Genomic DNA, 60,948 nt, shown 5'->3' on the forward strand with positions numbered 1-60,948 from the left:
CATTGACTTGTTCAAAATGTTTATTAAACACATGTCCATGGGGACAATTGGAAGTAGTATGTAGAACACTTGAGCATGTCATGCAAGGCTCACAAGGATGAGAAACATGATGAAGAGAAGATGAGTTGATAGCCGGTCTTCGACTCAACAAGAATTGATCAAGTTTTTTAGAAAGAGTCTTAACTTCGGCTACAATTTCTTTTGATTCTTTAATTTGACACACTTTTACATTTTTCTCCTTTTTATTAGAATCATGGTCAAACCGAGAAGTGTGATATTTGTGCAAAGAGTTTTCACTCATTTTCTCAAAAAGGTGGCAAATATCATCTTCATGTTTTCCAAAATATGAGCCTCCATATGATGTATCAACTATGTCCTTATGCATGTCGGATAGACTTTCATAGAAATATTGGACGATTTGCCATTTTGGAATACCATGATGTAGACATTTCTTAGCAAGTCGTTCAATCTCTCCCAAGCCTCATGCAACAACTCCCCTTCCCTTTGAGAAAATTCTCTAATCGAAGCTCGCATTACATTGGTCAAGCTTACAGGGTAAAAATTTTTTAAAAACTCATTTTGCATTTGCATCCAAGATGTTATTGAATTTGCCCCCAAAGTATTAAACCAATGCTTTGCTTTGTTTTTTAGTGTGAAAGGGAAGAGAAGTAGTCTAAGAACTTCTTCAGGGACATTCATGTACTTCATGGTGGAGCATATTTCTAGAAATTCATTGAGATGTTTGTACGGTTCCTCACCATCTAAGCCATAAAATAGTGGACACATTTAAATGGTCTCGGGCTCAATTTCATATTGATTGGCCTCAAAATTAGGAAGCATGATGCAAGTTGGTGCATGGTATTCATGAAGATTATAATGATCACGAAGGATCATCGGAGGAATTGGAGCTTGAACTCCGGGAGGAAATTGATTGAAAGGAGGATGCTCCATGAAGTTTGGGTCTAAATAACCAAGATGACCCTCTAGATTTTCCATTGGTTGTGATGGGGTTGGTTAAGGCCGCATGAAATTTAAGGATCAACAACAATGAAAACAACTAAGCAAACATTTCGCCCCCGCAACAAATCAATCAACAAATCTCCACATACAATGATCCCATACTCCCATGCTATCAACAATATGCAAGGAAAAATAAATTGCCTCCACGTGGGCTCACGATTTATCTAAGAATTGAAATACAAGCCTCCACGTGGACCGACGATTTAACTAGAGATTGAGTTAAGAAAGAGCTCACAAAGGGTCCTTTAGCACTTCAATTTATTTTTTAGTTTTTAGCCTTGCAAATTTTTAGAATTCTTAGCCTTTTCCTTTGCTTTGCTTAGCTCCTAGCTTGGAATGCTCCTTTGCTTACCTTCTTTTCAATGCACCTAGTCAAACAAGAACCAACACAATAAATAACCAAAATGAAAACAAAGTAAAGACACGATCAAAAGAGTACTAATTCCTAATTGATTCCACAAATACGACGTTGCCTTCAATCAATCCCCAGCAACGGCACCAAAAACTTGGTGTGGCTCGGGGCATCAACCCAAACCCACAGTTTGTGCACCAAAAGATAATGGTGTAAAGCTATGATGAATGTGGCCAAGTTTTTCATTTAGAAATTGCCACTACTACCTTTCACTAAAAATATAGTTAGGGTAAGTACGGATCGTCCCAAGGGATTGGTGGGTTGTACAAGGTTGTGGAATCGAGATTAGGGTTAGTAGGTCTAGTGATCAAAAGATTAGTTGGTGGTTGAATTACACTAAGATGTAATGTAAACTAAAGTAGTCAATTAAATGTAATGGAGAGAAAATAAGAGAGAGAGATCTTGGGGTTTAGAGATCACCTCTAAGTATAGCTTTTGTACACCCTTAATGAATGATTAATAAGGGGGAAAACATGTATTGCAACATAGTGTGTGTGTGTGGTTGTTTTAATAAGCATGGATTATCCTCCCATTTAACATCTAAACTACAACTACACTACAATTAAGTTAATGACATGAAATTAAACTAGTTAAACTAAGGAAGAGCCAAAATCCATCAAGAAATGAGTATGAACCATCAAATAAACCACAAGAGCATCCCATTAAGCACTATGTCATGACAATCTCTAGATCTATAGCGTTAATACACATAGACATGCATCAATAACACAAGAAATAGAGATAAATACATAAACATTTATTCTAGCATACATAGACATATGGATAGAATGAAATAATCAATTGGAAGCATTAAACCACACAAATCATTGAATAAACAAGATCTATATATATAAAAGTGTCAAAACATGTATCACAATACAAATCCCCTCAAAAATACATAAATCAAGATGTAGAAAGCATGCTTAGGGCTAACTCTAGCCCCAAGAGAATGTCTAGCCACTCATGGATGGTGCCCTCCAACCCTCAAGGACTAACTCCATGGTAGAGATTGCTCCTCTTCTTTGTTGATGGAAGAACTCCAAGCTTGTGTCTCTAGCCTCCTCCTTTCTTTTCTTCTTCACTAAGAATATCAAAATTGTGCCTCTATCTACTCTCAAGCTTATCAAGTATCTCCTCTCAAAAGTGACTCATATTCATTATATAGGTAGGTTAAATATCACCCCAAATGAGCCGGGCTCGTACACCAATATTCCTCCCAATGATTGGATATGAGACAACTTTTAATGAGCTGGAATTTGGATTTTCTCGGGATTTGGGGAGTTTGATCGATCGAACTTATGGTGAGATCGATCGAACATGGCTGAGATCTATCGAATTTAAGCTGAATCGATCCTCTATGGCGACGTTTTTTTGGATAAAAACAAATCTGAGATATTTTGAAGATATTTTTGAGAAAGAAACAAATGTGGTAGGTAGGGTGGTATAAATGGATAAGATGGAATCTTTTCAATCGATCGGAAGAAAGTTGGATCGATCGAACTTTGTGGGATCTTTGGATAAGGACAAAAGAGCTTGGATCCATCTTGGAATGCTGAGATCGATGAACTTTCAATCAATCGAATTTTTGCTGAAATCGATCGAACTTGCTAAATTTCCACCACTTGCTTCCTTTTGCATCCACTTTGCTCCTTTCTTTTATTCATCTCAAGATTACTTCAATTATGCTCTTATTTAGCTGAGTTAGCTTATTTTGGAGATAAGTAACTGAAAATGGAAATAATACAAAATCAATCTAAAGTAGGAAAATAAGATAGATAAAGCTTCTAGAATACCTAAGTTTAAGGGGTTTAAATGCGCACTTTTCAGCACTCATCAAGAATAATTAAGTCTAAGATAAGGTATTAATTCTTTAAAAACCATTAATTCATTAAAACACCAATTGATCCGTAATTAGTTGCTCATAACTATGTAATCAAGATACATAAATATATAAATCACAAAGTTGAAATAATCAAACCATAATACCTGAATTCGGGCTACATCAATGCCCTAAGAGAGGAATTAACTACCCATGACGACACTAGAAATCATCTGTGTTGGTGTAGTCTTCATCGTTAAGGTTTGCACTTCTCTCTTGGGGACTTCCCTTCAAAACCCTAAAAGCCATCACAAACTGAGAGATCTAAAACTAAGAAGAAAAACTTGAAGAGGACCCTTTGCTTTGTGGCCTTTAGCCTCTTTTTATAGAAAAGGAATAACTTCTGATAAGGATTAAAGATGCTTTAGGGTTTTTGGGCCCATCTGGGATGAAAAAGGACTTTAATAAGACAAATCCTGCATCAATTAAGTTTGACTAAACAACAAGGGCTCGAGCCTTAAGGCTTGAGCTCGAGCCTCATGAGGTAGGACTCGAGCTTGACTTCAACACTTAGCCATTTTTCTTTAAATAATTTTTGAAGTGTCATTTTCTTTAACACTTAGAATATTTAGGGGATGAATCTTTAACAGTGCTCAATCACCATGCATTGGGGCTCGATCCTCGGGAGTTGGGCTCGAGCCTTGAAAACAAAGGCTCGAGCTCTGGCAACTCTGGTGGTTGTCAAAGTGACTCTTAAGATTCCAATGTAATTTAGGTTCGAGCACTCTTTCTATGGCTTGAGCACCTTGAATTTAGGCTCGAGCCTTAAGAGCTAAGCTCAAGCCTTGGTTGGAATTCTTACTTTTATTGGTTTGGGGCTCGAGCTTTAGGAACATAGGCTCGAGCCTTAGGAACATAGGCTCGAGCTTGACACTTAAACTTTTCCAAACTTACCCTTTTTGACTCTTGGCTTGCTTCAAATGATCGGCAACGACTCTATAGTCTTTAATGTCAGTTTTATATTCAATGAGTGCATACCTCTTGACAAATCCAGTTTGCCAATCAAGGTGATGTCAGTCTTTTCATCATAAAATCTCGGTTTTAACCATTTCTTTGGGAAAGTACCTAAAAACATGAAATAAACATAAATCAATCTAAAACTGGATAGAAGTATCACTTTAGGTCTTAACAAATGCGTATTTAGGGGCTCGAATATGTAATATTCAGTGCTCATCACACCTCCAAACTTACATATTGCTAGTCCCTTAGCAATACAGAACTATAAAGCCGCTTTCGTAGAAATCACGGTTGTATTTAGCCTATGCAACAAGCCTTTAAACCTCAAGGTTACCCCTAGTGGACAAGTTGTAGTCTCGTGAGGGTTTCTAGTGATGGTACCCACAGACATCTCAAATTAGTGCCTTAATTGCATGGTAAGCTCATTCAAGCCTGTTTTCACATTATAATGTCCTAGCAATGCATCAATTAATCAATTATGATAAGTATAAGGAACTAAATTAAATAGGAAGAATTTCAAACTCTTGACATCATATCAACAGCCATGGTCCCCATATGTTAATTTAATCACATATCTCGCAATCCCAATCCCTAAAATCCTTTTTAAAGTGAACTTACAGTTTTGAACATGTGGTTTACTATCCATATTGTTGCCCAAGAATGGACTCTGAAGGGCGGTGAATAGAGTCCTTGTCTAATAATGGCAGATTTAAAAACTAAGTATACAAATAATATGCTATTTTAGTTTTACCAGTATGAGCTAAACAAAATCAACATATAAATGTAGAAACTAGCAGTGGCTGATTTTAAGTTTATAGAACTCCAATTTTCAACAAGTATCTTATAGCAATTGTGTAACAATAGATATATAAATTCAATAATATAATGGCACAATTATAAGAGAAATAAGGGAAGAGAAATTATAAACATAGACACAACGATTTTAGCGAGTTCGGAAACTCCTACTCCTCAGCTCAAGACCCCTCTTGAGACTTCCCAATCCACTATGGCTCCTCCTTACGGATAGAGAGCAAACCTTGACTTGAAGCAACTCTTTGCTTCTTCTTGCTTAGAGACAACCTCTCTTAGTCTTTCTTTAGGCTAAACTAGCCTTTACAATTTCTTTGTTAAAAGAACCTCCTTCTCTTAGACTTACTTAGGCTACACTAGCCATTACAATTTCTTTGCTAAGAGAAACTCCTCCTCTTAGGCTTAGAGCAGATTTGTAGATAGAATTTATAGTACAAGAAATCCTCTCAAGAACTGATACAAATCAAACCTCACAATAGAGAATATATGAAATAAAGTGAAGATCAAAATCTAAGTATGAAATGTATGAGAGATGATGAGGAAACAAACAAAACACAAGTTCTGTAAAATATCAGAACAAAAGTTTTGTTTAATATTAACTCAAGCTAGGAACAAAAGCTCCTCTGAAGATGAATTATACCAGAACAAAAGTTCTGTAAATTAAGGCTCAAGCAACCCCTTTGCAGACAACATATCTAAGCATATATAGACTTTCTTGTTGCAAATAGCCGTTATGAAATCTTCTCCATGATTGGGACACATCAATACTTTTTGAAAAGAATATCGGTGCATTTGGCAGATTTCAAAGTTGGAAATATGTGTAATGCATATGTCCCTTTTAAAGACAAAATAGTTGTTAACTTCAAAACAATTTAATTTAATATAGCTAAAGAACAGCCAATATATCAGTATGCGTACAGGTGAGAAACTGCAGAAGCATTGTGTAATACCCCTAGTTTCCAAAAGGATATAAAAGGGATTTAATTAATTATTTTATTGTATTTTAGGTGCTTACGTGGCTATGTGCTTGTGTGGCTTCATGTTTATGTTTTTTGTTTTAATTGCTTATATGATTTATTTGATTTTTTTTTTTGGTGTTAAATGATGTTTGGATTAATTGTAATTATTTGTTAGGATTAAATGATTTAATTGGTTTATGATTTTATTTTATTTTATATTTTTTAAAAGGATGGATTGGGATAGTAGTAATGCACCACTGACTTGGGTTACATGGACTACTTGGATAGGATGAGTAACGGGTACAGATATATTACCCATAGATGTTGGTATATATATATATATATTTATATATATAAGTATATATATATATATATTTATGGATTTTGTACGTATTAGTATATTAAATAATTATATTAATAAGTATAGTTAGTTTATTTATACATATATATAGTATAAGTGAAATTTATATATATATATATATATATATATATATATATATATATATTTACGTACCGACTTCAAATGTATGTATATATATATATATATTTACGTACCGACTTCAAATGTATGTATTATGTTTTGTTTTTATTTTTCTTTTATTATTTTTCTTCTTTTATTATTAAACGTAGGTTATGAATAGGATTAGGGTTTGCTATAAGCCTCTATATACATATTAGGTTTGTCTGTCAAGGTTGAAAGAAACCCTATTCACGCCACTTTTTAGAGACAGAGAGTTTAAGAGAAAAACTAAGAGAGGAAGCTAGGTTTTGGCCAAGGGTTGAATGGCCGGACCAAGGAGGAAGGATAAGGGTCTGCTTGTGGAATAGAACCAGAGCAGTAGGAGGCTTGATGACAATCAGAGGTCGCCGAAAAGTCTAGGAAGAAGACGATTAAGGGTTTCAAACCGAAACCTAAAGAGACAAGTTTTTTTCTTGCTCTTTCTCTTTGACCTGTGTTCTGTGCATGCCTAGAAAGTCTCCAAGACTTAATCAGACGTTTAAGTTAATCTTGTATGCATGTTAATTCAATAATTAAACTGGATTGCGTGTTGTTAAATTGAAATTTATTTATTGTAGCAATTGTTTCATTATGTATGTTAATTGTTGTGTTGATGCATACTATTGTTTTAATGAGTTTCTAGGTTGGTTTTGGACATGGATTAGATCCTAGTAACTGTAACAGAGAAGTTCAGAAGGGTTGGAACTTGCTGGAGATGAGGCAGAAGGTTAAAAACAGGTTCAGGGCTCTCAGAGGGGGAGAGAGTTGGCTTTATGGAAGAGGGAGCTAGCTCCCTTAAGTGAAGAGCCTGCTCTAGGGGTTAGGGAGCCGGCTCCCTCATATCTAGAGCCAGCTTCAAGGTGTATAGAGCTGGCTCCATGTGTGGTTGAGCCTACTCCCAACTTTTGAGAACAGGCTCTCTTGTTTTGGTGCATACAGGTGATATTTTAGGCACTGTTTGGGTGTTTTTGGAGGTTCAGAATGGATTTGGGTTAGTTGTAGGGATTCTAAATAATTTTTTCAAGACATTTTAATGTCCTATTATGCATAATTTATATCTGTATGCTAATAGTTAGAACAATATGAAATTTTAAACAAGTTTACATATTGTTATCGGATGAGGAGAATTTAATTGCTTAAATATTATTTTAGTAATCTAATTACTATGATTGTGATCTGATTTTAATTTTGTATTGGATGCATAATACGCTTTTGGATAAAACAATGTGAAATTTTAAACAAATTTTGGATGCTGTTAACGGATATAAATGATTTAATTGCTTCATTTTATTTTAGCAATTTAACGGACTTGACATGATTTTTAAATCTTGTTTTGGATGCATAATATGATCAAATTTTTATTATGCTTATTCTAGATTTTAATTGATGAACTGCTTATTCTGTTTTATCAATTATTGGATTTGTTTTGTGGATTACAAGCACCGGTATGGGACGGTGGCATATTAGGTACGAATTAGATCAAAACGCTAATTCTTACCTATTCTAGAATAGGGAATGGATTAACTATAAAAGTTAAGTCCTACCAATATTTATGTTAGGTCACTAAACAGCTGAATGACATATTTTAGTTTTGAATAGATTTTAAATATATGATTATAGTACCGTGATATGAGTTTGAGTCTCAGAATCATGGTTAGGGTGCGTATATCACCTAGGATGGATAACTGGACATAATTGATATTCCCTGGTAGGTCTTGGTATACATGCCCACGTGATGTGCGATTTGCATATTACCTTCTATTCAAGCTAAGACAGAACTATTGGGCTAGCGAGTGTCTTATTGTGTGTATATATATACATATATAGATTACTTAGCTATTGTTGAGTTATCTAGGATATATCTGCGTATCAGGTTTATGCTTGGACTGTAGTAGAGTAGAACTTGTTTATGGGCCTGACCCACCATCATTTTTTAGGTATTCGTCAAGAGTAGGGATTGTTCGTGCTGAGCAAGGATCGTCTACTTTATTCTTCCAGACTATATTATTTAGGAGTTCTATATGTTTCAATAATCTGATGTAGACAGTTTTTGCTGTCTTTTGGTTAGTTTGGTTTTCCAAGTGTCCATATAGTATGGATTCCCGAGTTGTATAAGTTGGAGGATTATTTGTATCAGAAGAATTTATTAATAAAAATTTATTCTGAGATTTTATTAATGGATTATCATTTTAGTTTCTTTCAGTCATTTATTTATTCCTGTTATCTATTTTGTACTTTGTGTTCGATTATTATAATTTGTTTCTGATATCCCTGGGTGTTTCGGGCGTAGGCCTGGCCAACCCGCATCCAGAGATTTGGGGGTATTAGAGTTGGTATCAGAGCACTCCAGGTTCAATTTTCCTTAGGAGTGTCTTTCGTTATATGACTTTCGCGTTGCGTCTCTTAAAACTTAGAGCCCATATTAGGATTCGTAGTACTCTATCTACGATTCGTTAGGAGGAGTTGATGTCAATTATTTTCTATAGTTACAGAATGGTTGACAGTAGGAAAAGGATAGGGTCTAGGGTGAAAGCGATAGAGACCCAAATGAGTAAAGGCGTACGTTATCGAGTTCTTTGCCAAAAGAAGAACTTGGGATGGAATGTTTAGTTCCGGGGTTGGCCTTACTTAGAAAGTATAAGCCAAGGAAGGATTAAGGTGTATGTGTTAGGTCACCGCATATCGGGACCAACATAACTTCAGTTGATCTCAAAAAAGAGACAAGCGAAGAGTAGGGGTCCGAAAAGGATCCTAAGGGAGGAGATTTCAGCATATCTAAGATAGAGGATATTAAATCTTGAAGATGAATGATCGCACGAGGGTGATTTTATTCACTAGTAGTATAGTAAATGATACTAGTAGAGTTGGTGTGGATCAATTTACATATAGTTAAACTTGCGTATCATCTCTAAAAGAGGTAGATAAAAAAGTACTCTTTAGGGGTTTAGGGATCGGATGGAGTTCTTATCAGAACAAAATACATAATTTTATATCACGTTCAGGAAAGTATGGGGATTATGTTATGACGTTCTAAGTTGCTTTATAAAGCCACGTTAGACGGTTTGCATTCTGAGTATAAGGAGGATGAGGGATTAAGCCCTTGGTATTTGCTTAGGCAAATGAATGTTGTTTTTCAACTATGTTTAAAGGATATGTTTCAAGGTCAGATAATTATCTACGAAACTATAAAAGGAAATTTTTTGTGAAACAATTTTTGCAAGTTGATTTCAGAGGAGACTTTCTTTTCTGGATAAAACGATGTCTTAAAAAGGATTATGTTTTGTGTTATTATATTTTATCATACAGGTTTTCTTTTTTTTGTTAATTATGCAGGATTTGATATGTGGTTTAGTTGGGGACACAAGTGTGTGATCAGCCGACTACTGTTTTTAACAACATGGACTAATAACGCTATATTATGCTAGGATTGTGAGTATGTGGTAATAGGATTTGGGTAAATATACATAAATCTAGCCAATCTATTGAACCTGGACATGCGTCATTATAGTATGTTTTCAGGATGGGATAATTAAACCATCAATACGAGTCAAATAATCTAGAACAATTAATTTGATATATTTTACATTAGGTATAGATTCGTATAATATTACAATGCCATGATAATGGTGGTTGTTAATATTTCGGTATCCGTGAGGTTGTGGTAAATAAAAACCACTGCAACGTCGCGATGGTTTATTAGAGGTGTCAGAGTTGCAGAACATTTTCTTGGAAATTCCAGACGTTGTCACCAAGTCTAAAGGAGGATTTAGTATTGTTTTGGATACTTATTAAAATGACTTGTTTGGAAGGTGGAAAAAGTTCCATATTCTTTTGAAGTTAGACAAGAAGTATAATAGACACTCATATGTGTTAAAGAATTAGGGTGTGTCAAAGACATACAGGTTAGACCGAACACTTATATAAGGAAGAGGTGCACACTATGTGTGGAAAAGTCATAGCTAGTTGACTTTCAATGAATAGAATTACCAGGTGATTTTCTTTATCGGTAAGTTTATCACGGATCAATGGTGCATGGATTAAGTTGTAGAGTTCGCTTTTAACGATACTCCAATTTAAACATTGGGTGCAGATGACAGCTATTGGTACCAGACTAATGGTACTTTCTGTAGACAAATTGGAGGGAGGATGTAAGGATTGAGGTTCATAACTCTTAATAATTTATTTATTCTGGTGGAAATATGATGTTTCACGGTATGAAGCAGATGTTTGGAGGACAGGCAGAAGGAGGGACATAGTGATTTTGTCTCAAAGTCTAATATCTATTAGATAATCAAGATGGACCATTAGAGATCGCTAGATCCTTGCAGTCATTTCCTATACTGAAGTGGAAATGATAGAGCATTTTTCACAGATTTAGTTGAGAGATTGCCGATTTTACATAAGGATCAGGATTCTGGTTAGGACATTGGTTAACGATTAAATTAAATCAATTTCATTTTATCTATTTTGAACTGGTAAGATATTAGTTCATACAAATATAATGGATCACGAGACGGCTTAGATGGATAGAAGTGGTAATTCACACTTTGCATTAAGTTCCGTCTAGTGGAAGTAAATATGGAAGTGGACGCTCTCATTTGGTTAGTTTGGTTTTCCAGGGGTCCACATAGTATGGGTTCCCGAGTTGTATAAGTTGGAGGATTATTTGTATCAGAAGAATTTATTAATGAAACACCTGTTAGAAAGGTGGAAAATTGATAAACGGATATCATTGGAGCTCTTTGCCACTTCTTATTAAGAGAAGGACTAATCAGGATTAGATGGTCGGTAGGAATTATCGATATTGAATTGGTTTAATTCCGTATAGGTTAAAGAAGGGTGGATTGAACAGGTTCACTTACGGACATTGTTCGAGTAGGGTTCACTTTAGGGCTTCATATCAGTTCTACATCGCACTGATAGTAGTGTTATAGCATGTGGATGTCCATTATAATGGATGAAAATTACTATGTAGAAGAAGCTTTATGAGGATTTTGGAGCAGCAATTGTGCTTCATATCTCTAGACGGAGGATTTGATCGAGAACATAAAATTTGATCATAGAGGATATGCTTGGGATATATACCCTAGGTTTTCATGGATAATTGGAAATGTTTAATTCGCTTTTCAAATTTTTGTCTGTCAGATTGTTGGCATAAGGAGGTTGGTATGACAATATTTGAGGTTTTGTATATTATATAGTGCAAACCTCTTACTTGTTTGTTTGAAATGGAAGCAAGGGTTGTACAATAAGACCTTAACTTCATTTAAGGATATATCAGAGGGAAATACTCTCCTTTGTAATGGATTACGCGCGGTTTGGGGGCGGCAGTACGATTTTGTAAATAGTTGAACTCGTCCACTAAAGTTTTCTATTAGGAATCGGTTGTTTGGGATGTCTTACATATAGGAAGCAATGTGCATTTTAAAGGAAGGTTAGTTTTTATGTATTAAATTGACTTTTCACAGATGGTGTTTATTAATTGAGGTAGTAGCCTACAGCTTAGCGTTACCAACTAGTTAGCACTGGATGCATAGGAATTTTGTGCGTATATTCTATGGAACTTGGAGGATTAGGGATCGTTACCCTTAACTAAATATTGGGTAAGATTGGGTCATTGTTAGATACAACCTAAGAGTTGTACATTTATGGTGTTTCTTAAATATAGGAACCTTGTATATTGTTAGATGCGTTGGAATTTGGTGGAGCCCATACAAAGAAGCCGTGCCCACACAAGAACGGAAATGAATTTTAAAAGACAATAATTCAGAGTTTCGTGAATTCCGAGGATGAATTCCTTTTGTTAGGGGGGAAGAATGTAATACCCCTAATTTCCAAAAGGATATAAAAGGGATTTAATTATTTATTTTATTGTATTTTAGGTGTTTACGTGGCTATGTGCTTATGTGGCTTCATGTTTATGTTTTTTGTTTTAATTGCTTATATGATTTATTTAATTTTTTTTTGGTGTTAAATGATGTGTGGATTAATTGTAATTATTTGTTAGGATTAAATTATTTAATTGATTTATGATTTTATTTTATTTTATATTTTTTTAAAGGGATAGTAGTAATTGACCACTCACTTGGGTCACATGGACTACTTAGATAGGATGAGTAACGAGTACGGATATATTACCCATGGATGTTGGTACATATATATATGGGTATATATATATATATATATATTTATGAATTTTGTACTTATTAGTATATTAAATAATTATATTAATAAGTATAGTTAGTTTATTTATATATATATATATATATATACGTACCGACTTCAAGTGTATATATTATGTTTTGTTTTTATTTTTCTTTTATTATTTTTCTTTTTTTAGGATTAGGGTTTGCTATAAGCCTATATATACATATTAGGTTTGTCTGTTAAGGGTTGGAAGAAACCCTATTCACCCCACATTTTAGAGACAGAGAGTTTGAGAGAAAAACTGAGGGAGGAAGCTAGGGTTTTGGCCAAGGGTTGAAAGGCCAGACCAAGGAGGAAGGATGAGGGTCTGCTTGTGGAATAAAACCAGAGCAGTAGGAGGCTTGATGACAATCAGAGGTCACCGGAAAGTCTAGGAAGAAGACGATTAAGGGTTTCAAACCGAAACCTTAAGAAATAAGTTCTATTTTTTTCTCTTTCTCTTTAACCTGTGTTCTGTGCATGCCTAGAGAGTCTCCAGGACTTAATCGGACGTTTAAGTTAATCTTGTATGCATGTTAATTCAATGATTAAATTGGATTGCATGTTGTTAAATTGAAATTTATTTATTGTAGTAGTTGTTTCATTATGTATGTTAATTGTTGAGTTGATGCATACTATTATTTTAATGAGTTTCTGGGTTAGTTTTGGACATGGATTAGATCATAGTAACTGTAACAGAGAAGTTCACAAGGGTTGAAACTTGCCAGAGATGAGGCAGAAGGTTAAAAACAGGTCCAGGGCTCTCAAAGGGTAAATAGTCGGCTCCATGGAAGAGGGAACCGGCTTCCTCAAGTGAAGAGCCGGCTCCAGGGCTTAAGGAGCTGGCTCCCTCATATCTAAAGCCGGCTCCAAGGTGTATAGAGACGGCTCCATGTGTGGTTAAGCCTGCTCCCAACTTTTGAGAGCAGGCTCTCTTATTTTGGTGCGTACAAGTGATATTTTAAGCATTGTTTGGGTATTTTTGGAGTTCTAGAATGGATTTGGGTTAGTTGTAGGGATTCTAAATAATTTTTTCAAGACATTTTAATATCCTATTATGCATAATTTATATCTGTATGCTAATAGTTAGAACAATATGAAATTTTAAACAAGTTTACATATTGTTATCGGATAAGGAAAATTTAATTGCTTAAATATTATTTTAGCAATCTAATGACTTTGATTATGATCTAATTTCAATTTTTGTATTGAATGCATAATACGCTTTTGGACAGAACAATGCGAAATTTTAAACAAATTTTGCATGGTATTAACGGATATAAATGATTTAATTGCTTCATTTTATTTTAGCAATTTAATGGACTTGACATGATTTTTAAATCTTGTTTTGGATGCATAATATGATCAGATTTTTATTATGCTTATTCTGGATTTTAATTGATGAACTGCTTATTCTATTTTGTCAATTATTGGATTTGTTTTGTCGATTACATGCATCGGTATGGGACGGTGGCATATTAGGTACGGATTAGATGTGCGATTTGTGGATTACATGCACCGGTATACATACCCACGTGATGTGCGATTTGTATGTTACATTCTATTCAGGCTGAGACATAACTATTGGGCTAGCAAGCGTCCTATATTGTGTATATATATACATATATGGATTATTCAGTTATTGTTGAGTTATCTAGGATGTATCTACGTATCAGGTCTCTGCTTGGACTGTAGTAGAATAGAACTTGTTTGTAGGCCTGACCCGCCATCATTTTTCAAGTATTCGTCAGGAGTAAGGATTGTTCGTGCTGAGCAGGAATCGTCTACTTCATTCTTCCGGACTATGTTATTTAGAAGTTTCTGTATGTTTTAATTTTCTGATGTAGACAGTTTTTGCTGTCTTTTGGTTAGTTTGGTTTTCCAGGGGTCCACATAGTATAAGTTCCCGAGTTGTATAAGTTAGAGGATTATTTGTATCAGAAGAATTTATTAATGAAAATTTATTCTGAGGTTTTATTAATGAATTATCATTTTAGTTTCTTTCAGTCATTTATTTATTCTTGTTATCTATTTTGTACTCTGTGTTCGATTATTACCATTTGTTTTTGATATCTCCAGGTGTTTTAGGCATGGGTCTGGGCAACCCGCATCCGAAGATCCAGGGGTATCACACATTGACTGAAGAAAAAATAAATCAGTAGCAACTTTAGTTGACTACCACAAATTAAAATCAGAACTGTTTAGGGTCTAGACACATATAATTAGACATGAACAAAAATGCAGAAAGATTAGTAGCAACATTTGTTGACAACCAAAAAATCAGAACTTAAAATCAGAATTGTTTGTTGTCTGCAATAGGCTTCGTTGTTGACAACTAGAAAATAAGAACTGTTTATGGTCTGCAATAGGCTTCTGCACAGGACTTTTGCACACACCTTATTTGGATTGAAAACATTAAAGTAAACGACTTTAAAGTATTTATATGTCCGTTTACTTTAAGTTTACAATGTAAATAAGGAAGTACCCCCCATTTGGATTTAATAAACAAAACATAAAAAAATTAAAATTCAACTAAATCAAAATGTAGAAATTCAGTTTTAATACATTGGATTTCTGACCGTTTTAGTAAAAATGATTCTTATGTAGACCAATGTAGAGTTGGTCATAAATTATGATAAAATCAATTTAGGCTATTTGAAGTATAAGGAGTTATTACCGGAAAAAATTATTTTGAAATAACCATTATTTCAAAAATTCATTTTTCACATTTAGCCAAAAATACAGTTTTTCATGACACGCATTCTAGGGTCCTAATATTCGTTACCAACTCATGGTAATAAAGGCTTCATGTGCCTTAATCTTTAATCAATATGAATCATGTGATTGATGTGCATGGTCTTAGCATTTCTAATACAAGTGATGAGTTCTTTTAAAGCTTAAAAAAGCTTGAATGTATATGAATGAAGTGCATAGTTTATTACTAATGGATATATGAATAATAAATGATATGCATGGTCCTATAGAGATGAGTTTCAAATGAATTCATAAATACCTTAACAATGAATCCTAGACACTCACTAACCTATCTTAGAGTTGCTTTCTTGCTCGTTGTAATCCAAGCTATCTTTCCTTGCAACTTCAAGTCTTCTTTGTATCCATTTCTTTCCTTTATGTGATCTTGAGTAATGGAATACTTGGAATGATCTTTATGATCTTCATTGAGGTTTTTCTTTGAATGTAAATCATTTATAACACTCAATGTGAATATTAGTCCTTAAACACCATTAATGGCTTGTTATCATCAAAACACATAGATTGTCCTTGGATAGAATCCCTATAGTCAACACATACTTATCTCTATTCCATGTTATCCCTCAAATCACAAGCAAACTTTTCAAATTTTGATCCCCGAAGTAATTTTTTTTCTTTTCTGGTATGCTTTATTTTCATTCATCACTCATTTTTTCAAACAGGGTACTGTGCAATGTTGAGGTCTATTAAGCTTTTTGAATTACTCATGTAACGAGTTTTCAACCAATGACCCCCAAACCAGATGGTTTTAGAGCATTAGGTGTCAAGACACCCCTACGAACCTAATTGCTCAAGTACTCTAGGCAACCTAAATCACTCATGTAGCAAACTTTCAGCTAATAACTCCCAAACCAGTTAGTTTTAGGGCACTAGGTGTTGAACACCCCTAAGGACTTAATTATTCTCATCTACTTCAGCATCAAACTTCTATGTTTGACAGAATGATGGTTGAGATTCGATATCTCAAACTACAGATGAATCAGATGAGAGGACAGCATTCAGGAGTTCCAGGTGAGGATGTTTACAGGCCTACACCTCCAGATCCGTCTTTGAGAGATGAGGATGAGGATATTTATTCAAATAGGGATGAGGATAAGGAAGATGATGAGGATAGTGGAAAAGACTAAAGATGATGTTTTTTTGACATAGTGGTTGGAAAGATAATGATGCTGACTTTTGTGTTTATTTATTATGCATCATGACATCATACTTTTGATAACATGGTCATTATTTTTGGATATTCTTGGTATATGTTTTAATGACATGTTTGAATGTTATTTCTGCTTCTCTTATTTGTCTCTATACTTTGTCAATTTGTTACAAAAAGGGGGAGAGCAAATGTGATGTTAAGGGGATGATAAATTTTTTTTTTGGATATTTACTTAAGGGGGAGTTTTTATAAATTTTTATTTATTAAACTTTAATGATAGTTGTTACTTGATATTGTGCAGGATTTTAGGTCAAGCCGTATATCCAAGAAGAGAAGAGAACAAAGTTATTCTGTGTTTTACCTTTAAAAAAAATTGTAATTTACTTTTCTGCTTTGAATAGATTGTTCAAATTGTTTTTAGAGTTTGTCACGAAATTGCCAATGGGGGAGATTGTGAGATATTATTTTGTATTTGGCAATTATCGTAAACAAAACAAGTCCAAGTTGAGTTGTAATTCCAGTTACTTATAATGCAAGTTATCAAGATCGATAGCAACTACGGAATTGGAAAGTTCATTTGAAGAAAAATGTAAGAACAACACATTAGGAAGGATTCTAAACCAGTTAGGACACATTCTACACTTACTATATTTTTCAAAATTTCCTGTAGAGTGTTTTTAGGCTGATTGAACCAAGGTATCAAGTTCTAGACAACTTGAACCGATTCAGCCCCTCTGAACCGGTTCAAGAACTTAAGCTAGCTTTGAAAATTCTTACTGCCAAACTTGAACCGGTTCAACCCCTCTAAACCGGTTCAAGGTGTCCTGATCAGATTCCAACTGATAGTTTCCTTATCCTGATTTGTTTCTAAGTTATTCTAGAATTATGCTAAGTCCTATGCATGATGTTTTCCATATTTTCAGAGGGACTAGGACATTCTAAGCTCTATATAGACCTTGTCATACACATAGGTTTAGGTACGGCTTTGTATTATCAGTTTATTATTCTTAGAAAGCCTTAGGAAGATTTTTGTCTTAGAAATTCTTAGAGAATTTTCTGTTTGTCTTTCTAGAACACATGCACATAAACACGTAGTGAGTTTAGAGTTATGGTGTTCGAATCCTGGTCGTGATTATACAGTTGTATCTACATCGATTAAACAAAAGCAGATCTACTTCTACATTAAATCCAGAAGTTGAAGAACAGAAGTAAAAACGATCACACTTTAAAAGGGTTAGAGCATTCGAGGAATGCTGTCTAATCTACCTACTACTCTTCTACAAAGATCGAGCATAAGCCTGAGGTCAAGTTGCTGTTGGACGAGGACTCGCAAAGTTAGAGGATTGTCAGCAATTGGTGTTTGGTAGAACGATAGGTTATAAGCCAGAGTCAAAGTTCAGTGTACTATTTTCAAGCATAGTGGATCGGTTTACTTTGGACTGCACAGTCTACAAGATTTTTCCCACGCAAATAGTTGACGTATTTTATTAACTGGGGTTTCCTCACTAAAATCCTGGTGTCATTTCTAACTTTACTTTGCTTTATTTTATATTGCATGATATTAATTTATTAATTGCTAAAATAAAGAAAGTTAGAAAAACACAAATCTGTTTTAAAATAATCAAAACTTTCTAAATATTCCGCTACGTACGACTCACAACACTCAATGAACTAAAATGAGCTGGGTACATAGTAAATCATCTCTTTTGGAGACGTGGAGTGGTTTACTTAACCAGGGTAAAATATTCATCTTTTTTTGCATGGCCATATATGAGACCAAAATATTTAAATATATGCATATATGCATGTGCGTGTGTATAAATATATGTTGGTGTAATCAGATATAAATTAATTAATGAACTAGCATTAATCAGATATAAATTAATTAATTAATTAAAATAGCATTCATACATGTCTTACAAAACTATTGTTTTGGAGAGCTTGTTCATGGCAATGGCCATCTGGCCCATATAGTTGCATTGTAGGAGGATTGCTCAGTGGGTCAGAAACAATTATTTTGGAGAGAGAATGATTCAGAGTTCTAAGCCCTTGATATAGAGCTTTTTTCGCCTTTTGTGTTAACTATTATAATCCATACATACTTAACAATTACTCCTTTGTCAATGGCTCTAGCTACTTGATTCACGACAATTCAGATCCTTAGTATAAATGTCAATGTAGACGGAGACCTCTTTGGCATTGTACCTAAGCCTTGTGAGAGTGCAATAATAAAATTGGTGAAAATATCAGGAATTTCTTGATTAGAATTTATTTGGGGGACTAATACACGTTCCTACCGACGGCGCCAACTGTTGATATAAAAATTCACACGGTACAGAGCTAAGGGCCATTCCTGTAAGACAAGAAAAGTGATGAACGGCGTGGTGCCAGCTAGGTGTACTCCGACGATTAAGTTAGTACTTGACGATTGAATATCTAAAAAATGATTAAATATGAGATTTTTTGCTTGCCTTTTTAGGTTGACGGATGACTTATTTTATAAAAGCATTAATTGTAATAGTCTTCTGTCATCAAACAAATTTATTTTCCTTATCCATTACGGATTGTAAGAGTCATTGGAAAGAGTAGTAGTTGTTATTTCTATCTCTTTAAGTTTATCCCTACCCTTTGAGTCTCTCATTTGGAATTCTTATCTAGTCAAATATTTCGTATCACTAATACTACCACTAATAATAATAATATAGTAATAGGAAATACTAGAATTTAATAAAAGAAAATCTAATAGAGAAAGAAATATATAATTTATTTCAATAAATACATAACAATAATTCTATATCAAAATATAACAATAAAATCATAAACTAAGAATTCTATAAACAAATTTAATTATTACAATTTATTTTATTTTTTATGTTATTCATTTTAATAAATATTATATTCTTGTAATATATATAGATAGTAAATAAATATACAAAATATTCTTATATACATTTTTTTATTCTTGTATAATTTTTTTACTTTATAGTTATATACATACTTTCGTAACAACAATGGTAAGAGAGATTAGATTTTGATCGTAACAACAATGCTAAGAGAGAGCGTCGACCCAGAGTTGAGAGTGAGTTTGAGTTATATATCCAAACATAAGAGTTAAAAAAAAAAAAAAAAAAAAAAAAAAAAAAGAAAAATTAAAAATTAATGTTAACTCAAGAAGATATGATATTTCTTTTTTTTTTTTTTGAATGGTAGATATGATATTTCTTGGCATCAGCTAACTATGTTATAATGAATGTTCTAGGGTGCTGGTGAAATGGTCCGAATAGGGAAATGGTTATTATCATACATGTTTTTCAACAAGGCACTAAATTTTTTTTTTATTATTATCATAGTCGCGATTTTTCCTTTTTTAAAATTATATAGACCAACGTCAGTGAATATATTAGAACAGTTCAGTAGTAATCTAGTGTATTAACATCATGCACATAATATTTTAAGAGTAACTAACTAGAATGATTTGTAGGAACACATGTATAAGAATCGGATGCTCTTAATGAATTATCATTATCATAATGTAAGTCATATAATTCTTTTAAATGGGTGTCATTCTCGTGCTTTGTGCGCTTTCGTTATTGTTCCTTCCCACTTAATTTAATTTTTTACTACTTTCATGCTCCCGCCTTCACACTTGCTCCCGCACCCGCTTTATGATATCACCTTTACTTTTAGAGTGAAAGAAAGAGAGCACTAATCTCTGCGACAGCATTGTAGGTTGTGAGTTTTTTGTTAGAACCAAAAAATAATAATATAAAAAGAAGGCAAACAAAAAATAAATAAATAATGAACTACCACATTGGTAATTCAAATTGGTAATTTCAAAAGACAGTTTGAAGGTTACATCATGTTCTTAGCAATTGTAAGACAACCCATTTGATTGGATCCACCAACTCTGTCTTTCTGAGACTTTCTGATTAATGCTCCCGGTTTCAACTTTTAATCACCTCCCATTGATTTAAACTGGTCCCACAAGAATTTAGACCCACCTGCAAGTAGTAGAGGCTTATCGGTCAGAAACAGAAAATGGAAACTATAACCAATGAATTATTGAGAAAGGAACAAAATATATATATATATATATATATATATATATATATATATATATATATATATATACACACACTATTATTAAAAGTACAACGAGTTTTAAACTTTTAGTCCAATAATGTGTTTCAATATCATATTCTTTAATTAGATAAGAAAATATATAGAGAAAATATATAATTTAGTCTTTCTAATGACAAGAAAATATATAAATAAAATAAATAAATAATTTACTCTCTCTAATTAGATAAGAAAATATATAAAAGAAATATATAAGTCTTAATAGAGTTTGTAAAAGAGTTTCTATAAAACTCTGATACAAATTACTTATTTATTATGAATTTTTAATATTTTAATTAATATAAGGGATTTGGAAGAGTTTTTATAAAACTCAAATAATTTTTTTTTTTTTTTTTTTTTTTAAAAAAAAAATTTCTATAAAACTCTATCACAAATTACCTAATTAGAAAATGAAACACTTTAATATATAATATTTAATATATTTCTTGTCTTTCTAATTAGACAAGGAAATATATAAAGAAAATAAATAATTTAGTCTTTCAAAAAGTTTCTATAAAACTCTATCACAAATTACTTAATTAGAAATAAAATCTAATTAGAAAATGAAACAGTTCAATATATAATATTTAATATATTTTCTTACATTTCTAATTAGACAAGAAAATATATAAAGGAAATATAAAAAGGAAATATATATAAAAAATAAATAATTTAGTTTTTCTAATTAGACAAGAAAATATATAAAAAATATATATATAGTAACACTTTAATATATATTATTTAATATATTTTCAAATCTTAAAGTTCCATAAAACTCTATCACAAAATACCTAATTAGAAGAAAAAAAAAAAAAAAAAAAAAAAAAAAAAAAAAAAAAAAAAAAAAAGGAAATATTTTAATATATAAAATTTAATTATATAAAATGAAAGGTGATTTGGGAAGAGAATATTTAATATTAAAATATTAAAAAAAGAATACTTAGGTCCTCAATAGTGATGATGTATATTGTCCTGATGTGAACCAATAATAAATGGATACCTCTTATTTAATTATTAAATTAAGGATGGTGAGATAGTGTATATACACCACCATCTCTCATTTAGTAATGAAAGAAAATATGTTCATTTTTTTATTGGTCCACATTCTTCAAAAAATTATTTGCCACGCAGAGAAACGTAATTCCTTTTCTAACTTTCAATTTAACACAAATTATATTTACAAATAAATTCTTAAACAACTAAAAGTTACCGTCCTATTTCCCCTAAAACCAAATCCCTCCTATCCTGTGTATAAATTTTAATTTTTCAATATATGTTCTCCTATGTTGTGTGAATATTTTAATTTTTTAATATTTGTTTCTTGTATAAATTTTGTAATTTTAATGTTAAAAGAATTTACTCTATGATAGTCTTGTATACTTTATTAACCTTTCTTATCTATCAATATTTCTGTGTGTTCATTGTCTAGATTTTGGAATTGTAATGCCAAATTTTTATTATTATTAATCATGCAACTCATGTAACACGAGATTACACAAGCAGAGATCATTTCTTTGAAAAAACGATTCTCATCCTACAATCACAATATATAGTACAATGATACACTATATAAAAATTCAAATTATATTAATAATTCACCTATAAATATATATTTGTTTAAGCACGAGTATTTTTTTTTCTTTTTCTAGATTGAACAAGTTGAAGTTGGTAATCTTCACAGAGGTGAGTAGCAATTATTATGAAAATCTTATTGAATCATTGTAGTGTTTTATTTTATTTTAAATCATTATAGTGTTTTATTTTTAATTAGAGAAGAAAATATATAGATATAAATAAATCTAACTAGAGAAAGAAATTGTAGCGACCCGAGTTTTTCAACCCAGTTCGTTAGTGATGAACCGAAAGTTAACCCGATAACGAGTTCGAAATGCGGAAGCAAAAGATAGAACTAAAGTCTATAGAGATATAGACCATCTCTAAGACACCAATGTGACCTTCTAAGAAGTCACGGAATTCAAGGAGAACGAAAACGAAAACAAAGGTCGAAATGGACAAACACCATGAACCAAGGGCAAATTGGTCAACTCACAACCAAAAAGAGAAACTTGACTCTAAACAAGTCAAACAAGGTGAAAACAACCTAACTTAATCATTTCATGACTTTCCAAGAGATTCTAAGAACATTGGACAAGAATCTCACAAAATGCCCTATCCCGGTCGAAGTAAAAACTAACACTACTTCACTAAAATATGAATAACTCCCACTGTGATTGGAATCTGAGAATGGCATTGGTACCATTGGAAAGCTGACTCAAAATCCATGAATTTAGGCTCAAGAATCACCCCATTTGAATTTAAAACGAAGGAGTTATGACTCTTTGAAGTTGGAAGATCAGTGCTGAAATTAGACTGAAGCTACTCTCGGGATCTAGCTATTTCGGTCAACCGAAATGACCCATCGGACGACCGAAATGGACAAAATTTCAGCTGAAAACAAGTCTTTAAGGCTTGGTTGGTTTGATACACCAAAAGGAACCATCGGTCGATCGAAATGAGCCATCGGTCGACCGAAATGACCCTAAATGCTGACTTTAGCTACTGGAAAGTGAAGTTTCAAGGTTCAAACAAAACCCAAAAGGCATTTTGGTTGACCGAAATGACTCGAGAAAGTGCACAAACCTCCTGTTATGCATCCATGGCTGAAAGTCCACTTGGAATCCCCCATGGCATGTTCAATTTGCATTATATGCAAGTATGTGATGATGTGAACATGCACGCAAGTGTAATATAATATTTGAAACATGTTGCAATGGTCTGCGGCCTCATTACATTCCATTTACAAAATTTCACATGTCAAACCTCCAAACTAGAAACATTACATTACATAGGCAAAACTAAACATGCTAACACCTGCATGTGAACAAGAAAGCCTCTAAAGAAACTTCAATACTGCAATTCACCCAAAGCATGTGCAACTCACCAATCTCGTACCCTGTACCTGAAATATGCCCCAGTAACGTAGGGGTGAGCAATATAAAACTACTCGTAGGAAATGAGCATGCATCGACCTAAGTTTTACAAGTTTGCATGATTTAATCATTGTGGTTCATTCCACCTAACGTCTATGTCAAAAGTAAGACTCAGGAAGCATCCTAACTACCTAAGATCATTACTAGCATAAAACATATCCTTTATGCGATTTCAACAACACAAGAGCATGCTACACATAGCAACAAGATATAACATGCTTACACCAAGCAACTAGATAGAAACATACTTACACAAAGCAACTAGATAGAAACATGCTTACACAAAGCACCTAGATAGAAACATGCTTACACAAAGCAACTAGATATAGATTTTCAAGGTAACCAATTTAATATCAAAAATGCGAAATCAACTAAATATAACAATTTAGTATAATTGGAATATCTAATACCACACATCAAAACATAGATTCTCTAGACTATCAACTAGAAATCTAAAAGTGTGAAATCGACTAAATATAACAATTTAATATGTATGTACTTAACAACATCAAATCGCCAATAGTCAAAACAACAAGTCACAATATAAACATGATTGATAATTTGGAATTGAATGCGAAAACAAATAGTGGAAGACTTGGATATCACGCTCGGAATTCTGCCGAGACCTCAATGGTTATTCCAGGCACTAACCCGTAGGGAAGACCACCCTAAGTGCGCACTATCTCAATTAGGGAGAACTCATACCTCCCGCACTAGAGTCACACTCTAGCCATGTCACATGTAACAACAATGTCCTAAGAGGATCCAAAATATACCAAATAAGTTCACAACCTACACATATTATTACTACATAGTAACAAGTTAGCAATATAACTCTCAATTGTGCATAATAAACATTTCATATTCATAATGCTATGAAATCACAAGTCAACAATATATTCATATTAGAAACATATTCTTATGAATATAAATTTAACAACAACGCTTTTCAATGATTAAAACATAATCAAGTGAATACACCACAAGTCTAAATCCATGATCTTAAAGTAGAAGCAATTCCTAAAACTTGATTAAATCCATGGATAAACAAGATAGAATTTAATTACATCAAAATAATCAAACTCTCTAGATTTCAAATCATTTTCAAATGGTCTCAATTTAATATATGTTAAAAGACATATCATGGTCATCACATATATTCACACAAACGCTTAATTAAGCCCATGAAACCACAAAATAGATTTTAATTAATTCTCTTAATTAAAGTCTCTAGATTTTCAAACTCAACCAAATGCTCTCAAATTAAAGTATGTTTACTAACATACCAAAACTTAATTTAGAAGCATAACACATATCCATTTCATGTAAAGTATGGCCATGGGAATTAATCTTTCACAAAGAAAAATATTAAATAAAAGATGCAACTTTTATTCAAATAATTCCAATTAAATATATGTTAATAAAAATATTAAAACTAAACTTTCTAGCATGCCACAATTCAAATCCAAGTTATATCTTATCATGAAAATTTAATCTTATACAAAGAATTAAATATTACTAACTTTCTAGATTTGATACAAGGCATACGTATAGATTGTATAATCATGAGAAATACATAATACAACACACAAATAATCCTAAAACATTCCCTACCTCCATTTGAGATGAAATCTCAAATCCCCACCAAAATGAATGTGCTCTGAATCCGACGAAACTTCTAGGTTTTGTCGGGGACAACACTGTGAACATAACCCCCAAGGAAGCCCTATCAAATTCACAACTTGAATCCAAACTCGAACTCAAGAAATGGCCAAAACTGAATTCTAATAAGGGGGAATGGTAGAGCACGTCGAGGGGAATAATAAACGTTAAGGCCGAAGACTTTTCATCAAGGAAAAGTGGACCAAAAGAGAAGAGAGAAGATGGCAGCCATGGCTGCCATGTATTCCGGCCAGAAGATAGGAGAGAGAGAGAAAACTCAGATATTTTCTTCTCACACCCTATTTATTGAAAAACCATAAAAGTGCCCCGAACGGGCCCCTCCGGATCCAGAAAAGTCAAATTCGCATAGACGCGCTCAAACGGCAAAACTCCGTGAACAAAAAAGATTCATAATGAGAAAATATGAATAACGGAAGAAACGACGTCGAAAATCGAGTTCCAAGTAGAAAGTTATGCCCCAAACAAGTTTGGCGCAAACTAGGGCCAAAAATCATGAAACTGGAAAACATCGACCAGAAGGGAATTCTAAGAGTCCACGACTCGACGAAAAGTGAAAATGAATCCCATACGAGAATCCAGGCTCAAAATAAGACATTTAGCAATAACTTTCATTAATTGCACAATGGCCCCTCCAAAAAGTGAAAACTCCACTAATGGCCCATAATGAAAATATCTTCCAAAAAATATTTTTTTAAAAACTCCTGAAATAAAATATCTTCAAAAGATATTTACGAAAAATACCCCAAGAAAGGAAAAAGTTCCCAAAGAACTTTGCATTCATACCCCTATGGACACCGGGAGTAACCAGAATACTTTCTTGCGAAAGTAAAAATACGTACTTCATGAAAACCATTCAAGATGAACGTACGTGAAATCAAAAACCAACTCCGGACACAAGAAGCGTGGTTACGCCAACAAAGTGACAAACGAAGAAAAGACAAAATAGGGAAAAAGACGAAATAAGGAAAGGACGAAAAATGAATAGGGTCTAAAAAGTGAAAATATGGAAATGACTCGATCCTCAAAGGTAATTGTCAATCCAAATAAAAGAGTTTCAGAAATCATTTCAGAGCACTCGAGATGACACTAATCGACAAGAAACCAAACTCAGAAGGGAAAAGATAACGGAAAAAAAATTTCCGAAAAATCCGGGTCATTACAGAAATATATAATTAAAAAAAAAAAAAAAAATCAAACTACTAAAATTCAATCAAAGAAAATCTAATTCAATAAGAATTTTAAAATATTAAAAAAAATTATTTATTTAATTCAATAAAGAAAAATCTAATTAGAGAATAAAATAATCATAATAATATAGTAGTAGGAAATACTAAAATTCAATAAATAAAAATCTAATTATAAAATAAAATATAAGTATTATATGATTTTTTTAATAATATAGTAGTAGAAAATACTAATAATAATATTAGTAGTAGGAAATCTAATTACATAAGAAAATATAAAATAATTTAATACTGAATTACTAAAATTCAATAAAAAGAATATTAATTAGACAAGAAAAATATATAATATTAAATAAATTATTATTTTAATTCAATAAAAGGAAATCTTATTAGAGGAGAAATACTAATAATAATAATATAGTAGTATGAAATATAGAAATTCCGTAAAACGAAATCTAATTAGGGAAATAAATATATAATTTATTTCAATAAATACATAACAACAATTCTATATCAAAATATACCCATAAAACTTTAAACTAAGAATTCTATATACAAAATTATTTTTATATTTAATTTTTTATTTATAGTTCATTTAAATTTTTTATAATATTTTTATTTCAAAAAATAATAAGTTTTAATAATATTATTTATATATAATAAATAATAATGCAAAATTATTTTTCCACAATATATATTTTTTATCATTATGAGTTTTAGTACATTAATTTGTTTCCATGCATTAATTTTTAATAATAAATTTATATGTTCAGTATGTATGTTTCATTTTAGAATAACACAAATTACATGTCTGTTATCCGTTTTTATTTTAAAATTAATATAAGGTGCTTAGAAGATGAGTTTTTTATACAAGTCAAAATACCTATTTATTATGATTTTTTTTAATAAAAGAAAATCTAATTAGATAAGAATATATATATAGAAAATAAATAATTTAGTTTTTCTAATTATACAAGGAAATATATAAAAATCTATAAATAATTTAGTCTATTTAGACAATTTAAATTACTTATTTATTATGAGTTTTTTTTAAAAAAAAAGTAAATCTAATTAGTTAAGGAAGTATATAAAAAAACATAAAAAAATAATTTAGTCTTTCAATGAGACAATGAAATATATAAAAATATATAAATAATTTAGTCTATTTAGTCTACACATCTTTTCTACTTTTATAAATAATATATAAATAATTTTTTAATATATAAATGAATAAATATCCATTTTTTATTTTAAAATTAATATAATGTGTTTAGAAGAGTTTCGATAAGACTCATATTACCTATTTATTATGAGTTTTTTAAATAAAAGGAAATCTAACTAGATAAGGAAGTATATAAAGAAAATAAATAATTTAGTCTTTCTAATTAAACAAGAAAATACGTAAAAAAATATAAATAATTTAGTCTATTTATAAAACTCAAATTACCTATTTATTATGAGGTTTTTTTTTTAATAAAAGTAAATCTAATTAGTTAAGGAAATATATAAAGAAAATAAATAATTTAGTCTCTCTATTTAAACAAGGAAATATATAAAAACTATAAATAATTTAGTCTATATAGTCTCCATATATTTTCTAATTTTATAAATAATATATAAATAATTTTCTAATATATAAATAAATAAAATATTAATAAATTGTAATAAAACATAGTTTTGATTTTGATATTATTTTAGGAGTTTGAAAATACATCTATCAATAATTAAATTTCTATTGTAAAGTTCAATTAAAAATTATATTTTTATTTTACCTTGTGTCAATTTTATGTTAATGGATATTTTAGAATTTATAATTATTTAATTACTTTATTAAATATTGATATTAAATTAAATTTTACTCACATGCAATAGTATATTATTTTTTAATAATAAATTTATATGTTCAGTATGTAAGTTTCCTTTTAGAATAACACAAATTATCTATTTATTATGAGTTTTTTTTTTTTAATAAAAGGAAATCTAATTAGATTAGGGAATATATATAGAAAATAAATAATTTAGTCTTTCTAATTAGACAAGAAAATATATAAAGGAACTATATGAAAAAATATAAATAATTTAGCCTATTTAGTCTTCCCATCTTTTCTAATTTTATAAATAATATATAAATAAGCAAAATATTAGTAGATTGTAATAAAAAATAGTCTTGATTTTGATATTGTTTTATGAGTTTGAAAATGCACCTATCAATAATTGAATTCCTATTGTAAAGTTGAATTTAAAATTATATATTTCTGTCAATTTTATGTTTTAAATTTTATAATTATTTAATTAATATTTTAAAATTAATTTTAAGTGCAACTCACGTACAGTTTTACTGTTTTACTTGTATATATATAATTACTGTTTTACTAGTGTATATATATATAAGTGTCTGAGAAAGATCCTTTAAAGTACTTTAAATCTCGGTTTCATCTCCACCGCAACCATCAAAGGCACCACTGCAATTGCCACCATGAGTGATAGCATCACTATTTTGAATTTGTTTCATCCATTACTGTTTTTTTCCCCATAAAAATGAAAAATATTAAATTTTACTAACCACTTGCTATACGGATCATCAACAAACCGACGTCTCTTTAAATCATATGAACTTTAAGGTACATGAAGATCCAAATGGTCAAGTGCTTTTATTCTAATCCCAACCTTGCTACAACTTTTATTTTTGTGGGCTGGAAGACCCAAATGAGAATTGTTATAAATTGAAAACCTCTTCCATTCTACTACAATCAGCACCAACAATATCAGGTTATGTAAGAATAAAATAAAAAATATAACTGATTTAATGAAATTATATATACGTATATAACACACTGTGGCAGAGTCAGAGGGGTCGGCAATGTTGAAAAATGAGAATGTATGTAATAGAAAAACTTAAACAAAATAATATAAGCAAAAACTTAAATATTGATAGATAATAAATTACAAATACATTTATAATTTTCTAGAAATTGTATCTCATTACAGCAATATATTAAGGAAATTCTACTCTCGTTTTTTCGGCTTTCTCTGAAGGAAATTTCAATTTTGCAAAAGGATCAACAATTGGTTAAGAGGGATTAGGATTTCTTGTGCATTAGCTTAGGGTCAATAATTTGACTAAAAGCTACAAAAAGATGAACTTGCTTTGAATTGTGGAGAGAGATTTGTAGATGTTTTTCAAGATAGGAAATCTGAAACCGAGAAAAGAAACAATTTGAAACGAAAAAAAAAAATGACAAAGAATTCACATCCTACAAACAAATTGGACATCCTGAGAAGACATTCAGTAATTCGAGTATATAATTACTATGCTCCTCAATCAAAATACACTATTCAATTAAATAGGTCACACTCTAAGTATTTAAATTTATCTCAACTAACAGAATTGTTATAATTTGATTGGTCAAACATAAAAAAAAAAAAAAAAAAAGGCAGCAGTCAATACCTTATTTACTGATTTAGCGGAATATGGTCATCGTGGTTTCTCCCTCTTCTTAACTTGTTTCTGCATCATTATTATCCTCCACTGCTACTCCCTGAATTAAACAGAAGGTGAACGAATTAAATGAAAGCATTGGCTAAGTGAAGTCTTCCAATAAGGACAAAGGCAAATGTTCGTAGTTACCTTAGTTACCTTTCCTTCCCAAAATTGTTGCACATGATTATTAAGGTCATTTACACGACTTAACTTCCACTGATCTTTGAATACTTCTATATCCGGTGTGCTTAAATATCCAGATGTGAAAGTCTTCAATTCCGGACACCTGGTTATATCAACACGCGTCAAGGATGGGAATTTAAAAGCATTGTTTGCCTGACAAAAACATGTGAGGTTTGGTAGATATGAAAGTATCAGATGCCCTAGCTGAGAGAACTCAATTTCATCCGTGGCATTTTCTCCTCCTCCTCCTCCTTCGTTTTTAAGTATTTCTTCCATCACACCACAATTTTCAATTGTTAGATCCCTGAGTTGTGTGAGACTTTTTGCTATTGAGAGTGAGAATAGATACTTCAGTCCGATGCAATTTTTTACTATCAAACGCTGTAGCTGAGAGAACACAATTTCATCCGTGGCATCTTGTTCTTCATTTTTAAGTATTTCTTCCATCACACCACAATATTTAATTCTTAGATCCCTGAGTTGTGTGAGACTTTTTGCTATTGAGAGTGAGAATAGATACTTCAGTTCCAATTGTTCTACTGTCAATTTTGTTAGGTTGTGAAATACCAGATGCCCCTGGGGTTCCATTATCCAATTACGCTCCAATTTAGGTAAATACACCAGTCTCAATTGAGTAGTCTCAAACCGCTGTAGCAGGGTATAAACATTTACTAAGTTTCTGCAGTTGTTCACCTCCAGGGATTTTGGTACTTTGCAAAAGGGAAGGACATGGCATGTACCTTCGAAGATGCTCTCATCACTCAGTATCAATCTATCCAAGATAGGAAATTCAACCTGCGCGCAGAAATCACTCACCGTATTTAGCTCCACAATATTCTGATTAAAAAAATAAAGCAAACCAAGCAATAATGAACCTTCTAATTTTCTGTTCTAATTCCATTTTTATGCTCTACAAATTAATCAATTTCTTCTCAAATTATAGATATAAAACTGCATATTAGGTTGTTGACAAGAAAACCCCCCATCCTGCTCACAGCTGGTGGATTCATTTGAGGCTCTATCTTGTTTTGATTTTTGAGGCTCTGGTATATAAATAGATGGATTTAAATTGGTTTGCAAATTTTCAAATAACACCAGAGAAAATTGGAATAATAGTTTCCTCATAACTGTAATAGGAATTAATGGACTTACCATTTCATTTGGCAATGGTTCAGTACTGTTCAGGTATCGGCAAGGAAACATCTCCAATTTGGGACAGCGTTCTACTGTTATTTTTATTACAGATGGCAATTCAGAAATGCAATTCCTTCCGCAAAAGCTCGTCAGGGACGGTAGGTTGTTAAAGACCACTTCATTTAATTGAGGGAACACAAGATTGTTCTCTACTTCTTTTCCCAGAGCTTTATGGCTTGCACCTGTTTCTTCTGCTCCCTTTGACCCTTTAACTTTAAATACCTCTTCCAGGGAGTCGCACTCTTTCACACGGAGCTCTTTAAGGTTCTGAAAACTTGTAAGTGATTCTGTTGAAGCAACATTTAATAGCTTGAGACACCTATACTCGTTCATTCTCTCAATAACCAACTTCTCCAAGCAAGGAAATTGAACCTGCAAAACATCAGCTTGCTGGTGATAATATTCCTTTCTTTGCTTGAAAATAACGCAATCTGCCAAATTAATGGTTTAACATTTTTTAAGGAAAACAATAATAAAGTTTATTACTGATTTCAAGGACGTGTGGATGCAATAACAAAAAGCCACCAAAACACAACATTCAATGCAAGGTTAAGTGGAAATCTAATTGAAATTCATTAACATTTTTTAAGGAAACATATTTATTAGTGTTGTTGATCTGAAATCACATTTGTAAAAAAATATATTGTACTTGAAAAAACTGTCATTCATACATTTAGTTTATTGAAAGAAACTGTAGATAAAAGCTTTACCAAAACACAGGAACAGAAAATGCTTACACAATTGAAGGATTTAAATACATAATTATAATGTTTTAAGAAAAAAAATGAAATTCTTAATTTCATTAAAACTGTAAAAATAAAAATAAAAATAAAAAACCTATCAATATAATAAAACCATCCATCCATCCATCAAAATCATATTACGAGGAGGTAATTTTGTATTTTTTTTTCTTCTATTTTTAGTAATTTTGAGAGAATTGAATTTTAAATTTCCTTATGGTTATAGATTCTTGATATGTTTTCCCTATTATAAACATTAAAATATTTTTTCACTTATCAACAATATATTAGTATTATATTGCTCTGCAAGATGACGTTTTGACAAGTGGGTGATGTGGCGCTTTGCTCGAACTGGAGAGAATTTATGTGGTATATTTGTGCAGAGCCAAAAAAAAAAAAAAAAAAAAAAAAAATTAAAAGAAAAAAAAAATGTGCCCATTGAACTTTGTTCTCAAGAGTCGAGTAAAAGACGTAGGAAAATATAATAATAATAAATAAATAAATTTGAAAAAGACACTTTAGTCCACTTTATACGAAATAATGTCAAGATCCATTTGACAAGGTTAGGTATGATTCTAATATTTTCATTCAGTCTATTTGATTTGTTCTAGGAATCCAAAAATTTTATTAAAAAAAAAAAAAATTTGGTTTGTATATTCAAACGTTTCAATTCATTTTATTTTATCAAATTTCAGGAGTGATAAGTTACGTTTTAACAAAAAGAAAAATAAATAAAGAAAGAAAGAAATAAGAAATTGAGAGATGATTTGTGTCTGGAAAATTCAATACCAATCAACCCCAAAGTCTCTAACCAAATTCAATTCTCATGATTAAAAAAATATATATTAAATTCTAACCAAACTTATTTTTTTCTCTTTGAACGTGAAGGTAAAATAGATATTAATAAATTTCAATGCTTGTCTAGTTATGATGATCATGTCTTGTTTGATAAATTGTAATTTAGATAGATATCATCATCTAAATTAACTGATTTGTTAAGTGATAGGATCAATAAGTGTGGATTAGGATTAATTTAAGGACACATGAACGTACATACCTTGTGGAAATCTAGGTGACATTTATTAATTTCAGTTGTTCAGTGCACCCAAGGTTAATTAGGATTAATTTAAGGACACATGAACATACATACCTTTTGGTTAAAGAGAGCATCTCGTTGAGGAATAGTCTCCTTCAATATGCTTTCTTTTTCATTTCTGAAGCAGCAGAAACTACTGAACTTTGGCAAACTTGAAAGTTTCATTTTGTTTAATTGAGGGAACACTAGGATCTTATCGCTTGCTTCTTCTTCTTCTTTGGATCCTCCACTACAACAGAAACTACAGAGCTTTGGCAAATTTGAAAGTTCCATGGTCTTTAATTGAGGAAACATGACGATCTCATCACCACCTTCTTCAATAGCAACCACTTCAACTCCAGATACAATTGAATCACATGACCAAACTATGAGGCTTTCAAGTTTCTGTAACAACGGGAGTACATTGGGTGGAATGACATTTACTAGCTTCTCACACATATCCACTTCAATGAACCTCAGCTGCCGGAAGGAATCTTCTGCTTGTGAACCCAGGAATAATTGGTTATCCCATATCGCTGTGAGGCTTTCCAAACCTCCAATCTCCAATAACTCCAATGCTGGGAACTTAACCTGCAAATTTCATTACGTCACATTTCATGAATTAATGTTGGAAAAATAGCACAAATGTCAAAAAAGGTCAGAATAGATATTAGACTGACTAGAATTTCAATTGAAATGAAAATATATGAAATCAAGGATGCCTTTGGTTTATTGTACTTCAAAAATTTATGGGTTAATGCTTTAAGATTATTGCACTTAACATATTTATTAGTGTTAATGATCTAAAATCACAAATAAAAAAAGAAATACTATACTTCAAAAAACTATCATAGTGTCGATACTTTTCAAAATAGACATGCAAACAACTATTTGTTTTTAATTAAGAAAACTTCCTAATCCCGATTGTAATTGAAAAATTCTTTTTAAAGAGAAAACAAAGTGTTGACCAAAAGGAGTTTCTAAAGAAAAGAATTGCAATGTAAATGAAATGGTTTGAAAATTGAATTTGCAATCGCAGAGTAATATAGCAATGTCGTAGTGTTGATGATCTGTAATCACATTTATTATCTTGTACTTCAAAAATTGTCATATTTTTGCTGTGTTTAGTTTATTGAAAGAATTTGTAGATAAGAAGATTCATCAACATTAATAAATATGATAGTTTATTACTGATTTCAAGGACATGTGGATGCAGTAACAAAAAGCCACCAAAACACAACATTCAATGGAAGGCTAAAGTGGAAATGTAATTGAAATTCATTAACATTTTTTAAGGAAAAATAGAACAAGGTCAAAAAAAAAAAAGGTTAGAATAGATATTTGACTTACTAGAATGTAATAATTTAATTGAAATGAAAAGATATGAAATCAAGAATGCTTTTAGTTTATTGTACTTCAAAAATTTATGGGTTGATGCTTTAAGATTATTGCACTTAACATATTTATTAATGTTGATGATCTGAAATCACATTTAAAAAAAGAAATACTTCACATCAAAAAAGCTGTCATAGTGTTGATGATCTGAAATCACATTTTAACAAAGAAATATTGTACTTCAAAAACTGTCATAGTGTTGATGCTTTTAGTTTATTGAAAGAATTTGTAAGTAACAATCTTCACCAAAGCACAGGAATAGAAAAAGCTTACACAATTGAAGGATTTAAATACATAATTATATTGTTTTAAGAAAAACAAATGAAATTCTTAATTTAATTACAATTGCACAAAAATGTGTTATCAAGATAATAAAACCAGTCATCCAAATTATATTACGAAGAGGTAATTTTGCATTTTTTTTTTCTATTTTTAGTAATTTTGAGAATTAAATTTTAAATTTCCTTATGGTAATAAATTTCTAGTAAGTGTTCTCTATTATAAACATTGAAATTTTTTTCACTTATTAACAATATATTAGTATTCGATTGCTTTGCAAGATGAGATTTTGACAAGTGGGTAATGTGGTGCTTTGCCCGCACCAGAGAGAATTTATGTGGTGTATTTGTGCAGAGCCAAAAATGATACAAAAAATAAACAAATAAATATTTTTTTTTTTTTTTTTTTTTTTTTTTGAAAGATAAGGTGTATTGATTATGTAACTGAACAAGATCCAAATAGGCAAAAGCCCAATACAACAGACAAGCCCAAGGCTGCCAAAACAACGGCCCAAGTCCATCAAAGTTGAACTTTGTTCTCTATTCTCGGGTCAAAGACGTAGGAAAGTGAAGTTACAAAAAAAAAAAAAAAATTAATTGAAAAAGACACTTTAGACCACTTTATACAAAATAATATCAAGATCCATTTGGTAGGAGTTCGTAAATTAAATAGTTATTTTATTACATTTTAATATATGTTAGTTTTCAAGTAGGAATAATTTTACGGTATGTTTCTAATATTTTCGTTCAGATATTCTACTTGATTTGTTCTAAGAATCCGAAAAAAAAAAAAAAAAAAATGGCACAAGAAGAGTCGAGATTGATTTGTTCTAAGAATCCGAAAATTAAATACTAGCCATTTGCACCTCTAGACCAAATTTTGCCTTACCTTTCTGAGGAGAGCTGAAGAGAACATAGGACTCTTGTCTGCTTCAACCATTGACAGACAACTCATAAGGTAATTTATTTAGTAAATGACACAAGAAGAGTCGAGATTGATTAGCTGGTTGACTCAGTGTTATGAATAGGACAGCATGGTGTCACGGGCCTAGAGAGGAATCGGATCGTGACATTGGTCTCAATTGATTAGCTGGTTGACTCAGTATTTGATCTTCAATTACAAAATATATTAACCTTCCTTGTCAATTATTTTCATATACTTCAATTACAATAATGTTTCATATATTTTTTAAATGCATTATAAAATATATTAACCTTCCTTGTCAATTATTTTCCCTAAATAATATCCTTTCGGCGCTTCAATTTCTTTTTTTCCCTAGAATGAAATTACTAAAGAGCTCATGTATTACAAGAAACAAATTTCTTATATTTGAATTCCACATTTTCTCTTACCTATTAAAATTTGGTCTTACAATTTCAATTCATTAGAAGCCATAATTGCTGAACTTTATCATGTTCCCTTTACCCAACTTGTTTGTTATGTCATGCAAACAGAGGTTTAGTGCTTCAAAAAAAAATTAAAAAAAAAAAAATCAAAATTAATTTAAAATTCTGTATATTGCTATTGTCAAACACACAAACACAAAATTCTATCCCAAAATAAAGCCAGAAAGAAAATTCAATCCGTAATGATAAATTATATGTTTTGTCAAAAATTATTACTATTTATTATTTAGCGATAATCAAGTTGAAAAAAGTTGGAATTACCAAACACTAACCTTCCACAAAAGAACAGGAAAAATAGTTACAATGTACTCTATCCAGCAAGGATAAGCTTGTTTGACAGAGTACATGAACCACAAAAACAAAGGTACAAAAGAAACCCAAGGATGAGATAGAACATAACATAAAATATTGGCAAGAAAAAGATAAGTGCTGATGCTTTGATGATGTGGAATGTGGATAGATAATGCGGAGCATACCTTATCATTAAACAGTTGTGCAAGGCCGGACACATTGCATTCTTCAGCTGACGTCTTCTTCGTATTGGCATTGAAGCTTCTCAGTTTTGGTAGATCCTCCAACCTCATTTTCTTTAATTGATGAAAAGTAACAACATTATCCATGATTTCATTGTCATCTCCAACTATTTCTTCCAAGTTTTCACAGTAACTTATAGTTAATTCTTGGAGTTGCAGAAGGCCTCTTGCTGCGGCTGCGGAGAAGAGATATCTCGACGGACACTCGAATACTCGCAAAATACTTAATTTGCTAAAAGAACAAGACACACGTGATCCGATGGTCTGTGAATTCCAATTTGGTCTGCCAAATAAATGTTCTATCCCCTTACAATCCCAAACTCTAAGATACTTCAAGTCTAGAAACCCCTCACCATCTGTGTCTTGACTCACATTCTTTAAAATTTCCAGTTCTTCTAAATGTAGCACTTCAGCTTTCTCCATCAAAATGTGAAGCTCCCTCTTCAAAGGAATTCCCTTTAGTTTCAGTATCCTTGTTGCTGTAGATGAACCGTCAAAACCATAAAAGTGTAATCCCTGGCCAATGGATATTTGAAATCTGATTAACGACTTAGACAGGAGCTCATTGATGGGCAGTAACTTGACATTTGGCACTTGAACTTGTAAACTGATTAAGCGAGTCAATGAATTTAGTTCAACCAGGCTTGCATTGCCTTCAATCTCCCATTGGTCAAAGTCTCGAATGTGAAATTCCTCAAGCTGGGATAGACTAGATATGAAACCTGGAAGGATTTGGAGATTGGAAAAGCCTCTCACATCCAACGACCGTAGACTAGTCAACTGCCCTATATCCAGAGTCCACTCTTCCAGACTAGGATATTGAATGCTTAGTATCTCAAGTTTTCGCAACTCCTTGAGAAAAGCTAGGTTCACCAATTTGCACCGGTACAGTCGTAACATCCGAAGATTTTGAAGTGACGATGGTACTGTCAAGTTGCCCATGTCACGCAAATGTAAAACTTCAAGCTTCTCCATCCCTTTAAAAAAGTTACTCGGAATAGTTGGTGAACGATAGCAACCTTCCAACATTAAGGTGCGTAGTTGAGGATATTCTGAATTATCGGGAAGCACACAATCTTTGCTCAACCTTAATGAGATTGCTCTGCATCTTTTGTATTCATCATCCTCTGGCCACTTCTCAACACCGGCTTTCACTATAAACATGCCATCTTCCCCTTTTGATGCAATCGAAATGGCGACATCTCGAATGACATCGTGCATTTTTACATAGTTTTCACTTTTACCTTCTAACAACAAAGAAGATATCTTTAGGGTATCGACGATCGCATGAGTTCTATTCCGTGCTTCTTCCATTGTATCCACGCCTTGGAGAAGTCTCAATCCAACGCCATACATCACCAAATCATCAATGAAAATCTCAGCATCTTCTCCGAACAAACAACAGAGCAAAAAAATTGACTTTGCATCAATAGACTCCAGGTAGTCGTAGCTCAACTCTATGCGTGAATAGAGTTTTCCCTGCAATCCACCAATGTTATCTGCCCTACAATTTCTTAGTTGTTTTAGTGCATCTTTCCATTTCTGCTTACTCTTATTCTGTAGTGCTCCACCAACTGCAAGTATTGCCAATGGCAAACATGCACATTCTCTGCACACTTCTTCCGCTACAGATTGCATTTCATGAGTTTCAAAAGAATCTCCCACCTTCTTCTTAAAAAGGGACCATGCTTCAACATCCGATAAGACTCCAATTTGAAAGTTACCTTTTTCTTGAACACCCATCTCTTTGCACACATCTCTACTCCGAGAGGTTAACAAAATTTTGCAACCCGTGAAATGATCATCTGTAGCTGGAATTCCAATGCCCTCCAACTTAATTTTATCATTCCAAACGTCATCCACCATTACAAGGATCTTTTTACCATTTTTCAGTCTAAGGTATAGCCGCCCCTTTCTTGCATCTTCAGTCTCTTCTTCTAAATTACAATTCAACCCTTCTGCAAGTTTTTGTTGAATTTCTTTTAAATTTGGATTTTGGGTGACAACTACTTGGGCGATCTCATCAAAGAGCTTACATTTTTGAGCTTGTTCGGCAACTTCTTTCATCATTCTCGTTTTTCCAACGCCCGGCATCCCATGAATCCCAATCTTGTAATTGCTATCATCTTTTAGTGCCTCCATGATCTGCTTAAAAACCCGCTCTCTGGATTCAAAACTCTCATACTTCATGCTGTTTGAGCGCCAAATACCAGTGAGAGGAGGTTGGTGTGCAAAAGAGTCAAAGTTGCCTTCCTCTATAAGCTTGGTAACATCAGTCTTCTTCTTTTTCCCTTCCTTACCCAACCGGTAACGTAAGCAAACATCAAGACACCTGAGATTTTCTTTGCCTTGGAGCAATCTGTTCATGTCATCTACCATAGTCGGCAATGAACTCTGCATTTTCGTCTGCCACTGCGAAACATCATCCTCGATGACTTGAGCATTGTTCAAGGCTTCTTTAACCTTGGTATCGACCCTTCCCTTCACACGTCTGAGTTTGTCAACTTCATCTGCATAATCCTGAATGTTTTGCTTACAGTGAAACAAATAACCAAATTGACGGCCGATGGATGTGTACAAGCGGCCTATGATGGGCTCTACCATCTTTTCCACCATTTTAGTAATCACTTCCATTTTTAATGTCTCTTGTCTCTCTAAGGAGATGTATGATGCAATAGAGAATACAAGGAAATATATGGCAACAGAAATACAGGAAGCTTTAACAAGGAGAAAGCTAACAAATACAGAGAGTTTGATTTTAAATGACAAACAAAAGTGAAGTTTTTTTTTTTTTTTTTTTTTTTTTGGAAAGAAAAGTGAAGATTCACAAGGAGACACTCAAGAGAGACACAAATTCAGGTCTAAAAGACAGCCTAATTCACATTTAACGGAAAAACTAAGAGAGTGAATGTGGGATATTACAGAGATACAAAGCAGGAAATGGGAGAGCACCAGAAAAACAGAAAGGTAAAAAACTAAAGAAGAGATTAATTTAAAGACATACCTCTGGCATAATATTTCAATTCCAATTAAGTCTGATCCAACACAAATAAATTAGATGAACGGAAAGGGAAGATCGATTCAGTAGAACAGAGAGATGGTGAGACAAGAGAGAACAGAGGGATTGCAGATTGAGAGAGATGGTGAGACAGTGATATAAGAGAGAACAGAGGGATTGCAGATTGAGAGAGAGAGAGAGAGAGAGAGATGAGAGATGCAAATTCAGATGTTAGAGAGAGAGAGTGAGAGAAGGTAAAGTAAATGATATGAGAAAAAAGAGAACACGTTTTTCATGTCAGTCAGTCATCATGGCACTAGAAAATTTTACAAGAATAAAAACAAAACTTCTAATGTCAGTTTTTAGATATTGGATCATGTAATACATGAATTTACAAGAAATTCTGCGAAATATGATTTTGATTTTGTTAAGAATATGGTAAAAAAAATTAGTTTTGATGGAAAAAAAAATACTTATACAAACTTCATCTTTAACTCAAAAAAATTGCAGTCCAAAATCTATAGAATTAGGCTTAAATGGTTTAAACTTAAGTGTACAAGTAGACAGTAAATTTAATGAGTAAAATTGGTTTGGATTGCTTTCTTAGAAACTTTGGTCACCAACACATTTATCACTAAAAAATTTTTGATTGTGTGATCATTTTTTAATCTAAATTACAAACTTAAAATTTATACGACAGACAATAATTATGAAAAATTCCTTAAAAGTAACTCAGAAAAATTCAAAATTTCCAGCTTCAGTTTATCTTGTGTGCACCTTATTATTATGTTGTTGTGTCAAAAAAAAAAAACATTATTATTATTCTGTTCAATTAGAATTAGGAAAGAAGTTTATAATTAAGTTTATGTAACCCTACACTTTATAACTCAAAGATATGTGAAACATATGTTTTACATCAAAATTATTCATTTTTTTTTCTTTTTTTTTTTTTTTTTTACAAAAACTTACATCAAAATTTTTCTAGGGGAGTCTCATTACACAAATGATTTCTAAATCTTGCAGATCTTTTGATTCTTTTCTATAATAAAAGGGAACTGAAAGCATCTACGTTTTAAAAAAAAATGTGTAATATATACATAATCTGTAATTTTTTTTTTTAGTAATTTGCAGAGTAATCTTTGCCTCCTTACTTATTGTTATTGGCAGATAGAAACCATCTCTCACCAAAACTAATCCTATTAAAGTTTTTATCTTTAATAAATAATGATACACACACACATATATATATAAATAATTATATATAAAACACTAATCACATCCATTAATAAGTTCATTAAATTTAAAACTATTAAATAATGATTAAATTAATAATCATTCCTAAATCAATCTGCAATCTCTTTTAAAGAGAAATTCTTTTGACCTTAATTCAATCCTAAACAATTATTAAACCATTTAAATAATAAAATGTAATTAAAGGAATAATATATTTAATCCAATCCCAAATAATAATTGTAATTATTTAAATCGCATATCCAATACCCAAGCTTTGAGAAATCATTCATGTCTGTACCAATATTATTTTATATTAAAATAAAAAATATTATATTAACCTTTAAATACTAGATTATTCTAATATAAGAATATCTAATCATAATCCAACTTACACATTCAATAATCATAGATGGAATTTTAATCATCTAACACATAGCAATTTAATTACGCTTTAACAAATAAAACATGTCATTATAAATATATTTATTTATACATTGGCAATTCATTTATTTATACATTTGGCAAATCAATCATGTCATTATAAATATATTTATTTATATATTGGCAACTTAACCATGCCTCTAAGTATATATATTTATACTTTTAAATTAACAACTTAACCATACTTTTTATGTATGTATTTTATTCATACAAATATTTAGGCAATATATTTACACCTATGACAATTCATCCATATATACAATTCAACTATGTATCAACTTTAAACTTAACAATAAATTAATTCACACATAACCATTTTATGCATATTATATGCATAAGATTAATTTCATAACCAGCCTAATATAATATATCAAATAAGAATAATAATTTAATTATACATATATCCATATTTTATACAGTATATATATATATATATATATATATATGTATAATACCTTCAATAATAACCCTTGATTATTTAAAATCGTAATCATTAAATCAATGAGCCCCATTGTAGGACTCAAAAGATCTAAGAGATGTAATTGTGATAGTGACAAATGTGATCAGGAGAACTATTTTTTTTACACAAATGTAATTAGGCAAAGATTACTCTGCAAAAGTTATGTGGGTTTTGTTGTTATTGGCAGATACATTTTTACACAAAAGATATAAAATAATGGTTAGAGCAAAAAATGAGTAGTCCAAAATTTTTGTGTAAATTTATTATGACACGTCAAATTTATACAATATATATATATATATATATATATATATATATATATATATATACATACATACAACCGTTTGAGATATGCTCTTAAGATACATTGCCACCTCCTCAATGTGTAAAATTGTTGTGCATTTTGCACAACTCTTTTACACACGCACATTAGCATATTTCATTTCTCCTCCCTCTTTCTCATTCCATTAATAAATCAACCATATATTAAATAAGTTTGTAAAAATTATGTGGTGTCGCGTGATTGGTTGTTATTTATTTATTTTTTTTCGTAAAGCACGTGTATCCGCCCTATAATACACGTACCATTCAGTCAGGAGTACGGTTCGAAAGCGAAATCTCAAGGATTTACCTTCAACATTCCTGTCAACGCCACTATACTCCTGGGGATTGATTGGTTGTTATGAGCAAATACATTTTTACACCAAATATATAAAATAATAACTGGAGTTAAAAAATGATTAGTCTAAAATTTTTGTGTGAATTTATTATCACATATCATATTTATACAAATATATATATATATATACACACACAACAGTTGAAAATACTCTGACAATGATTAAAAGCGACTAATAAAGGAAAATGCAAAAGCAAAAGGACGTGATTTTCATGTGATGGCGCACTAGGACTGCATTATTAAAGAAACATCAAAAAAGAAAAATGGATTGATTGGTCGATGGCATTTGACAAATTAAAAAGCTATTCCTAATGTTGGATTTGTTTTTGGTAAAGCAATATAATAGCAATCATGAAAATGCGGAAGAGATGGGTAACATACTAAAAAAAGGTAAATAAAAGACGAAAACTAATAAAAGCTAGTAATATATAAAGTAATATTTCTTAAAAAATATTTGTGATAAAGTTAGGAATAAATACTGTGCAATACAAGACTGGTCTCTCTCAAAAAAAATAAATAGAAGACTCATGGCAAATCATAATTTTATGTTATAATGAATAAATCATAATTGACTTAAATTGATTCCAACTGCTTCCTAAAAAACTCTTATCACAAAAAACAGTGTCACAAAAATATTTCACATTGCTTTAATCATGTATTATTCAAAATTGGGCACTGGAATTTCTCTCAAATATTTTTAACAAAATAGAATGTTGAGTTCAATGCTCAACAAAATTCACTTGCAAAATATTGAATCACAATAAAATAAAATAAAATTGTCCCAATGTGCAACTCTAAAATTGAAAATTGGTAAGGAAATTTACAAAGAGATTCAAATTGAGGTGTAAAAAAAGCGCAAACCCTACAGTATAAATTATGAGCCAGCCGGATTGCTTCCTCCCTCAACTTTGCAAGTAATGGTAGATGAAATCCTTAATAAAGTATTAAAATAGTTTATTACTAACCGTTTAATGTAGTAACAATATAAAATATAACACACGTAATATTTCATCCACAACAATCACCAAAATACCACAACATGATTTATGTATTCACTAATTTAAAATCCTTTTGTTTGTTTCATATAATTTGAATCCAGAGGAAAAAAATAGAAAGTATATTTCAAAAGAAAAGGTAAAGGATGAAGATTAGAAATGTCAAAGAAAAAACAGAGTTAACACGATTTTATGTCATGACACTGTATTATTAAAAATCAGAAAGAAAATGGCTCGGCTGATGGACACTTCCAATAATTCCAACGTCATAAACATATAGTTTATTCGAGATAACATGTGTTTTTTTTTTTTTGAGTGCCCTTTCTAGTTTTGTCAAAAGAGATAATTTATTCTAGAGGTGTAATTTTTTTTTTTTTTTAATTAATGCCAAAACAAATAATTTATTTATATATTCATGTGGGATAATAGGAGTAACAAATTTTGACACGACTGGAACACAGCACGGGTTAAACGGGTTTAAGTTTACCTTAAACGGGTTCGGATCATAAATAGATCGACACGATTAATCCATTTAATTAATCGTGTCGTGTTTGGGTTAAGAGAGTTCAACCCGTGTAACCCATTTATACTCGTTTAACTATACATGTCATAAACAAATTTATTTTTAAGTTCGAAAAATAAGTATCTAAACTTGTGTCTTATAATTTACTTTTTTATAAATTAGAGACTATTTATTAATTTGATTGAATTAAAACTTATAATTTTCTATTATTTATTTTTAATTGATTATTATTAATAACTTAAATAATATATATATATATATTTTAATTGAATTGAAACTTATAATAGGGAACCGCAAAGAATTGAAATAAAATATATTTTTTTTTGGGGGGGGGGGGGGGGGCGGGGGGAGCGCAGAGCCTAATTCACATTTAACAGAAGTGAGGGAAAATCAGATGCATGTAAGAGAGCAAAATGGGAGCACCAGAAAAACACAGAGGTTAAAAAGTTGTTGAGGAAACTTAAGAATAAAATTAAACACATAAAATAGATGAACGGAAAGTGAAGATTCAGTAGATGTGAGATAAGAGAGAATAGAGATTGACGGATTGCAGATTGAGAGAGAGAGAGAGATGCAAATTCAGATGGTAGAGAGAGGGAGAATAGAGATTGAGGGATTGCAAATTGAGAGAGATGCAAAATCAGATGGTAGAGAGAGAGTGTGTGTCATCATAAGGAAAAGTAAATGATAATTATTATGTCAAAGAAAAAAGGTAACACGTTTTTCGTAAAACTTATAATTTTCTATTATTTATTTTTAATTAATTAGTATTATTAATTTAAATAATATATATATATTTTTTGTTTTAATAAATAAGTCATTAAAAGAGTTATACGTATAATCCGTTTATTAAATAAGTTGGGTTAGGGTTAAGGGTTTCTGACACGAATATTCAAAGACACATATTCAGGTTGAAAATAAAAAATAGAAGACTTATCATAAATCATAATTTTATGTTCGAATGAATAAATCATAACTGATTCAAAGTGCTTCTTTAAAAACTTTGATCACAAAAAACAGTGTCACAAAAATATTTCAGATTGCTTTAATTATGTTTTTATTGGAAATTAAATATTGCAATTTCTCTCAAATATTTTAACAAAATAGAATGTTGAGTACAATGTTCAACAAAGTTCACTTGCAAAATATGGAACTACAAAAAATTAAAATAAAATATAAAAAATTGACCCAATGTGCAAGTCTATGTACTTATGCTTAAAAGAAAAATGCTCCACTCTTTCATAATTACCTCTTGACACAACTTACTAATAATATAATCATTTAAATTTAAATAAGTACCATGCTAAGTTTAAAAAGAATAGAAAGTTAAAGTCAGACACATCTAACTAAATTGATATGAATAAAAGATAATGTTATATTAAACTTAGCATTTATTACATTAATTCTTTAATTGTGGATTGTATGCACCAGTATGGGACAGTGGCATATTAGATATGAATTAGTTTAAATATTAAATCATACCTATTCTGAAATAAGTTGGATTACTATATCTTAGTGCAATCAGTGTTTTTATATACCTTGCGACCTGATATAGCATTTGCAGTCAACTTACTAGCACGACATAGTTCTCTTTTTCTTTGGTCCAGATTTTGTCCACTGGGTACTCGTAATATTTAATGAACGTCATAGTGATATCATTCTCAACCAATCAGATACATTTTATCATTATTCTTTTAACGAGAGACAATACATTTATTTATTTCATGTCTCACAAAAAGTTATAATATCATAAGTGGTCTCCAAATTCAGTATATGCTTTATATAAAAGATACTTTTATTTCTTTTTTTCTTTTTTTAATAGAAATAATCTATATTAGGAAACACAAGATGGGCACATTAAAATTAAAATTAAAATTTAAAAAAATTAAATTAAAATTTCTTTATTCTAATTTTAAGATCCCATTTTAGGATCGCAAATGGAATACTGAAATATTGAGATGAATGATTGAGGTGAGATATTTTAGATGAGTTTGAAAGAGAGGGAGAGAGAGAGTGTGCAGTATGATTAGAACCGACAAAAGGACAAAACAAATGAACTCGATTGGTGGATTTGCTTTTGCATCAATGGTCTCCGCACAATTTAGATCTCCAATAGCTGGATACTCTCCTCCAATTGCTTTAATTTTTTAAAAATTAATTACTGTATGTTTTTTACTCGCATTAAATAAAATATATATATATACTTTTGCTAGAATATTAGATATAAAATTTAAATTCAAACTTTCATATATGTGTTTATACAAAATTAGAAATAAAATTTGAATAAAATGAAAAACAATACATTTTTATATTATTTTACAAAATAATTAAATTTTTTTTTATTTATTTATAAAAAGCGTGTATTAAACACAATAATTTTTTACTTGAATTTAAATTACATTAACAATTATTTAAACTCATAATACAATATAATTAAGCAACTGAAATTTAAACAAATATATAAAAAAAAAAAAAGATGATACAGTCCCATGTCCCCCATCTGTGTCAGTCTTTTTGGATTTGCTTTTTGCATCATTGGTCTCCACACAATTTGGATCTCTAATTGTAAAAGTTGACACAGTAAAAAGAATTTTGACCTCTTTCAAATTTACCAACACAAATTACACTCTCATTAAAATTGTGTCAATAATTCAACGAAGATTTCAATGTGAAAAAGTGTGAATTTTTTTTAGTAAATAATGTTGGCGTCGACTGTCTGTGTCTTAAAATACTCTATGATAATTTTTTTGCCTAATTAAATACTCCATAATTTATTTTTGAGCATATAAAAGCTTTTTATTTTACATGCATCAAAAAAATCCTTTGAGAGTAGCTTAGAAAAATTCAAAATTTTAACCTTCAAATTATTATGTGTGCACCTTAAAATTAGAAAAGAAGTTATAACACGTTATCAAAGTAGTATATATATATATATTAGGAAAAGGCACGTGCGATGCACGTGGTGAATGTTTTGTAACTTATAGAATTTTTGTTTTTATATTTTTTTTTTTCTAATTGTTGATTTAAAGCTTGTAACAATAAACGTTACAAATAAATTGCAATTTTTTGTAACTCTTTTTATATTGATTAATAAATATTTATTTTATACTAATAAATAAATACTGAAATATTTTGAAATTGGTGATAGAGTTTAAGTTTCGTAAATTAATAAATTCTTTTACGTTTTAATATTAATACTAAAATATTTTTATTTTATTTTATTTTTATTAATTAGTAATTTTTTATTTTAATAGTGAAATATTTAAGTTTTGCAAAGTAACAAATTCTTTTAGGTAATTTGAATTTTATTAGGTAATTTGTAATTTGAATTTTATTAGGTAATTTGAAATTTAGTACAATTTTTAATTTACAATAGAAATTCAATTATATTAATTTTTAATTAAATTTTAAAATAGAAATTCAATTATACTAATCATACATTAGATTGAAATTGATATAAAAATTTATTATATAGAGTTTGTGGTTTTTGGAAGACCTAGGTTATATTTTATTTTCTTTAAATATATCCTTATCTAATGTGAGAGAATTTTATAGAAAATAAAATAGTTAATTTGTAGTAGAGTTTTATAGAAATTATTTTATTTTATTTAGATATATCTTTGTAAAATTAGATTTTTTTTATTAAAAAACTCATAATAAATAGATAAATACAAGGGTTATATACTTATATGTGATACATTTCTCTTTTTATATTAATTAAAAAAAATTATATTAAAAAATAAATACTGAAATGATCAAATTCTTTAACATTTATATTTTATTTACATGTATTATTATATTATTATATATATATTTTAAATATATCCTTGTCTAATGTGACAGAGATATAGAAATTGTTTTATTTTCTTCAAATATATCCTTATTTAATTAGATTTCCTTTTATTAGAAAACTCATAATAAATAGATAAATACAGGTTATATGTGATAGAGTTTTAAAAAAAATAAAATAGTTGATTTTTGGAAATTTGTGTTAGAGTCTTATAAAAACTCTTTAAATATATCATTGTCTAATGTGATAGATTTCATTACAAATAAAACAGATAATTTGTGGTAGAATTTTATATAAATTATTTGTGTTAGAATTTTTTACTTTTATTAAAAAAAAAAAACTCATAATAAATAGGTAATTTGTGTTAGATTTTTTTAAAAACTCTTTTAAAACCTCTTTTTGTATCAGTTAATAAATAATTTTTTATATTTGTAATACTTGTCTAATTCGGTTTCCTTTTATTAAAAAAAACTAATAATAAATAGATAAATAGGTAATTTGTTTTAGAGTTTTATAGAAACTCTTTAAATATATCTTTGTTGATAGAGTTTTATTGAAAATAAAATAGGTAATTTGTAATAAAGTTTTATAGAAATTATTTTATTTTCATTAAATATATACTTGTCTAATTAGATTTAATTTTATTAAATAAAAGCTAATTTGTGGTAGAGTTTTAGAAAAATTATTTTATTTTATATATCAATTAATAAATATTTTTATATTAATAATTCTTGTCTAATTAAAATTTCTTTTATTAAAAATTTGATAATAATAAATAGATAAATATGTTAATTTAAATTTTATTATGTAGATTTTAGTGTTTTATAGAGGCTTTTTTTTTTTTTTTTTTTTTTTTTGTAAAAACTCTTTTCATATCATTTAATAAATATTTTTTTATATAAATAAATAAATATTGAAACTCTTTACACATCTAATAATAGTATAGATAAAAACTCTTTTTATATCAATTAATAAATATTTTTTAATAATAGTATAGATAAAAACTTTTTTTATATTAATTAATAAATAAATACTGAAATTATTTGACAGAGCTTCGGTATTTTACTCTGGAATTCAACTCTTTTTTATATCAATTAATAAATATTTTTTTATATAAATAAATAAATACTGAAACTATTTGACAGAGTTTCTGTATTTTACTCTGAAATTCAACTCTTTTTTATATCAATTAATAAATATATTTTTAATATAAATAAAGAAATACTAAAACTCTTTGGTAGAGTTTTGTATTTTATTCTGGATTTCTAAAACAAATAATTTTAAAGGAGGCATTATATAAAAAATTCCATATTTGTCGGCTAGGTTACATATTCATTGCTACAGGAAGATTGGGAGCTTTGGCGAAAGAGGGATTTGATCTTTTCTAATTCGGAGTTCACGAGTTTAAAATAAAAAAATAATTTATGATAAAATTACATTCATCTGATCCTGTTTAAATTTCGCAATAGACACGAAATTTACCTTTTGTCTAGAAGCCCCTACCCAAAATTCAGATTTGCCCTTGCCACAGGGCCCCTACCAAAGAGATCAAATTGGCACACAATAGCAAACAAGTCTTCGTGTAACCCTTACTGGTGATGGTGTAATAATTAATGGTAAGCTTTTGCAGGTTAGTTCGATACGTGTGGGCCCACGAAAACCTATGGGTCCCTTTCCAGAAGCTAACAAGAGGGACCACTTTAAGCAAGTGGGTTCATGGTGGTCATGCCCTTGGTGGCCAATCAGATTTTTTTTATTAAAAAACTTATAATAAATAAATAAATAAGTAATTAGTGTTAGAGTTTGATATAAACCATTTTAAAAACACTTTTTATATCAATTAATAAATATTTTTTATTTTAATAATTATTGTCTAATTAGATTTACTTTTATTAAAAACTCATAATAAATAGATAAATAAGTAATTTGTGTTAAGAGTTTTTTAAAAACTCTTTTAAAACCTCTTTTTGTATCAGTTAATAAATAATTTTTTATATTAATAATACTTGTCTAATTCGGTTTCTTTTTATTAAAAAAACTCATAATAAATAGATAAACATGTAATTTGTGTTAGAGTTTTATAGAACTCTTTAAATATATCTTTGTTGATAGAGTTTTATTGAAAATCAAATAGGTAATTTGTAATAGAGTTTTATAGAAATTATTTTATTTTCTTTAAATATATACTTGTCTAATTAGATTTAATTTTATTAAGAAACTCATAATAAAAGCTAATTTGTGGTAGAGTTTTATAAAAATTATTTTATTTTAAATATCAATTAATAAATATTTTTTATATTAATAATTATTGTCTAATTAGATTTTCTTATATTAAAAAATTGATAATAATAAATAGATAAATAGGTTAATTTAAATTTTATTATGTAGATTTTAGTGTTTTATAGAGTTTTTTTTAAAAAAAAAAACTCTTTTCATATCATTTAATAAATATTTTTTTATATAACTAAATAAATACTGAAACTCTTTACACTCTTTTCATATCATTTAATAAATATTTTTTTTATATAAATATATAAATACTGAAACTCATTACACATCCAATAATAGTATAGATAAAAACTTTTTATATATCAATTAATAAATATATTTTTTGATAGAACTTTTGTATTTTACTCTGTGTCAATCTTTTTCGATTTGCTTTTGCATCAATGGTCTCCACACAAGTTGGATCTGCATTAAATAAAGAATATATATATATATATATATATATACAATTATGTTTTTATTCGCATTAAATAAATAATATATATATATATATATATATATATATATATATATATATATATGTATACTCTTGCTAGTATATTAGATATAAAATTTAAATTAAAACTTTCATATATATATATATATATAATTAGAAATAAAATTTGAATAAAATGAAAAGCAATACATTTTATTATTTTTATATAAAATAATTAATTTTTCTTTCATAAAAAGCGTGTATTAAACACAAGAATTTTTTTAGTTGAATTTAAATTACATTAATAATTATTTAAACTCATAATGCAATATAATTAAGCAACTAAAATTTAAACAAATATATACAAAATAAATTATATATTAAAAGTATGATTTATTAGTCTTAAAATTATCTTTGTGGGACTTATTGATGTTTCAATGAGAAAAAAAGCTTGTTAATAGTTTTTGATGAAACTATTTTAGCTATGATCAAGAATTTTATCTGATTGGTTAAGAATGATGGAAAAAAGAGGAAATTTCGATGGAAAAAAGTGATTTTCCATCGAAATATAATTTAGGTTTTGTTTATAAAATGGTAAAGTCAGATCATACTAGCTTCGTTGGAAAATTCGGAGAAATAGGAATCATATTAGAATAAGCAAAAGTGAATCTTCACCATTTCCCACTATAACAGGAGCTTCGGAAATTACATAATTTTGGTTCGTGTTTTTCGCTTCCTTTTTTTTTCTGTTTTTTTTTTTTTAAAGTACCCTTTTTAGTGTTGTCAAAAGAGAATTTATTCGGGGGTGTAACTTTTTTTTTTTTTTTTTATATTTTAAGGTAATGCCAAAATAAATAATTTATTTATATATTCATTTGCGATAATAGAGGTGATAAATTTTGACACGACCAGTCAACACGACACGAGTTAAATGGGTTTGGGTCATAAACAGATCGATACAATTAACTCATTTAACTAATTGTGTCGTGTTTCGGTTAAGATAGTTCAACCTGTTTATGCCCGTTTAACTATACATATCATAATCAAAATTATATTTAAGTTTGAAAAATAAGTATCTAAACTTTTGTCTTTTAATTTACTCTTTTATAAACTAGAGACTATTTAGTAATTTGATTGCATTGAAACTTATAATTTTCTATTATTTATTTTTTAATTAGTTATTATTAATAATTCAAATAATATATATATTTTTTTGTTTTAGTAAATAGGTCATTAAAAGGGTTATACGTATAATTCGTTTATTAAACAAGTTGGGTTATGATTGATGGATTCTGACACGAATATTAAACGAGTCATGTTCAGATTAAACTATTTATTAGAATATTCTTACGTCGATACGATACAATTATGATTTGCGATCAGGTATTGCCAAACTTAGAAGAGCCGGATTGGGTGTGAATGCATGGACAAATATTTTTTTAGTGTTCCCAAAAGAGAGAATGATTACAAGCGACAAAGAAAGAAAAAAGGATAAGAAAAAGACAAAACAAAGTGATTTTCATGTCACTGCATTATTAAAGCAAAATGGCCGACGCGCTGTGGATGCATTGACAAATTAGAAAAAGCTATTGCTAAAGTAGTTTTCATGAAAATGTCCCGAGACAATGTAACAAATTAGAAAAAGGCAAATATAAGAAGAAAAATGGCCGAATTGGTGGATGCATTGACAAATTAGAAAAAGCTATTGCTAATGTAGCTTTCATGAAAATGTCCCCAGACAATGGTAACAAATTAGAAAAAGGCAAATACAAGAAGAAAACTAGTAAAACCAAAATGTTAGGAGTTTGGCTTGTAATATATAAAGTAAAGAATAAAATAATATTTTTTTAAAAAATGCAATAAGGTTACAAATAGGTACTGTCCAATACAATATTGGCCCCTTGAAAAAAAAATAGAAGAATCATCATAAATCAAAATTTTATGTTCAAATGAATAAATCATAACTGATTCAAAGTGCTTATTTAAAAGCTTTGATCACAAAAAACAGTGCCACAAAAATATTTCAGATTGCTTTAATTATGTTTTTGTTAGAAATTAACTATTGAAATTTCTCTCAAATATTTTAACAAAATAAAATGTTGAGTACAATGTTCAACAAAGTTCACTTGCAAAATATGGAACCACAAAAAATTAAAATAAAATATATAAAATTGTCCCAATGTGCAAGTCTATGTACTTATGCTTATACTTAAAAGAAAAATGCTCCACTCTTTCGTAATTACCTTTTGACTCAACTTACTAATAATATAATCATTTAAATTTAAACAAGCACCATGCTAAGTTTAAAAAGAATAACAATATAAAGTTAAAGTCGGGCGCATCATAATATTTAATGACGTCGTAGTGATATCATTCTCAATCAATTAGATACATTTTATCATTATTCTTTTAAAGAGAGACAATACATTTATTTATTTCATGTCTCACAAAAAGTTATAATATCATAAGTGATTTCCAAATTCAGTCTATGCTCTATATAAAAGATACTTTTATTTCTTTTCTCTTCTTCTTTTTTTTTTTTAATACAAATAATCTACTTTAGGAATCATAAGATGGGCACATTAAAATTAAAATTTTAAAAAATTATATTAAAATTTCTTTATTCTAATTTTAAGATCCGATTTTAGGATCGCAAATACAATATTGAAATATTGAGATGAATGATTGAGCTGAGATATTTTAGATGAGTTTGAAAGAGAGAGGGAGAGAGAGAGAGAGAGAGGGTGTGTAGTATAATTAGAACCGACAAAATAAGGACAAAACAAATATTGGTGGATTTGCTTTTGCATCAATGGTCTCCATACAATTTGGGTCTCCAATAGCTGGATCCTCTCCTCCATTTGCTTTAATTTTTAAAAAATTAATTACTGTATGTTTTTACTCGCATTAAATAATATATATATATATATATATACTTTTGCTAGAATATTAGATATAAAATTTAAATTCAAACTTTCATATATGTATTTATACAAAATTAGAAATTAAATTTGAATAAAATGAAAAACAATACAGTTTATTATTTTTTCACAAAATAATTAATTTTTCTTTTATAAAAAGCGTGTATTAAACACAAGAATTTTTTACTTGAATTTAAGCTACATTAATAATTATTTAAACTCATAATACAATACTATTAAGCAACTAAAATTTAAACAAATATATAAAAAAAGATGATACAGTCACAAGTCCCCCATCTGTGTCAGTCGTTTTGGATTTGCTTTTGCATCAGTGGTCTCCACACAATTTGGATCTCTAATTGTAAAAGTTGTACACAGTAAAAAGAATTTTGACCTCTTTCAAATTTACCGCCACAAATTACACTCTCATTAAAATTGTGTCAATAATTCGATGTGAAAAAGTGTGAAATTTTTTTAGTAAAAAATGTTGGCGTCGACTGTTGGTGTCTTAAAATACTCTATAATAATTTTTTTGCCTAGTTAAATATTCCATAATTTATTTCTGAGCATATGAAAGCCTTTTATTTTACATGCATCAAAAAAATCCTTTGAGAGTAGCTCTGAAAAATTCAAAAATTTAACCTTCAAATTATCATGTGTGCACATTAAAATTAGAAAAAAAGTTATTTGACCGGTCCTTTACAAGGGTCGTGATACCAAGTCAAGTTTGAAGAGTTGTGTGTTAGGAGGTGGCTAAGTTTTACATTTATAGAAAGCCACTACTACCTTTCTCTATATTACTACATTTCTCTATATAAAATATAGATAGGGCGAGTAGGGATCGTCCCAAGAGATTTGATGGTGTATCGAATTGTGAAACTATGGTAATTAGGGTTAGTAGGTCGAATGATCACACAATTGATTGGTTGGTTGATTATACTAAATGAGCTAAACTATAATAAAGCAATGCAATAAGATAAGATGTAAGTAAGAAGGAAAGGTCTTGGGGTGTAAAGATCACCACCAAACAATACTATTCCAAACCATAATCAAGTGACTAATGAGGGAAATGAATGTGTTGCAACAATGTTGTGTGTGTAAAAGACATTCAATTGGTAAGGGTGACTCAACAAGTGCAAATTGTCTCAATCAACATGTGTGAGGCCACAATGCATCTATTGGTAGAGGAATATATTGTCTAAACATCATGTGAAGATAACAAAATAACAATTCAAGTCATTGAACCTTTCATTAAGCTCATAGTCCAAGCAATCCATAAGGATGACTTAGTTAAACATGCATTATCTAAACATCATGTGAGAGGTACAAAATATCTATTGGGAGATGAATAAATTGTCTAAACACATGTGAAAGATACAACATATCATAACTAGTCATTAATCCTTCATTAAGTTCAAAATTCCATTACACCACAATATTAGAGCATATGCTTCTTGCATTCAAAAGCATGGAACATCAAAGAACAAGCATGAATTGTTTCCCCAACTAACACTACACTACTTAAAAGAGAAGCACAATCCATCAAGGAATAAGTATGAACCATCTAGAGACATAACAAGAGTATTACATTAAGAATTTTATATTTTGTCAATCTCAAGATTAAAGGCATTAATACACATAGACATGCATCAATAACATTAAATCTAAAGGTAAGCATCTACTCTAGCATACATAGACATATAGATAGAGAAAATGATCAATTAGAAGCATTAATCCATAGAACTCAATGAATAATCAAGATCTTCATAAGTTTAAGAGTCAAAATATGCATTACAACACAAATCCCTCAAAATTACACAAGATTAGGTAAAGAAAGCATGTTTGGGGCTAACTCTAGCCCCAAGAGGATGTCTAGCCACTCATGGTAGTGATGATCCAACCCTCAAGGGCTAACTCCATGGCTGCTCCTTGTTGGTGAAGATCTCCTCCAAAGGTTGCTCTAGCTTCCTCCCTTCTTCCTCTCCAAGAATAGCTTCCTAGATGATTTTCAATGTGTGACAAGAGACTCTCCCTCAAAAAGTGTATCATATTTCTTATATAAGTAGGTCAAATACACCACATGATGAGCTGTGGTCGTGCAAGGCATATTCTCCAATGATTGGATGAAGGACGGAATAGATGAGCTGGACTTTAACTTTTTTCTCGCTGGAGGAAGTTCGATCGATCGAACCTTAACTTGGATCGATCGAAAATGGGTTCGATCGATCGAACTGCATCTTGGATCGATCGAAGTGGTCTGACTCCTCCGGATGATGACAAGGCTGGGATATTTTCAAGATATTTATGGGGAAAAAGACAAAAGTGGTTGGTAGGCGTACAGCTGTGGATAAGATCAATCATTTGAATAGGACAAAATAGGGTTCGATCGATCGAAGGTGATGTTGGATCGATCGAACTTGGAATTTCAGCAAAGGCCAAGGTTGGATCTATCGAGAAGTACTGTGATCGATCATAGATGTTTGATCGATCGAACTCTAAGTTGGATCGATTGAACTTTTCAGCTGCACAACTTGATTCCTTTTTGCTCCTTTCTTTCTCCACTTTGCTCCCTCCTTTGGTTTATCTCAGGATTGCTTCAATTAAGCTCTTATTTGGCTGAGTTAGCTCAATTTTGGGATTAGTGCCTGAAAATATAAATAACACGTAATAAGTCTAAAACGGCAAAATAAGATAGATAAAGGTACTAGAATGCTTAAGCTTAACGGGTTTAAATGCGCACTTTTCAGTGCTCATCATTATTAACACGTTATCTAATTAGTTATATATATATATATTATGCTCTGTCAAAGAGTTTTAGCATTTATTTATATAATCGATAATTCTAGAAATATAAAATTTTAGAGTAAAATACAGAAGATATGCCAAAGAGTTTCAGTAAATTAAGTAAAATACAAAAGCTCTGCTAAAGAGTTTCAGTATTTATTTATTTATATAAAAAAATATTTATTAATTAGTATAAAAAGAGTTTTTATCTATACTATTATTAAATGTGCAAAGAGTTCCAGTATTTATTTATTTTTTTTAAAAAATAAAAAAATTTAAAATCTATCTAATAAAATTCATAATAAAATTATTATGAATTTTATAATAAAAATAAATGTAATTAGACAATAATTATTAATTTAAAAAATATTTCTTAATTGATATATAAAATAAAATAATTTTTTTAAAACTCTATCACAAATTAGCTTTTATTATGAGTTTTTTAATAAAAAGAAATCTAATTAGACAATGATATATTTAAAGAAAATAAAATCATTTATATAAAATTCTATCACAAATTATCTTTTTCTATTTTCGATAAAACTCTATCACACTAAATAAAGATATATTTAAAGAGTTTCTATAAAACTGTAACACAAATTACCTATTTATCTATTTATTATAAGTTTTTTAGTAAAAGAAACCAAATTAGACTAGGATATATATATATATATATATATATATATATATATAAAGAAAATAAATAATTTATATAACATTCTAACACAAGTTACATATTTTATTTTCAATAAAACTCTATCACATTAGACAATGATATATTTAAAGAATTTCTATTAAACTCTAACACCAATTACCTAAACTCTACCACAAATTAACTATTTTATTTTCTTTAAAACTCTATCACATATGATCTGTATTTATCTATTTATGATGAGTTTTTTAATAAAAAGAAATCTAATTAAACAATAATATATTTAAAGAAAATAAAATAATTTGTATAAAACTTCACCATAAATTACTTATTTTATTTTCTTTAAAACTCTATCATATTAGACAAGGATATATTTAAATAAAATATAATGTTTTAGTATTTCAGTATTTATTTATTTATTTATAGAAAAAAATATTTATTAATTGATATAAAAATAGTTTCTATGAAACTCTAAAAATTACTTAATAAAACAATCACAATAAAATATTTATTAATTGATATAAAAAGAATAGTTATTTTTTATGAATAATTATTACAATATAACCGGCTTATTATTATGTCGTTATCACAATGACACATGCCATCATCCTATTAATTCAAAAAGTCTATAAATAGAGGCATGAAAGGAGTAGGAAGGGGTACACAAATTAAGAATTTTAGAAATTCAGAATTTCAGAGAAACATACAGAAACTCTACTAAAGAGTTTCAGTATTTATTTATATATAAAAAATATTTAGTAATTCATATGAAAATATTTTTTATTAAAAAAAAAAAAACTCTATAAAACTCTAAAATCTAACTAATAAAATTCAAATTAACCTATTTATATATTTATTATTATGAATTTTTTAATAAAAATAAATCTAATTAGATAAGAATTATTAATATAAAAAATATTTATTAATTGATATATAAAATAAAATAATTTTTTTAAAACTCTACTACAAATTAACTTTTATTAAAAGTTTCTTAATAAAATAAAATCTAATTAGACAAAGATATATTTAAAGAAAATAAATAGTTTCTATAAAATTGTATCACAAATTACCTATTTTATTTTTTCTATAGAATTCTATCACACCAAAGAATGATATATTTAAAGAATTTTTATAAAACTCTAACACAAATTACATATTCATTTATTTATTATGACTTTTTTAATAAAAAGAAATCTAATTGAACAAGTATTATTAATATAAAAAATTATTTATTAATTGATATGAAAAGAGTCTTTAAAAGAGTTTCTATAAAACTCTAACACAAATTACCTTTTTATCTATTGATTATGAGTTTTTTTAATAAAAAGAAATCTAATTACACAAGAATTATTAATATAAAAAATATTTATTAATTGATTTTAAAATTTTTTTTAAAAGAGTTTCTATTAAACTCTATTACAAATTACCTATTTATTTATTTATTATGATTTTTTTAATAAAATAAAATCTAATTAGACAAGAATTATAAATATCAAAAATACTTTTTAATTGATATAAAATATAAATTAAATAATTTTTCTAAACTGTACCACAAATTACCTTTTATTATGAGTGTTTTTTTTTTTTTTTAAATAATAGCTAATCTAATTAGATAATAATTATTAATATATTAAAATATTAATTAAAAAAACTCATAATAAGTAGATAAATAGTTAATATGTGTTAGAGTTTTATAGAAAATCATTTAAAAAGAGTTTACCAAAAATTATCTATTTTATTTTCTTTAAAATTCTATCACATATAACTTGTATTTATCTATTTATTATGAGTTTTTTAATAGAGAGAAATCTAATTAGACAAGGATATATTTAAAGAAAATAAAATATTTTAAAAAAAAGTTTATATAAAACTCTAACACAAATTGCCTTTTTATCTATTTATTATGTGTTTTTTAATAAAAGAAAATAAAACTAGACAAAATTATTAATGTAAAAAATATTTAATAATTGATATAAAAAATAAAAATAATTTTTAAAACTGTACTACAAATTACCTTTTATTTTGAGTTTTTTAATAAATAAAAAAATCTAATTAGACAAGTGTGTGTGTGTGTGTATATATATATATATCTATTTAAAGAAAATAAATAATTTATATAAAATTTTTCCACATATTACCTATTTTATTTTCAATAAAATTCTATCACATTAGACTAGGATATTTTTAAAGAATTTCTATTAAACTCTAACACAAATTACCTAAATTCTACCACAAATTAACTATTTTATAACATATAGTCTGTATTTATCTATTTATGATGAGTTTTTAATAAAAGGAAATCTAATTAGAAAAAGATATATTTAAAGAAAATTAAATAATTTCTATAAACTCCACCATAAATTACCTATTTTATTTTCTTTAAACTCTATCACATTAGACAAATATATATATTTAAGGAAAATATATGATAATATAATAATACATATAGATATAAAATATAAAAATGTAAAGAATTTTAGCATTTCAGTATTTATTTTTTAATATAAAATATATTTATTAATTGATATAAAAAGAGAACTTTATCACATATAACCCTTGTATTTATTTATTTAAAATGAGTTTTTTAATAAAAGAAAATATAATTTTAGAAGAATATATTTAAATAAAATAAAATAATTTGTATAAAACTCTATCACAAATTAACTATTTTATTTTCTATAAAACTCTATTATATTAGATAATGATATATTTAAAGAAAATAAAATATAACCTAGGGTCTTCCAAAAACCATAAACTCTATATAATAAATTTTTATATCAATTTCAATATAATGTACTATTAGTATAACTGAATTTCTATTTTTAAAGACTCTAAAAATTACTTAATAAAATCAATCATAATAAAATTTTTGTTTTTTGATATAAAATGAATAGTTATTTTTTATGAATAATTATCACAATATAACCCGAGCTAGTTATGATTATGTCATTATATACATGTCATCATCCTATTAATCTAAGAAGCCTATAAATAGAGGTATGGAGGAAGGAGGGAGTACACAAATTGAATATATTTAAATAAAATAAAATAATTTCTATAAAACTCTATTACAAATTATCTATTTTATTTTCTATAAAACTCTGTCACATTAAACAATGATATATTTAAAGAAAATAAAATATAACTAGGGTCTTCCAAAAAAACCCACAAACTCCATATAATAAATTTTTATATCAATTTCAATCTAATGTACGATTAATATAATTGAATTTCTATTTTAAAATTTAATTAAAATTAATATAATTGAATTTCTACTTTAAATTTAAAATTATACTAAATTTCAAATTACATAATAAAATTCAAATCTATATTATTATATATATATATATATATAATTTTTCAAAATATTATCTAATAAAATTCAAATTACAAATTATCTCATAAAATTCAAATTACCTAAAAGAATTTATTACTTTGCAAAACTCAAACTCTACCACCAATTTCAGTATTAAAATAATTTTTTTATTAATTAATAAAAAAATATATAAATATTTCAGTATTAATATAAAAATCTAAAAGAATTTATTACTTTACAAAACTCAAATTCTACCACAAATTTTAAAATATTTTAGTATTTATTTATTAATATAAAAATATTTTTATTAATTAATATAAGAAAAGTTACAAAAAAATTGCAATTTTTTGTAAGTTTTATTGTTAAAAGGTTTCAATCAACAATTAAAAAAATATATATGAAAACAAAAATTCTATAAGTGACAAAACATTCGCCACATGTATCGCACGTGCCTTTTTATAGTATATATATATATATATATATATATATATATATATATCAATTATTAAGACTACTTCTATAAAGAGTCGTACCGTCGTACCCAACATT

At 29.1% G+C, this 60,948-nt stretch overlaps 1 protein-coding gene across 5 annotated transcripts; it reads right to left on the reverse strand.

Annotated features, from left to right (window-relative positions):
- Positions 1-23,526: 23,526 nt before the first annotated feature.
- On the reverse strand, positions 23,527-40,210 carry LOC132303345 (disease resistance protein RPS2-like). 5 transcript variants are annotated; one of them, XM_059800571.1, is made up of 6 exons: positions 36,850-40,209; positions 33,369-33,884; positions 31,437-31,850; positions 30,258-31,079; positions 30,069-30,159; positions 23,527-23,722 (listed from the first exon to the last, which is right to left on the reverse strand). In XM_059800571.1, exons 1-5 carry the CDS (start codon positions 39,538-39,540, stop codon positions 30,118-30,120), a joined length of 4,485 nt encoding a protein of 1,494 aa, XP_059656554.1. In that variant the 5' UTR covers positions 39,541-40,209; the 3' UTR covers positions 23,527-23,722; positions 30,069-30,117. The 5 variants fall into 5 exon arrangements, with proteins under 5 accessions (XP_059656554.1, XP_059656552.1, XP_059656555.1 ...); XM_059800569.1 differs by having other exon boundaries at positions 30,249-31,079; positions 36,850-40,208; XM_059800570.1 differs by lacking the exon at positions 23,527-23,722 and adding an exon at positions 23,736-24,508 and having other exon boundaries at positions 30,249-31,079.
- Positions 40,211-60,948: the final 20,738 nt, after the last annotated feature.

Source organism: Cornus florida, unplaced genomic scaffold, assembly GCF_030987335.1.
Source record: "Cornus florida cultivar Cherokee Brave unplaced genomic scaffold, ASM3098733v1 CherokeeBrave_3.0.0_Hap2_Chr04, whole genome shotgun sequence".
NCBI lineage: Eukaryota > Viridiplantae > Streptophyta > Magnoliopsida > Cornales > Cornaceae > Cornus > Cornus florida.

What these genes read in the sequence shown, in the direction of transcription:
- LOC132303345 (XM_059800569.1), bottom strand. Translation starts at nt 39,540, where the DNA reads ATGGAAGTGATTACTAAAATGGTGGAAAAGATGGTAGAGCCCATCATA. An exon ending in CACAACTGTTTAATGATAAG is followed by an intron (nt 33,885 to 36,849) that starts GTATGCTCCGCA and finishes TGAAATTTGCAG; the next exon opens with GTTAAGTTCCCAGCATTGGA. An exon ending in ATGCTCTCTTTAACCAAAAG is followed by an intron (nt 31,851 to 33,368) that starts GTATGTATGTTC and finishes GATGTTTTGCAG; the next exon opens with GTTCAATTTCCTTGCTTGGA.